This window comes from Pan paniscus, chromosome X, assembly GCF_029289425.2.
Source record: "Pan paniscus chromosome X, NHGRI_mPanPan1-v2.0_pri, whole genome shotgun sequence".
NCBI lineage: Eukaryota > Metazoa > Chordata > Mammalia > Primates > Hominidae > Pan > Pan paniscus.
The window spans coordinates 47,715,312-47,787,400 of NC_073272.2; the positions used below are offsets into that span (position 1 = coordinate 47,715,312).

Genomic DNA, 72,089 nt, shown 5'->3' on the forward strand with positions numbered 1-72,089 from the left:
AGACGGAGTCTCACTCTGTCACCAGGCTGGAGTGCAGTGGCACAATCTTGGCTCCCTGCAACCTCCGCCTCTTGGTTTAAGTGATTCTCCTGCCTCAGCCTCCCGAGTAGCTGGGAGTACAGGTGCCTGCCATCATGCCCAACTAATTTTTGTATTTTTAGTAGAGATGGGGTTTCATCATGTTGGCCAGGATGGTCTTGATTTCTTGACCTCTTGATCCACCTGCCTAGGCCTCCCGAAGTGCTGGGATTACAGGCATGAGCCACTGCGCCCAGCTTAACACATTTTTTTTTTTAAGAGACGGGGTCTCGCTCTGTCACTCAGGCTGGAGTGCAGTGGAATGACCTCAGCTCACTGCAGCCTTGAAATCTTGGGCTCAAGCAATCCTCCTACCTCAGTCTCCCGAATAGCTAGGATTACAGGTGTATACCTCCACACTGAGCCATTTTTTAAATTTTTTATCTTTTGTAGAGATGAGGTCTCACTCTGTTGCCCAGGCTGCTCTTGAACTCCTGGGATCAAGCCATCCTCCTGCCTCGGCCTCCCAATGTGCTGGGATTACAAACATGAGCCACTGTATCCATCCCATTTTACCACATTTCATGTTAGAAGATAACTCGACTGTAACGATTTGTCTATAGTTTCTGCCTTATGCTTGATTACTCCTTCAGCATATTCTTCGGGAATCCTCTTCATCTTCTTGACTCCATTTTAGAGGTGACTTAGAACATTATCATAGATTCTCTGTGCATTCACCAGATGAGAGATTTTATTGATTGACTGGAATTTGGTGACAGCGTACCACCTTTTTCTCTGAATATTTACCCCTCTTTCTTACCATCTAACTTAGACATATTTTTACCACCTCAAGTTGTATATTGGTTAAGACTAAATTCTCCTTACCCTGAATACAACTGGTAACATTTTGACTAGAAGAGGTAAGGGTGGAGTGAGAGGCAAACAGGCCTGGAAGCCAAGCTTGGGAAAGAAGTAAGAAATGTGTGTTTTCCAACCAAGTAAAGGAATAAAACATGCACCTATTTGCTCGTCTTATCTCCTTAAAGAAAGGGTCCTTGAATTAGCTACTAGCGCACTTGTGACCTTCTCCATGGTACCTGACATGCTGTGAATAGTCAGAATGGGTTGTACTCACCTTCTCTTTTATATTGTTTAGTGTTAGATTCAAGGTTTAGTGAAAATGTAACAAATATAACAAAACCCAGTGAGCCTATATTACACCATTTATTGTGGTTAAAGTGATAAAAGTTGTACTGAAAGTATACAGTTGGAGAGAAACACTCCTCAGATTTTTCAAGACAAAGAAACACAAACATATTTCAGAAATTTTCTAAATAGCTGTACATTTATAATGGAATGAATAAAATTATTTATTTAATTAAATCCCCTCATCTTTATGGATATATTCCTTTTGAGAATAATATGAACAGAAATAAGTACCATTTTTCTAAGAAAGGTGTGTTGTCATCTGGCATCAGCAAAATCAAAAAGAGCACTATTATACCACTAAAAATCTTGATCCTTGTCTTCTAGTCTTTGAAGCTGTGATTACTGCAAGTTTACTTCAGATTTACATTGAAGCAAAAAATCTCCTTTCCACTTGTCATTTTACCCAGTGGTCTCAGAATTAAATTAAGCTATTTTGGTGGGGGAGGAAAGGAATAGATTTGCATAGTGAGATTAACTCCTTTTCCAGGAGTAGGCCCTGATCACACTGTAATAAAAACAAGTTCCAAAAACAAGTGAAGAAAATAGGCTAGACTCCAAATCAAATGTTAATATTAATGCAAAAGTAGGGAGGAGACAAAGGTAGAATTGCAAAGTAATTGTCAACACAACATAGAATGAAAATGAGTGGTCACCCCTTGCATCATATACGCATGTCACACTGCTGCTACCTGCCACAAACCAGAGATAAGCTCGTGGAAGAATTGATACTCTCTCTGAACCAAACTAGGGGTGGAGGAGGGGTGGAAGTCTAGAGAAGGCTGGATGAATAGTTATTCTTTAAGTAACACATAGGAAGGGTGGAGGAGAAGGTGATAGATGAGGAGGAGTAGAACTAGGAATAAAATGTTATAATTTGACAACTCCCTCCTGCAATTCCTTTATAGTCACATCTCCTCCCCCCTACACCCCCAACTCCTGGCAACCACTGATGAATTATCCATCTTTATAGGTTTCTCTATTTCAGAATAACATACAAATAGAATCACACGGTATGCAGCCTTTGGGTCTGGCTTCTTTGACTCAGTATAGTTCCTTGGAGATTCATTAAATTTGCTGCACATATCAATAGCTTGTTCCTTTCTATTGATGAGTAGTATTCCAGGATGTATATGACTGTATCACTGTTTGTCTAACCATGAATTTATCTGAAAGACAGCTGGGTTGTTTCTGGTGTTTGTCTATTACAAATAAATCTGCTATTCATGTACAAGATTTTTTGTGAACATACGTTTTCTTTTTTTTTTTTTTTTTGAAAAATGATCAAGAGTGCAATTGCTGGGTGATATGATAACTGTATGTTTAGTTTTATAAGAAACTGTCAGAGTGCTATGCCAACAGCAATGTATGAAAGATTCAGTTGCCCCACATCCTCACCACCATTTGGTATAAATAATATTTTTATTTTAGCCATTCTAATTGGTATATAATGGTATCTTATGGTGATTTTAATTTGTCAAATACTTTGTATGATTTTCAATTCATAGCATTCTGTGACTTTTCCTTCCTAAATCTGTTAATATAATGGATAACCTCAATGGATTGGGGGGAGGAATAACTTTTTTAAAAATAGATTTTATTTTTTAGAGCAGTTTTAAGTTTACAGCAAAATTGAGCAGAAAGTGCAGAGTTCCCATATATTCCCTCACCTCCACACTTGCATGGCCTCCCCCACTATCAACATCCCCCACTAGTTACAATCGATGAACCTACATTGACACATCATTACCATCCAAAGTCCAGTTTCATTAGGGTTCACTCTTGGTTTTGTATATGCCATATATTTTGACAAATGTATAATGACATGTATCCACTAGTATAGTATAGTATAGGTGTAGTATAGTATGGTATAGCATAGCATAGCTTTGTATATACAGAATAGTTTCATTGCCCTAAATATCTTCTGTGCTTTGCCTATTTATTGCTCCCTTTCCCCAAACCCTGGCAACCACTGATCTTTTTACTGTCTCTATAGTTTTGCCTTTTCCAGAATGTCATATAGTTGAAACCATACAGTATATAGCAGACACCTCACCAAAGAAGGTATGCATTTGGCAAAGGAACCATACAAAAAGGTTCTTGACATCATATGTCACCACAAAATTTCAAATTAAGACAGCAAAGAGATACCACTATATACCTATTGAAATAGTGAAAACCCCAAACACTGACAACACTAACTGCTGGTGAGGATGTGGAGCAACAGGAACTCTCATTCATTGCTGGTGGGCATGCAAAGTGGTACAGCGACTTTGGAAGACAATGCAACAGTTTCTTACAGAACTAAACATACCCTTACCAAACAATGCAACAATCATGTTTCTAGCTAGTTACCTAAATGAGTTAAACATGTGGGCCACACAAAAACCTGTACATGGATGTTTATAGCAGCTGTATTCAGAATTGCCAGCACTTGGAAGCAACCAAGATATTTTTCAGTAGGTAAGTGGATAAACTGTGGTACAATGAAATTTTATTTAGCACTAAAAAAATATGAGCTACCAAGGCATGAAAAGACATGGAGGAATCTCAAATGCACATTACTAAGTGAAAGAAGCCAATCTGAAAAGGCTATATGCTGTATTATTCCAACTGTATAACATCTGGAAATGGCAAAACTCTGGAGACTGAAAAGATGAGTGGTTGCTACAGGTTCAGGGGATGGGAAAGGGATGAGTATGTGGAGCACAGAGGATATTTAGGGCAGTGAAACTGTTATGTATGCAAAATTGAACAGCCATTTTGGAATATAGTTTGGAAGTTTATTACAAAGCTAAATAGTCTTACCAACAATTGTGCTCCTGGCTATTTACCCAAATAAGCTGAAAACTTATGTCCACACAAATACCTGTACATTAATGTTTATAGCTTCTTTATTCATAGTCATCAAAATTAGAAGCAATGGGTGACTGGCAAGATGGCTGAATAGGAACAGCTCCGGTCTGCAGCATCCAGTGAGATCAATGCAGAAGGTGGGTGATTTCTGCATTTCCAACTGAGGTACCCTGCTCATCTCATTGAGACTGGTTAAACAGTGGGTGCACTGTAGCCCATGGAGGGCGAACTGAAGCAGGGTGGGCCGTCGCCTCACCCGGGAAGCACAAGGGGTCGGGGAACTCCCTCTCCTAGCCAAGGGAAGCCATGAAGGACTGTGCCATGAGGAACAGTGCATTCTGGCCTGGATACTATGCTTTTCCCATGGCCTTTGCAACCCTCAGACCAGAAGATTCCCTCAGGTGCCTATGCTACCAGAGCCCTGGGTTTCAAGCACAAAACTGGGCAGCTGTTTGGGCAGACACAGAGCTAGCCGCAGGAGTTTTTTTTTTTTTTTCATACCCCAGTGGTGCCTGGAATGCCAGAACCTCCCTGGAAAGGGGGCTGAAGCCAGGGAGCCCAGTGGTCTAGCTCAGCAGATCCCACCCCCATGGAGCCCAGCAAGCTGAGATCCACTGGCTTGAAATTCTCACTGCCAGCACAGCAGCCTGAAGTCTACCTGGGACACTTGAGGTTGGTGGGGGAAGGGGCGTCTGCCATTACTGAGGCTTGAGTAGGTGGTTTTCCCCTCACAGTGTAAACAAAGCTGCAGGGAAGTTCAAACTCGGCGGAGCCCACCACAGCTCAGCAAAGCTGCTGTAGCCAGACTTCCTCTCTAGATTCCTCTTCTCTGGGCAGGGCATCTCTGAAAAAAAGGCAGCAGCCACAGTCAGGGGCTTATAGATAAAACTCCCATCTCCCTGGGAGAGAGCACCTGGGGGAACGGGCGGCTGTGGGGGCAGCTTCAGCAGACTTAAACATTCCTGCCTGCTGGCTCTGAAGAGAGCAGCAGATCTCCCAGCACAGCACTCAATCTCTGCTAAGGGACAGACTGCCTCCTCAAGTGGGTCCCTGACCCCTGTGCCTCCTGACTGGGAGACACCTCCCAGCAGGGGTGGACACACACCTCATACAGGAGAGCTCTGGCTGGCAACTGGTGGGTGCCCCTCTGGGACAAAGCTTCTAGAGGAAGGAACAGGCAACAATCTTTGCTCTTCTGCAGCCTCCACTGGTGATACCCAGGCAAACAGGATCAGAAGCGGACCTCCAGAAAACTCCAGCAGACCTGCAGCAGAGGGGCCTAATGGTTAGAAGGAAAACTAACAAACAGAAAGGAATAGCATCAATATCAACAAAAAGGACATCCACGCAAAAACACCATCCAAAGGTCACCAACATTAAAGACCAAAGGTAGATAAATCCACAAAGATGAGGAAAAATCAGCACAAAAAAGACTGAAAATTACCAAAATCAGAACACCTCTTCTCCTCCAAAGGATCACAACTCCTCGCCAGCAAGGGAACAAAACAAGATGGAGAATGAGCTTGAGGAATTGACAGAAGTAGGCTTCAGAAGGTGGGTAATAACAAACTCCTCCAAGCTAAAGGAGCACGTTCTAACCCAATTCAAGGAAGCTAAGAACCTTGAAACAAAGGTTAGAGGAATTGCTAACCAGAATAACCAGTTTAGAGAAGAACATAAATGAACTAATGGAGCTGAAAAAGATAGCACAAGAACTTTGTGAAGCATACACAGGTATCAATAGCCAAATTGATCAAACATAAGAAGGATATCAGGGATTGAAGATCAACTTAATGAAATAAAGTGTGAAGACAAGATTAGAGAAAAAAGAATGAAAACGAATGAACAAAGCCTCCAAGAAATATGGGACTATGTGAAAAGACCAAACCTACATTTGATTGGTGTACCTGAAAGTGACTGGGAGAATGGAACCAAGTTGGAAAACACTCTTCAGAATATTATCCAGGAGAACTTCCCAACGTGGCAAGACAGGCCAACATTCAAATTCAAAAATACAGAGAACACCACAAAGATACTCCTCAAGAAGAGCAACCCCAAGACACATAATCCTCAGATTCACCAAGGTTGAAATGAAGGAAAAAATGTTGAGGGCAGCCAGAGAGAAAGGTCGGGTTAAAGGGAAGTCCATCAGACTAACAACGAATCTCTCGGCAGAAACCCTACAAGCCAGAAGAGAGTGGGGGCCAATATTCAACATTCTTAGACAAAAGAATTTTTAACTCAGAAATTCATATCCAGCCAAACTAAGCTTCATAAGCGAAGGAGAAATAAAATCCTTTACAGACAAGCAAATGCTGAGAAATTTTGTCACCATCAGGACTGTCTTACAAGAGCTCCTGAAGGGAGCACTAAATATGGAAAGGAACAACTGGTACCAGCCACTGCAAAAACATGCCAAATTGTAAATACCATCAACACTATGAAGAAACTGCATCAACTAATGGGCAAAATAACCAGCTAACATCATAATGACAGGATTAAATTCACACATAGCTATATTAATCTTAAATGTAAATGGGCTAAATGCCCCAGTTAAAAGACACAGACTGGCAAATTGGATAAAGAGTCAAGATCCATCAGTGTGCTGTATTCAGGAGACCCATCTCACGTGCAAAGACACACATAGGCTCAAAATAAAGGGATGGAAAAATATTTACCAAGCAAATGGAAAGGAAAAAAAGCAGGGGTTACAATCCTAGTCTCTGATAAAACAGACTTTAAACCAACAAAGATCAAAAAAGACAAGACCATTACATATTGGTAAAGGGATCAATGCAACAAGAAGACCTAACTATCCTAAATATATATGCACCCAATACAGGAGCACTCAGATTCATAAAGCAAGTTCTTAGTGACCTACAAAGAGACTTAGACTCTCACACAATAATAGTGGGAGACTTTAACACCCCACTGTCAATATTAGACAGATCAACAAGACAGAAAATTAACAAGGATATTCAGGACTTGAACTCAGCTCTGCACCAATCAGACCTAATAGACATCTACAGAACTCTCCACCCCAAATCCACAGAATATACATTCTTCTCAGCACCACATCACACTTATTCTAAAATTGATCATAAAATTGGAAGTAAAACACTCGTTAGCTAATGCAAAAGAAGAGAAATAATAACAAACAGTCTATCATACCACAATGCAATCAAATTAGAACTCAGGATTAAGAACCTCACTCAAAACCACATAACTACATGGAAACTGAACAACCTGCTCCTGAATGACTACTGGGTACATAATGAAATTAAGGCAGAAATGACTAAGTTATTTGAAACCAATGAGAACAAAGACACACATACCAGAATCTCTGGGACAAAGCTAAAGCAGTGTTTAGAGGGAAATTTATAGCACTAAATGCCCACTGGAGAAAGCAGGAAAAATCTAAAATTGACACCCTAACATCACAATTAAAAAAACTAGAGAAGCAAGAGCAAACACATTCAAAAGCTAGCAGAAGACAAGAAATAACTAAGATCAGAGGAGAACTGAAGGAGATAGAGATGCAAAAACCCCTTCAAAAAAATCAATGAATCCAGGAGCTGGTTTTTTGAAAAGATTAACAAAATAGATAGACCACTAGCCAGAATAATGAAAAAGAAAAGGGAGAAGAATCAAATAGACACAACAAAAAATGATAAAGGAGATATCACCACCAATCACACAGAAATACAAACTACCATCAGAGAATACTATAAACACCTCTACACAAATAAACTAGAAAATCTAGAAGAAATGCATAAATTCCTGGACACATACACCCTCCCAAGACTAAAGGAGGAAGAAGTCGAATCCCTGAATAGACCAATAACAAGTTCTAAAATTGGGGCAGTAATTAATAATCTACCACCCAATAAAAGCCCAGGATCAGATGGATTCACAACCAAATTCTGCCAGAGGTACAAAGAGGAGCTGGTACCATTCCTTCTGAAACTATTCCAATCAATAGAAAAAGAGGGACTCCTCCTTAACTCATTTTACAAGGCCAGCATCATCCTGATACCAAAGTCTGTCAGAGACACAACAAAAAAAGAAAATTTCAGGCTAATATCCCTGATGAATATCAATGCAAAAATCCTCAATAAAATACTGGCAAACTGAATCCAGCAGCACATCAAAAAGCTTATTCACCATGATCAAGTGGGCTTCATCCCTGGGATGCAAGGCTGGTTCAACATATGCAAATTAATGAACATAATCCATCACATAAACAGAACCAATGGCAAAAAACACATAATTATCTCAATAGATGCAGAAAAGGCCTTTGACAAAATTCAACTGCCCTTTATGCTAAAAACTATCAATAAATTAGGTATTGATGAGACATATCTCAAAATAATAAATGCTATTTATGACAAACCCACAGCCAATATCATACTGAATGGGCAAAAGCTGGAAGCATTCCCTTTGAAAACTGGCACAAGACAAAGATGCCCTGTCTCACCACTCCTATTCAACATGGTATTGGAAGTTCTGGCCAGGTCAATCAGGCAAGAGAAAGAAATAAAAGTATTCAAATAGGAAGAGAGGAAGCCAAATTGTCTCTCTTTGCAGATGACATGATTGTATATTTAGAAAACCCCATCATCTCAGACCAAAATCTCCTTAAGCTGATAAGCAACTTCTGCAAAGTCTCAGGATACAAAATCAATGTGCAAAAATCACAAGTGTTCCTATACACCAATAACAGACAAACAGAGAGCCAAATCATGAGTGAACTCCCATTCACAATTGCTACTAAGAGAATAAAATACCTAGGAATCCAGCTTACAAGGGATGTGAAGGACCTCTTCAAGGAGAACTACAAACTGCTGCTCAAGGAAATAAGAGAGGACACAAACATATAGAAAAACATTCCATGCTCATGGATAGGAAGAATCAATATCGTAAGAATGGCCATACTGCCCATGGTAATATATAGATTCAATGCTATCCCCATCAAGCTACCAATAACTTTCTTCACAGAATTGGAAAAAACTACTTTAAACTTCATATGGAACCAAAAAAGAGCCCATATTGCCAAGACAATCCAAAGCAAAAAGAACAAAGCTGGAGGCATCATGCTACCTGACTTCAAATTATACTGCAAGGCTACAGTAACAAAAACAGCATGGTACTGATACCAAAACAGATATATAGACCAATGGAACATAACAGAGGCCTCAGAAATAATGCCACACATCTACAACCATCTGATCTTTGAGAAACCTGACAAAAACAAGAAATGGGGAAAGGATTCCCTATTTAATAAATGGTGTTGAGAAAACTGGCTAGCCATATGCAGAAAACTGAAACTGGACCCCTTCCTTACACCTTATAAAAAAATTAATTCAAGATGGATTAAAGACTGAAATGTAAGACCTAAAACTGTAAAAACCTTACAAGAAAACCTAGGCAATACCATCCTGGACATAGGCATTGGCAAAGACTTCATGACTAAAACACCAAAAGCAATGTCAACAAAAGCCAAAACTGACAATTGGGATCTAATTAAACCAAAGAGCTTCTGCACAGCAAAAGAAACTATCATCAGAGTGAACAGGCAACCTACAGAATGGGAGACAATTTTTGCAATCTATCCATCTGACAAAGGGCTAATATCCAGAATCTACAAAGAACTTAAACAAATTTACAAGAAAAAAACAACCCCATCAAAAAGTGAGTGAAGGATATGAACAGACACTTCTTGAGAGAAGACATTTATGCGGCCAGCAAACATGAAAAAAAAAGCTCATCATCATTGGTCATTAGAGAAATGTAAATCAAAATCACAATGAGATACCATCTCACAGCAGTTAGAATGACGATCATTAAAAAGTCAGGAAACAACATGCTGGAGAGGATGTGGAGAAATAGGAATGCTTTTACACTGTTGGTGGGAGTGTAAATTAGTTCAACCATTGAGGAAGACAGTGTGGTGATTCCTCAAGGATCTAGAACCAGAAATACCATTTGAACCAGCAATCCCATTAGTGGGCATATACCCAAAGGATTATAAATCATTCTACTATAAAGACACATGCACACCTGTGTTTATTGCAGCACTATTCACAATAGCAAAGACTTGGAACCAATCCAAATGCCCATCAATGATAGACTGGATAAAGAAAATGTGGTACATATACACCATGGAATACTATGCAGCCATAAAAAAGTATGAATTCATGTCCTTTGCAAGGACATGGATGAAGCTGGAAACCATCATTCTTGGCCAACTAACACAGAAACAGAAAACCAAACACCACATGTTCTCACTCATAAGTGGGAGTTGAACAATGAGAACACATGGACATAGGGAGGGGAACACCACACATCAGGGCCTGTCGGGGGTTGGGGGCTAGGGAAGGGTTAGCATTAGGAGAAATAACTAATGTAGATGACAGGTTGATGGGTGCAGCAAACCACCATTGCACGTGTATACCTATGTAGCAAACCTGCACGTTCTGCACATGTATCCCAGAACTTCAAGTATAATAAAAAATAAAAAAATTAGAAGCAACCAATATGCCCTTCAATAAGTGAATGCAGAAACAAACTGTAGCATATCTGTATAGTGGAATATTATTCAATGATAGAAAGAAATGAGCCATCAAGCCACTAAAGACACAAAGGAACCTTACTTGCATATTACTAAGTGAAAGAAGTCAGTCTGGAAAGGCTACATAGTATATGAACCCAACTATATGACATTCATTTGTCAAAACCCACAGAACCGTACAACACAAGGAGTGATCCTTAAACTATGGACTTTAGTTATTAGTAATATATCAATATTGGTTCCTTGATTGTAACAAATATACCACATCTTTGCAAGATATTAATAATAGGGTAAAATTTGAGGGGGAAGGGAGGAGTTGGGATATAAGGGAACTCTGTACTTTATGCTTAATATTTCTATAAACCTAAAAAACTCTGAAACATAAAGCTATTAATTTTTAAAAATACACTTACCATATGACATGGTAATCCCACTTCTAAGTATTTAGAGAAACGAAAACATGTTCTCACAAAAAGATCATGTTCCCACAAAAAGTCTGTACATGGATGTTTATAGCAGTTATTCATCATAACCTCAAACTAGAAACAATCCAAATGTCCTTAAATAGGTGAATGGATAAGCAAACTGTGGTATGCCCATAAACTGAAATCTTGGCAATGAAAACAAGCTAACTATAGATACATGCAACAAGCTGGGTGAATCCCAAATGCATTTTTCTAAGTGAAAGAAGTCAGATTCAAAGGGTTACCTATGTTACAATTTCATTCTATGACGTTAGGGAAAAGATAAAACCAAAGGGACAGAAAGCAGATAACTGGTTACCTAGGGTAACTATAAAGAGGTAGAATGAGGTAATATTTTGGGTTGAGCAGACTGCTCTGTATCTTGATTGAGATGGTATTTACACAACTCTATGCATTTGTCAAATCTCAAAGAGCTATACACTAAAAAAGAGATTATCTTACTGAATGTAAATAACAAAAATAAACAAAGGGTAACAGATGTCCCTCCTGTAAATGCCTCATGCATCACAGAAATAGGTTTACCATTTTTAGATACTGAAGTTACAGTGGCCTTGGAAACCTAGGTCTCTGCTTGAAAAAAAAAAAAAAAGGTTAAAAGATGTTGCATTCTTTTTTTTTTTTTTTTTTTACCAGTTACTTTGATCCTGAAACAAATGAATAATTTCAGAGGTATTCTTTTTCACAGGTAGTCCTACGTGCTAAGGCAGCATGAATCATAATTGTCAGGAAAAACTTCATAGATTCCGCTATAGTATCTCTGGTATTGTATCAGGACAATCTATAAGACATTTGGAGCTACACCAGTTGAAAGGTATTGGCTCAGTCAGCCCCCTTATTCAGTTTTGTAAATTAGGGGGCCGCTTGAAGAAAATTCTATGGTTTATGCTAATACACATGTAGCTGAAAATATAATTACATTTAAAATCTGTTGAATTTAAATTTACTACAGTTTTTTTTTTAAAAGATCATGCTATCCTTCAGTCAGTCTTGCAGCAATTTTCCAACTCAATGTAGAACTACCAATGAAAAGTGATACCCTCAGGGAAACTACACACAACACAGACACAACATACACATGCACAGACACAATCTCACCAGCACACACAGGCAGACAAACATGTACACACCCACCTATATTCACATGTACATATGTTCATCCTCATGCATGCACACACATATAGTTATATATAGGCACACACATAAACACACAGTGACAGATCTATGTGTGCTCATACACAAAAAAGCACAACCCCACAATGCACATTACTTTTGTTTCTCAAAAATTTAGACTGTTCAACCTGGGCAACATAGTGAGACCCCATCTCTACAAAAAATTAAAAACTTAGCCAGGCACTGTGGCGTGCACCTGTAGTCCTATAGCTACTTGGGAGGCTGAGGCAGGAGAACGGATTCAACCCAGGAGTTTGAGGTTACAGTGAGCTATGATCTTGCCACTGCATTCAAACCTGAGCAACAGAGTGAGACCCTGTCTCAAAAACAAAAAAATTAGACCATATATTATAATCCACAGTGTAAGAACCCGAAGTGTAAGTTCCACAATGAGATAACACTTTATACCTACTAGGAGTTGCCTAAATCCCAGCAATTTCACTCCTAACTATATACCCAAGAGAATTGAAAACAGATGCTCCAAGCAAAACCTGTACATGAATGTTCACAGCAGCACTATTCACAATAGCCAAAAGGTGGAAACAAATTAAGTGCCTATCAACTGATGAATGAATAAACAAAATGTGATATATCCATGCAATGAAATATTATTCAGCCATAAAATAAGTGAGTTTTAACACAATAAAAAAGCAGTAAAGTATCAGTACATGCTACATGGACAAACCTTGAAAACATTATACTAAATGAAAGCAGCCAGACACAAAAGGCCACACACCGTATAATTCTGTTTATATGAAATGTCTAGAATACACAAATTAATAGAGACAGAAAACATATTTGTGGTTCCCAGGGGCTGGAGAGGAGGAAGAATGGGATGTGACTTCTTAATGAGTACAGAGATTCATTACAGGGTGATGAAATTATTCTGGAATTAGAGAGCGGTGATAGTGCACAACGTTGTGATTATAGTAAAAGCCACTGAATTGTTAACTTTTAAATGATTTAGAATGGTGAATTTTACCTCAATAAAAAAAATAAGTCTAGATTGATTGTTCTTTTGTTTCAGCACTTGAAAAACATTGTGTGTCACTTTCGTCTGGCCTCCACGATTTCTGAAGAAAAGTCCAGTAAAATTGTTGTTCTATTATAGGTGATGAATTGTTTCTTTCTGACTGCTTTAAAGACTCTTTCTTTGTTCTTGTTTTTCAGAAGTTTGATTACGATGTATCTTGGCATGGATTTCCTTGAATTTATATTGTTTGAGATTCACTTGCTTTATTTTTTAAATAAACTTTTTATCTTAGGATAGTTTTAGATTTACAGAAAAGTTGCAAAGATAGTACAAAGAGGACCTGTATACCCCACATCCAGCTTCCTCTATTGTTAACACCTTACATTGTACTATGATACCTTCATCACAACTAATGAATACATTATTATCAACTGAAGTCCATCTTTTTTCAGATTTTGAAAGTTTTTACCTAATGTTCCAGGATTCAATTCTGGATACCACATTATAGTTAGTCATCATATCTCCTTAAACTTTTCTAGACTATGAGAATTTCTCAGACTTTCCTTGTTTGAAATTCCTGATAGCAGTCATTGACAAGCATCACCCAGTTAACTTGTGTCCCAGGATTCACTCTGCCATGTTGTAAACCTGAAAGTATTTTATCTCCTACACTGAATTTTCCCTTGACCTGTTTTCCTTGAGGCCATTTCTATTTAACATGTTAAACTGTAACTCATCTTATTGAATCTGTATATTTATGTCTTTCTCTGATTTGGGAAATTTTCAGCTATTATTTTTTAAAATATTTTTCAGCCTTAATTTCTTTCCCTTCTCCTCATGAGTGTCCAATGGCATAGATGTTATTGTTTCATAGGTTCCTGAGTGTCTTTTTATCTTTTTTCTAATCTATTTTCTCTTTGTCGTTCATATTTGATCGTTTTTATTTAAGTTCACTGATTATTTCCTGTGTATTCTCCATATGCTGTTGAGTCCCTGTGATGGTTAATACTCAGTGTCAACTTGATTGGATGGAAGGATGCAAAGTATAGATCCTGTGTGTGTCTGTGAGGGTGTTGCCAAAGGAGATTAACATCTGAGTCAGTGGGCTGAGTCCACCTTAATCTGGGTGGACACCATCTAATTAGCTGCCAGTGTGGCCAGGATATAAAGCAGGCAGAAAAAAGTGAAAAGGCTAGACTGGCTTAGCCTCCCAGCCTACATCTTTCTCCTATGCTGGATGCTTCCTGCCCTCGAACATCAGACTCCAAGTTCTTCAGCTTTGGGACTCAGACTGGTTTCCTTGCTCCTCAGCTTGAAGACAGCCTATTGTGGGACCTTGTGATGGTGTGAGTTAATACTACTTAACAAACTCCCCTTTATATATATGTGTGTGTTTGTGTGTGTGTGTGTGTGTGTGTGTGTATAGATATATAGATATGTATATATCCTATTAGTTCTGTCCTTTTAGAGAACCCTGACTAATACAGTCCCCCTAGTGAATTTTTTTTTTATTTTGGCAAATGTATTTTTCAGTTGTAGGGTTTCCATTTTTTACAATATATTTTATTTATTTTCCGAGGTTTTCTGTTTTATTTATTTCAAATGTGTTTCTAAGTGCTTATTTAAGCATATTTATGATAGTTACTTTTAAAATTCTTGTTAGATAATTCCAATATCTGTGCCATCTTGGTTTTTGCATCTGTTCATTATCTTTGCTCATTCAAATGGAGATTTCCTGGTTCTTGGTATAAGTGATTCCCAATTATATCCTGACCATTTTGAGTATTATGAGACTTAGATTCATATTCATATTCATATCTTATTATATACTTTTGCCAGGCTGACATGGTAGTGAGGGCTCTCTTTATACAAACAGCATCTGCTGATGTCTGCTGCCTGCGAGGCAGAACCACTTCATCACTGCTATGGCTGGATGGTAGACTGGCCCTGCTCCCACAAATCACATCTGCAGACACTCATGGGTAGTGGAGAGGCAGAGCTCCTCATCGACACCTCATTGTTGTTTTGTGGTATGTTAGTCAGGCTCTACTCTCATAGACAGCATTCTAGATCCCTGCTAGCCAAGAAGCAGAGAAGTGTCATTACCAGGGCCAGTATAGTAACAGGCTTAATTCTCAGGTACAGCCGCTGTTGATGCCTGCCATCCAGGAAACAGAGCCACCTCGTTGCATAGTGGGGTGGTAGATAGTATCCATGCTCATACTAAGCCTCCCTAGATGCCCATAGGCCAGCATCAGGAGCCGTCTCATTGTCAGCACTGGTAGAAAGGGTTAGTTCTTGTATGCAGTGTCCATAGACGCCTCCAGTGGGCAGGCAGAGTAGTCTTATTACTGGGGCAGAATGGTAGACAGGCTCAGCTCTCAGGCACAGCCTCCACAGATTCCCACCAACTGAGACGCAGAGCCATCTTATTTCCATAGCATGGTGATAAAAAGGTTCACTTCTCAAGCAGAGCATCTGCCAGCCAAGATATGGAGCCACCTTGTTGGAGTAGGGTGGTCAAACAGAGTCTGTAGGTGCCTACCAATCAGTATGCAGAGCTAGCTCGTTATTATCAGGGCTGGATGGTAGTCAAATCTCCACTCACACAATCCTGGTGCTGGCAGGGGGTGTGGAGGTGGGCATAGTTTTTCCCATGGTGTTTAGCTATAAGTAGAGCTACTAGTATCAGAAAGGTGCTGTCATGCAAGTCTGACCTCTACCCAGAACGTCAGGCCTGTCCTTTTACCTTTTTTTCTTTTGGGTTCCTGTTGTTGTTTCCAGATTTAGATTTCCTATGCCCATTCTGGGACATACAGGAGGTAAAATAACAACAACAACAACAACACTAATAATAATAATTCAGAGAACTCACCAATGAATCATTCCTTGAATCCTGAGGTCCCTACATAGTTTGCCTTCTTTTATCCACCATTCAGAGCCTCCTGTGGTCCATTTCATTTATTTTATCAAGGGCATTTAGGAGTGATAAGGGTGAAGACTAGGGTGAAATGTTCTTATGCCATGTTTTTCTGATCCTCCATAAATTTCAAAATGTTTTAATTTTCATTCAGTTGAATATATTTTCTAATTTCCCTCGTGATTTCTTCTTCAATCCAAGTATTCTTTAGAAGACTGTTGTCTAATTTTCAAACATTTTTTATTTCTTAAATACTTTTTGTTGATTTCTAATTTAGTTCTTTTGTGGTCAATGAACATTCTTAGTATGATTTTAATCCTTTTAAATGTATTTGGATTGTTTTGTGGCCTAGCGTATGGTTTATCCTGGAGAATGTTCTACATGTACTTTAGAAGAATGTATTTTCTGCTTTTATTGGGTAAAGTGCTCTAGAGATGCCAGTTATGTCAAGCTGGTTCGTAGCATTGTTCAAGTCTGTATCCTTCCTGAATTGCTGACCACTTGTCCTACCCATCATCAGAAGTGAGATATTGAAATCTTTATTTTTGTTGAGTTGTTTATTTCACTCTTCAATTCTGTTAGTTTTGGTTTTGTGTATTTTTTCACACTTTTTAGGTGTATATCTTTTAACTGCTATATCTTCCTGATAAATTGACTCTTTTATCATCATAAAATACCCTTATTTTTCTCTAGTAACAATATTTTTCTTATTTTGTCCGATATTAATATGCTCACTCCAACTCTCTTCTGGTTGCTCTTTGCATGGTATATCTTTTTTTAACTTTTAAGTTCAGGGGTACATGTGCAGGTTTGTTACACAGGTAAACTTGTGTCATGGGGGTTTGATGTACAGATTGTTTTGTCACCCAGGTATTAAGCCTAGTACCCATTAGTTATTTTTCCTGATCCTCTCCCTTCTCCCACCCTCTACCCTCTAATCAGACCCCGTGTGTGTTGTTCCCCTCTATGTGTCCATGTGCTCTTATCATTTATCTCCCACTTATAAGTGGGGACATGCAGTATTTGGTTTTCTGTTCCTGCATTAGTTTGCTAAGGTTAATGACCTTCAGCTCCATCCATGTCCCTGCAAAGTACATGATCTAATTCTTTTTTTATGGCTGCATAGTATTCCATGGTGCATATATACCATATTTTCTTTGTCTGCTCTATCATTGATGGGCATTTAGGTTGATTCCATGTCTTTGCTATTGTGAATAGTGCTGGAATGAACATATGCGTGCATGTGTCTTTGTAAAAGAATGACTTATATTCCTTTTGGTATATACCCAATAATGGGATTGCTGGGTTGAATGGTATTTCTGTATTTAGGTCTTTGAGGAATCCCCACACTGTCTTCCACAATGGCTGAACTAAGTTACACTCCCCCCAAGAGTGTATAGGCATTCCTTTTTCTCTGCAACCTCACCAGCATCTGTTATTTTTTGGCTTTTTAATAATATCCATTCTGACTGGTGTTAGATGGTATCTCACTGCGGTTTTGATTTGCATTTCTCTAGTGATCAGTGATGCTGACCTTTTCTTTAAATGATTTTTGACTGCATGTATGTCTTCTTTTGGAAAAGGTCTGTTCACGTCCTTTGCCAACTTTTTAATTGTGTTGTTTGTTCTTTTCTTGTAAATTTGTTTAAGTTCTTTATAGATGAAAGATATTAGGTCTTTGTTGGATGCATAGTTTGCAAAAATTTTCTCTTGTTCTGTAGCCTGTCTGTTCACTCTGATGATAGTTTCTTTTACTGTGCAGAAGCTCTTTAGTTTAATTATATCCATTTGTCAATTTTTGCCTTTGTTGCAATAGCTTTTGGCATCTTCGTCATGAAACCTTTGCCTGTGCCTATGTCCTGCATGGTATTGCCTAGGTTGTCTTCCAGAGTTTTTATACTTTTGGATTTTACATGTAAATCGTTCATCTATTTTGAGTTAATTTTTGTTTATGGTGTAAGGAAAGGGTCCAGTTTCCAACTTCTGCATATGGCTAGCCAGTTATCCCAGCACCATTTACTGAATAGGGAATTCATTCCCCTTTGCTTGTTTTTGTCAGGTTTGTCTAAGTTCAGATAGTTGTAGGTTTGTGGACTTATTTCTGGGTTTTCTATTCTGTTCCATTGGTCTATGTGTCTATTTTGTATGAACACCATGCTGTTTTGGTTACTGTAGCCCTGTAGCATAATTTCAAGTCAGGTAGCATGAGGCCTCCAGCTTTGTTCTTTTTGCTTAGGATTGCCTTGTCTGTTCAGGCTGTTTTTTTGTGTGTGTGTGTGTGTGTTTTTTTTTTGTTCCATAGGAATTTTAAAAGTTTTTTTTTTCTAGTTCTGTGAAGAATCTCAATGGCAGTTTAATAGGAATAGCTTTGAATCTATACATTGTTTGGGACAGTATGGCCGTTTTTACTATATTGATTCTTTATGTTAAATTCTGGGGTACATGCACAGGATGTGCAGGTTTGTTACATAGGTAAACGTGTAATAAGTCATCATTCTTACTGGCATAAGATGCTATCTCATTGTGGTTTTGACTTGCATTTCTCTAATGATCAGTGATGCTGAGCTTTTCTTCATGTTTGTTGGCTGCATAAATGTTTTCTTTTGAGAAGTGTCTGTTCATGTCCTTTGCCCACTTTTTAATGGGGTTGTTTGTTTTTTCTTGTAAATTTGTTTAAGTTCCTTATAGATTCTGGATATTAGACCTTTGTCACATGGATAGACTGCAAAAATTTTCTCCCATTCTGTAGGTTGTCTGTTCACTCTGATGATAGTTTCTTTTGCTGTACAGAATCTCTTTAGTTTAGTTAGATCCCATTTGTCAATTTTTGCTTTTCTTGTGATTGCTTTTGATGTTTTTGTCATGAAATCTTTGTGCATGTCTATGTCCAGGATGGTATTGCCTAGGTTGTCTTCCAGGGTTTTTATAGTTTTGGGTTTTACATTTAAGTCTTTAATGCATCTTGAGTTAATTTTTGTATAGGGTTATTATTAAATAGGGAATCATTTTTAATATGTGGTGTTGGGAGAACAGGCTAGCCATATGCAAAAATAAGATGTGCAGCCTTATTTCTGAGTTCTCTATTCTGTTCCATTGGTCTATGTGTCTGTTTTTGTACCATGCTGTTTCAGTTACTGTAGCCTTGCAGTATAGTCTGAAGTCAGGTGGCATGATGCTTCCAGCTTTGTTCTTTTTGCTTAGCATTGTCTTGGCTATACAAGATCTTTTTTGGTTCCATATAAATGTTAAAATAGTTTTTTCTAGTTCTGTGAAAAATGTCAATGGTATTTTAATGGGAATAGCATTGACTCTACAAATTACTTTGGGCAGTATGACCATTTTCACAATATTGATTCTTCCTATCCATGAGCATGGCAATGTTTTTCCATTTGTTTATATCCTCTCTGATTTCCTTGAGTGGTGGTTTGTATTAATAGTTCTCCTTGAAGAGGTCCTTCACTTCACTTGTTAGCTGTATTCCTAGGTATTTTATTCTCTTTGTAGCTATTGTGGATGAAAGTTCATTCATGATTTGGCTCTCTACTTGTGTGTTGTTGGTGTATAGGAATGCTAGTGATTTTTGCCCAATGATTTTGTATCCTGACACTTTGTTGAAGTTGCTTATCAGCTTACGGAGCTTTTGGACTGAGGCAATGGAGTTTTCTAGATATAGGATGATGTCATCTGCAAACAGAGACAATTTGACTCCCTCTTTTCCTATTTGAATACCCTTTATTTCTTTCTCTTGCCTGATTGTCCTGGCCAGACATTTCAATACTATGTTGAATAGTATTTTTTGTGCCCATTTTCAAGGAGAATGCTTCAAGCTTCTGCCCATTCAGTGTAATGTTGGCTGTGGGTTTGTCATAGATGGCTCATTATTTTGAGGTATGTTCCTTCAATACCTGGTTAATTGAGAGTTTTTAACATGAAAAGATGTTGAATTTTATCCAAAGCCTTTCTGCATCTATTGAAATAATCATTTGATTTTTGTCTTCAGTTCTATTTATGTGAAAAATTACATTTATTGATTTGCATATGCTGAACCAGCCTTGATTCCTGGGGATGAAGCCAACTTGATCATGGTGGATAAGCTTTTTGATGTGCTGCTGGATTCAGTTTGCCGGTATTTTATTGAGGATTTTTGCATCAATGTTCATCAGGGATTCTGACCTGAAGTTTTCTTTTTTTGTTGTATCTCTGCCAGGTTTTGGTATCAGGATGATGCTGGCCTCATAAAATGAGTTAGGGAAGAGTTCCTCCTTTTCAGTTGTTGGAATAGTTTCAGAAGAAGTGGTACTAGCTTCTCTGTGTACTTTGGTAGAATTCAGCTGTAAATCCATCTGCTCCTGAGCTTTTTTTGGGTAGTAGGCTATTTATTACTGCCTCAATTTCATAACTCATTATTGGTCTATTCAGGGATTCAACTTCTCCCTGGTTCAGTCTTGGGAGGGTGTGTGTGTCCAGGAGTGTATCCATTTTTTCTAGATGTTCTAGTTTATTTGCATAGAGGTGTTTATAGTATTCTCTGAGGGTTGTTTGTATTTCTGTGGGGTCAGTGGTAATATCCCTTTTATCAATTTTTATTGTGTCTATTTGACTATTCTCTCTATTCTTCTTTATTAGTCTAGCTAGTGGTCTATATATATTATTAATTTTTTCAAAAAACCAGCTCCTGGAATCATTGATTTGTAGAAGGACTCTTCATGTCTCTATCTCCTTCAGTTGCACTCTGATCTTGGTTATTTCTTTTCTTCTGCTAGCTTTGGGCTTTGTTTACTCTTGGTTCTCTACTTCTTTTAGTTGAGATATTAGGTTGTTAACTTGAGATATTTGTAGCTTTTTGATGTGGGCATTTAGTACTACAAATTTTCCTCTTAACACTGCTTTAGCTGCATCCTGGAGATTCTGGTACATTATCACTTTGTTCTAATTAGTTTCAAAGAACTTCTTGATTTCTACCTTAATTTTATTATTTGGAGGTGGTTCCAAGATGGCCAAATAGGAACAGCTCCAGTCTACACCTCCCAGCATGAGTGATGCAGAAGATGAATGATTTTTGCATTTCCAACTGAGGTACTGAGTTCATCTCATTGGGGATTCTCAGACAGTGGGTGCAGGACAGTGGGTGCAGCACACCGTGGGTGAGCCGAAGCAGGGCGAGGCATCGCCTCCCACAGGAAGTAAAAGGGGTCAGGGAATTCCCTTTCCTAGTCAAGGAAAGGGGTGACAGACAGCACCTGGAAAATCGGGTCACTCCCACCCTAATACTGTGCTTTTCCGACAGTCTTAGCAAATGGCACACCAGGAGATTATATCCCGCGCATGGCTTGGAGGGTCCTACGCCCATGGAGCCTCACTCATTGCTAGCACAGCAGTCTGAGATCAAACTGCAAGGTGGCAGTGAGGCTAGGGGAGGGGTGCCCTCCATTGCTGAGGCTTGAGTAGGTAAACAAAGCGGCCGGGAAGCTCGAACTGGGTGGAGCCCACCACAGCTCAAGGAGGCCTGCCTACCTCTGTAGACTCCACCTCTGGGGGCAGGGCATAGCCAAACAAGAGGCAGCAGAAACCTCTGCAGACTTAAATGTCCCTGTCTGACAGCTTTGAAGACAGTAGTGGTTCTCCCAGCATGCAGCTTGAGATCTGAGAACAGACAGACTGCCTCCTCAAGTGGGTCCCTGACCCGCAAGTAGCCTAACTGGGAGGCACCCCCCAGTAGGGGCAGACTGACACCTCACATGGCTGGGTATTCCTCTGAGACAAAACTTCCAGAGGAATGATCAGGCAGCAACATTTGCTGTTCACCAATATTCACTGTTCTGCAGCCTCCGCTGCTGATACCCAGGCAAACAGGGTCTGGAGTGGACCTCCAGCAAACTCCAACGGACCTGCAGCTGAGGGTCCTGACTGCTACAAGGAAAACTAACCAACAGAAAGGACATCCACACCAAAACCCCATCTGTACATCACCATCATCAAAGACCAAAGGTAGATAAAACCACAAAGATGGGGGAAAAACAGAGCAGAAAAACTGAAAATTCTAAAAATCAGACTGCATATCCTCCTCCAAAGGGATGCAGCTCCTCACCAGCAATGGAACAAAGCTGGATGGAGAATGACTTTGATGAGTTGAGAGAAGAAGGCTTCAGACGATCAAACTTCTCCGAGCTAAAGGCAGAAATTCAAACCCATGGCAAAGAACTTAAAAACCTCGAAAAAAGATTAGATGAATGGCTAACCAGAATAACCAATGCAGAGAGGTCATTAAAGGACCTGATGGAGCTGAAAACCACAGCACAAGAACTACGTGGCGAATGCACAAGCTTCAGTAGCTGATTTGATCAACTGGAAGAAAGGTTATCAGTGATGGAAGATCAAATTAATGAAATAAAGTGAGAAGAGAAGTTTAGAGAAAAAAGAATAAAAAGAAACAAGCAAAGCCTCCAAGAAATATGGGACTATGTGAAAAGACCACATCTACATCTGATTGGTGTACCTGAAAGTGACAGGGAGAATGGAACCAAGTTGGAAAACACTCTTCAGGATATTATCCAGGAGAACTTCCCCAATCTAGTGAGGCAGGCCAACATTCAAATTCAGGAAATACAGAGAACGCCACAAAGATACTCCTCGAGAAGAGCAACTCCAAGACACATAATTGTGAGATTCACCAAAGTTGAAATGAAGAGAAAAATGTTAAGGGCAGCCAGAGAGAAAGGTCGGCTTACCCTCAAAGGGAAGCCCATCAGACTAACAGCTGATCTCTCGGCAGAAACTCTACAAGCCAGAAGAGAGTGGGGGCCAATATTCAACATTCTTAAAGAAAAGAATTTTCAACCCAGAATTTCATATCCAGCCAAACTAAGCTTCATAAGTGAAGGAGAAATAAAATACTTTACAAACAAGCAAAAGCTGAGCGATTTTGTCACCACCAGGCCTGCCCTAAAAGAGCTCCTGAAGGAAGCACTAAACATGGAAAGGAACAACCGGTACCAGCCACTGCAAAAACATGCCAAATTGTAAAGACCATCGAGGCTACGAAGAAACTGCATCAACTAACGAGTAAAACAACCAGCTAACATCATAATGACAGGATCAAATTTACACATAACAATATTAACCTTAAATGTAAATGGGCTAAATGCTCCAATTCAAAGACACAGACTGGCAAATTGGATAAAGAGTCAAGACCCACCAGTGTGCTGTATTCAGGAAACCCATCTCATGTGCAGAGACACACATAGGCTCAAAATAAAGGGATGGAGGAAGATCTACCAAGCAAATGAAAAACAAAAAAAAAGCAGGAGTTGCAATCCTAGTCTCTAATAAAACAGACTTTCAACCAACAAAGATCAAAAGAGACAAAAAAGGCCATTACATAATGGTAAAGGGATCAATTCAACAAGAAGCGCTAACTATCCTAAATAGATATGCACCCAATACAGGAGCACCCAGATTGATAAAGCAAGTCCTTAGAGACCTACAAAGAGACTTAGACTCCCACACAATAATAATGGGAGACTTTAACACCCCACTGTCAACATTAGGCAGATCAACAAGACAGAAAGTTAACAAGGATATCCAGGAATTCAACTCAGCTCTGCACCAAGTGGACCTAATAGATATCTAAAGAACTCTCCACCCCAAATCAACAGAATATACATTCTTCTCAGCACCACACCACACTTATTCCAAAATTGATCACATAGTTGGAAGTAAAGCACTCCTCAGCAGATGTAAAAGAACAGAAATTATAACAAACTCTCTCTCAGACCACAGTGCAATCAAATTAGAACTCAGGATTAAGAAACTCACTCAAAACTGCTCAACTACATGGAAACTGAACAACCTGCTTCTGAATGACTACTGGGTACATAACGAAATGAAGGCAGAAATAAAGATGTTCTTTGAAACCAATGAGAACAAAGACACAACATACCAGAATCTCTGGGACACATTTAAAGCAGTGTGTAGAGGGAAATTTATAGCACTAAATGCCCACAAGAGACAGCAGGAAAGATCTAAAACTGACACCCTAACATCACAATTAAAAGAACTAGAGAAGGAAGAGCAATCACATTCAAAAGCTAGCAGAAGGCAAGAAATAACTAAGATTAGAGCAGAACTGAAGGAGATAGGGACACAAAAGACCCTTCAAAAAATCAATGAATCCAGGAGCTGGTTTTTTGAAAAGATCAACAAAATTGATAGACCGCTAGCAAGACTAATAAAGAAGAAAAGAGAGAAGAATCAAATAGACGCAATAAAAAATGATAAAGGGGATATCACCACCGATTCCACATAAATACAAACTACCATCAGAGAATACTACAAACACCTCTATGCAAATAAACTAGAAAATCTAGAAGAAATGGATAAATTCCTCCACACATACACCCTCCCAAGACTAAACCAGGAAGAAGTTGAATCTCTGAATAGGCCAATAACAGGCTCTGAAATTGAGGCAATAATTAATAGCCTACCAACCAAAAAAAGTCTAGGACCAGATGGATTCACAGCCGAATTCTACCAGAGGTACAAGGAGGAGCTGGTACCATTCCTTCTGAAACTATTCCAATCAATAGAAAAAGAGGGAATCCTCTTTAACTCATTTTATGAGGCCAGCATCATCCTGATAACAAAGCCTGGCAGAGACACAACAAAAAAAGAGAATTTTAGACCAATATCCCTGATGAATATTGATGCAAAAATCCTCAATAACATACTGGCAAACCGAATCCAGCAGCACATCAAAAAGCTTATCCACCATGATCAAGTGGGCTTCATCCCTGGGATGCAAGGCTGGTTCAACATACATAAATTAATAAATATAAACCAGCATATAAACAGAACCAATGACCAAAACCACATGATTATCTCAATACATGCAGAAAAAGCCTTTGACAAAATTCAACAACACTTCATCCTAAAAAGTCTCAATAAATTAGGTATTGACAGGACGTATCTCAAAATAATAAGAGCTATCTATGACAAACCTACAGCCAATATCATACTGAATGGGCCAAAACTGGAAGCATTCCCTTTGAAAACTGGCACAAGACAGGGATGCCCTCTCTCACCACTCCTATTCAACGTAGTGTTAGAAGTTCTGGCCAGGGCAATCAGGCAGGAGAAGGAAATAAAGGGTATTCAATTAGGAAAAGAGGAAGTCAAATTGTCCCTGTGGGCAGATGACATTATTGTATATCTAGAAAACTCAATCGTCTCAGCCCAAAATCTCCTTAAGCTGATAGGCAACTTCAGCAAAGTCTCAGGTACAAAATCAATGTGCAAAAATCACAACAAGCATTCTTATACACCAATAACAGACAAACAGAGAGCCAAATCATGAGTGAACTCCCACTCACAATTGCTACTCAGAGAATAAAATTCCTAGGAATCCAACTTAGAAGGGATGTGAAGGACCTCTTCAAGGAGAACTACAAACCACTGTTCAATGAAATAAAAGAGGATACAAACAAATGGAAGAACATTCCATGCTCATGGATAGGAAAAGTCAATATCATGAAAATGGCCATACTGCCCAAGGTAAGTTATAGATTCAATGCCATCCCCATCAAGCTACCAATGACTTTCTTCACAGAATTGGAAAAAACTACTTTAAACTTCATATGGAAGCAAAAAAGAGCCCGCATTGCCAAGTCAATCCTAAGCCAAAAGAACAAAGCTGGAGGCATCATGCTACCTGACTTCAAACTATACTACAAGGCTACAGTAACCAAAACAGCATGGTACTGGTACCAAAACAGCATGGTACTGGTACCAAAACAGAGATATAAACCAATGGAACAGAACAGAGCCCTCAGAAGTAATGTGGCATATCTACAACTATCTGATCTTTGACAAACCTGAGAAAAACAAGCAATGGGGAAAGGATTCCCTATTTAATAAATGGTGCTGGGAAAACTGGCTAGCCGTATGTAGAAAGCTGAAACTGGATCCCTTACAAAAATTAATTCAAGATGGATTAAAGACTTAAATGTTAGACCTAAAACCATAAAAACTCTAGAAGAAAACCTAGGCAATACCATTCAGGACATAGGCATAGGCAAGGACTTCATGTCTAAAACACCAAAAGCAATGGCAACAAAAGCCAAAATTGACAAATGGGACCTAATTAAACTAAAGAGCTTCTACACAGCAAAAGAAACTACCATCAGAGTGAGCAGGCAACCTACAGAATGGGAGAAAATTTTTGCAATCTACCCATCTGACAAAGGGCTAATATCCAGAATCTACAAAGAACTCAAACCAATTTACAAGAAAAAAACAAAAACAACCCCATCAAAAAGTAGGCAAAGGATGTGAACAGACCCTTCTCAAAAGAAGACATTTATGCAGCCAAAAGACACATGAAAAAATGCTCATCATCACTGGCCATCAGAGAAATGCAAATCAAAACCACAATGAGATACCATCTCACACCAGTTAGAATGGTGATCATTAAAAAATCATGGAACAACAGGTGCTGGACAGGATGTGGAGAAATAGGAACATTTTTACACTGTTGGTGGGACTGGAAACTAGTTCAACCATTGTGGAAGTCAGTGTGGCAATTCCTCAGGGATCTAGAACTAGAAATACCATTTGACCCAGCCATCCCATTACTGGGTATATACCCAAAGGACTATAAATCATGCTGCTATAAAGACACATGCACACGTATGTTTATTGTGGCACTATTCACAATAGCAAAGACTTGGAACCAACCCAAATGTCCATCAATGATAGACTGGATTAAGAAAACGTGGCACATATATACCATGGAATACTATGCAGCCATAAAAAATGATGAGTTCATGTCCTTTGTAGGGACATGGATGAAGCTGGAAACCATCATTCTCAGCAAACTATCACAAGGACAGAAAACCAAACACCGCATGTTCTCACTCATAGGTGGGAATTGAACAATGAGAACACATGGACACAGGAAGGGGAACATCACACACCGGGGCCTGTTGTGGGGTGGGGGGAAGGAGGATGGGGGAGGGATAGCATTAGGAAATATACCTAATGCTAAATGACGAGTTAATGGGTGCAGCACACCAACATGCCACATGTACACATATGTAACAAACCTGCATGTTGTGCACATGTACCCTAAAACTTAAAGTATAATTAAAAATTTTTTTTTGTTATTCACCAGGAGCCATTCAGGAGCACATTGTTTAATTTCCATGTTGTTGTGTGGTTTTGAGTGAATTTCTTAATCTTCAGTTCTAATTTGATTTTGCTGTGGTCTGAGAGATTGTTTTTCATGATTTCAATTCTTTTACATTTGCAGAGGAATGTTTCACTTCTAATTATGTGGTCAGTTTTAGAGTAAGTGCCATGTGGTGCTGAGAAAAATGCATATTCTGTTGTTTTGGGGTGAAGAGTTCTATAGATATCTTGATCCCCACTTGATATCTGGATATCCCCACAAGATATCTGGATCCACTTGATCCAGACCTGAGTTCAAGTCCTGAATATCTTTGTTAATTTTCTATCTCAATGATCTGTCTAATATTAACAGTGGGGTGTTAAAATCTCCCACTATTATTGTGTGGGAGTCTAAGTCACTTTGTAGGTCTCTAAGAACTCGTTTTATGAATCTGGGTGCTCCTGTATAGAGTACATATATATTTAGGATAGTTAGGTCTTCTTGTTGAATTGAACCCTTTACCATTATGTAATGCCTTTCTTTGTCTTTTTTGATCTCTGTTGATTTAAAGTCTGTTTGGTCAGAAACCAGGATTGCAACTCCTGCTTTTTTCTGTTTTCCATTTGCTTGGTAAATTTCCCTCCATCTCTTTATTTTGAACCTATGTGTGTTTTTGCATGTGAGATGGATTTCTTGAATACAGCACACCGATGGGCCTTGACTCTTTATCCAGCTTGCCATTCTGTGTCTTTTAATTGAGACATTTAGCCAATTTGCATTTAAGGTTAATATTGTTATGTGTGAATTTTATCCTGTCGTTATGATGCTAGTTGCTTATTTTGCAGACTTGTTAATGTAGTTGCTTCATAGTGTCATTGGTCTGTGTACTTCAGTGTGTTTTTGTAGTGGCTGGTAACAATTTTTCCTTTCCATATTTAGTGCTTCCCTCAGGAGCTCTTTCAAGGCAGGCCTGATGGTGACAAATTCCCTCAGCATTTGCTTGTCTGAAAAGGATTTCATTTCTCCTTCACTTATGAAGCTTAGTTCATCCAGATATGAAATTCTGAGTTGGAAATTCTTTTCTTAAGAATGGTGAACATTAACCACCAACTTCTTCTGGCTTGTAGGGTTTCTGCTGTGAGATCTGCTGTTAGTCTGATGGGTTTCCCATTGTAGGTGACCTGGCCCTTCTCTCTTAACATTTTTTCCTTCATTTCAACCTTAGAGAATCTGATGATTATGTGTCTTCAGGTTGATCTTCTCATGGAGTATCTTAGTGGGGTTCTCTGGATTTCCTGAATTTCAATTTTAGCCTGTCTTGCTAGGTTGGGGAAGTTCTCATGGATGATATCCTGAAGTATGTTTTCCAATTTGGTTCTGTTCTCCCTGTCTCTTTCAGGTATCCCAATCAGTCATAGGTTTGGTCTTTTCACATAGTTCTCAGAGGTTTTGTTTGTTCCTTTTTATTTTTATTTTTTTTCTAATCTTGTCTGTCTGTTTTATTTCAGAAAGATAGTCTTCAAGCTCTGAGATTATTTCCTCCACCTGGTCTATTTGGGTATTGACACTTGTGGTTTCATTGTGAAGTTCTTGTGTTGTGTTTTTCAGCTCCATCAGGTCATTTATGTTCCTCTCTAAACTGGTTATTCTGGTTAACAGCTTGTATTAGTTCATTTTCACATTGCTGATAAAGATATACCCGAGACTGGGAAGAAAAAGAGGTTTAATTGGACTTACAGTTCCACATGGCTGGGGAAACCTAAGAATCATGGTGGATGGTGAAAGGTACTTCTTGCATGGTGGTGGTAAGGGAAAAATGAGGAAGATGGAAAAGTGGAAACCCCTAATAAAACCATCAGATCTTGTGAGACTTATTCACTACCATGAGAACAGTATGGGGGAAACCACTCCCATGATTCAAGTTATCTCCCACCAGGTCCCTCCTACAACATGTGGGAATTATGGGAATACAATTCAAGAGATTTGGTTGGGGACACAGAGACAAACCATATCACAGCTCCTGTAATGTTTTATCATGGTTCTTAGCTTCTTTGCATTGGGTTAGAACATACTCCTTTACCTCAGTGAAGTTTGTTATTGTCACCTTCTGAAGCCTACTTCTGTCAGTTCATCCATCTCAGCCTCAGCCCAGTTCTGTGCCCTTGCTTGAGAGATGTTGCTATCATTTGGAGGAAAAAAGGCACTCTGACTTTTTGAGTTTTCAGCATTTTTGTATTGATTCTTTTTCATCTTCATGAGCTTATCTACCTTCAATCTTTGAGGCTGCTGACCTTGGATGGGGTTTTTGTGGGGTCTGTTTGTTGATTTTGTTGTTGCTTTCTGTTTGTTTTTCTTTTAACAGTCAGGCCCCTCTTCTGTAGGGTTGTTGCAATTTGCAGGGGGCCTACTCCAGACCCTATTTGCCTGGGTCCATCCCACACCTGGAGGTGTCACCAGTGATCCTGCAGAACAGCAAAGATTGCTGCCTGTTCCTTTCTCTGGGAGCTCCATTCCAGAGGGGCACCAACCTGATATCAGTGGGAATGTTCCTGTATAAAGTGTCTGGCGACCCTGTTGGGGGGTCTCACCAAGTCAGGAGGCACGGGATTAGGGACCCACTTAATGAAGCACTCTGGCTGCCCCTTCGTGGAGCAGGTGCACTGCACTGTGGGGAATCTCCATCTTCTGGACTGCCCATACTCTTCAGAGCCAGCAGGCAGGAAAGACTAAGTCCTCTGAACCATGACCACCCCTCCCCCCCAGGGCCTCCGTCTCATGGAGATCAGAGTTCTGTCCATAAACCCCTAGCTGGAGTTGCTGAAATTCTCCCAGGGATGTCCTGCCCAGTAAGGAGTAATTATTCCGGGTCCCACTTAAAGAAGCAGTCTGGCCATGATCTGCCACAGTTGCTGTGCTGTGTTGTGGGGAATTCCTCCCAATCTAAACCACCCAGTCTCCCCAGCACCAGCAGGGGAAAATGGCAGACTGGAGCTGCAGTGACGGCAGCCGCCCCTCCCCCTGGGGAAATTGGTGGTCTTAGGCAGTATCCAGTCTGCTGCCACTGGCCACAACCCAAGTGGTTGCCAAGCATCTGCACAGCTCTGTGCTTGGGACCCAAGGCCCTGGTGGCATGGTCTCATGGGGAGATCTGATCCTTGGGTTGCACAGATCCATGGTAAAAACGTGGTTTCTTTGGCAAGGTAGCACAATCACTCACTGTCTCCCTTGGCTGAGGGTGGGAGCTCCCCTTGCCCTATGTGGCTCCCAGGTGGGCCGTTGCTCCATTCTGCTTTTCCTTGCTCTCTGCCGGTCATGCCAACTGTCTAGTCAGTCCCAATAAGAGAACTTGGATACCTCAGGTGAAGGTGCAGGATTCACTCACCATTTTTATTCTTCTCAGTAGGAGCCACCAATGGTAACTGCTTCTAGTCAGCCATCTTGGCCCCTCTCAATATTGATGCTTTCTATCCGTGAACATGGAATGTTTTTCCATTTGTTTGTGTCATCTCTGATTTTTTTTGAGCTGTGGTTTATAGTTCTCCTTGTAGAGATCTTTCACATCCCTAGTTAGTTGTATTCCTAGGTATTTTGTGTGTGTGTGTGACAATTGTGAATAGGCGTTTGTTCCGGATTTGGCTCTTGGCTTGACTATTGTTAGTGTATTGGAATGCTAGTGATTTTTGCACATTGATTTTCTATCCTGAGACTTTGCTGAAGTTGTTTATAAGCTTAAGAAGCCTTTGAGATGAGACTCTGAGGTTTCCTATATATAGGATCATGTTGTCAGCAAACAGGGATGGTTTGACTTCCTCTCTTCCTATTTGGATGCCCTTTCTTTCTTTCTCTTACCTGATTTTCCTCCCCAGGACTTCCAATACTATGTTGAATAGAAGTGATGAGAGAGGGCATTCTTGTCTTGTGCCAGTTTTAAAGGAGAATGCTTCTAGCTTTTACCCATTTAGTATAATGTTGGCTGTGGGTTTGTCATAGATGGCTTTTATTATTTTGAGGTATGTTCCTTCAATACCTGGTTAATTGGGAGGTTTTTTTTTTTAACATGAAGGGTTGTTTAATTTTATGAAAAGCCTTAATGCATCTATTGAGATAATTATTTGGTTTTTGTCTTTAGTTCTGTTTCTGTGATGAATCACACTTATTGATTTGTGTATGTCAAATCAACCTTGCATCCCAGGGATGAAGCTGACTTGATCATGGTGAACAAGTTTTTGATTTGCCTCTGGATTCAGTTTGCCAGTATTTTGTTGAGAATTTTTGCATCAATGATCATCAAGGATATTGGCCTGAAGTTTTCTTTTTTTTTTTTTTTTTTTTATTGTATCTCTGCCAGGCTTTGGTATCAGGATAATGCTGGCCTCATAGAATGAGTTGGGAGGAGTCCCTCCTCCTCAATTATTTGGAATTGTTTCAGTAGGAATGGTACCAGCTCTTCTTTGTACATCTGGTAGAATTCAACTGTGAATCCATCTAGCCCTGGGCTTTTTTTGGTTAGTAGGCTATTTATTACTGCCTCAACTTCAGAGCTCATTACTAAAGTGTACAGGGATTCCATTTCTTCCTGTTTCAGTCTTGGGAGGGTGTATGTGTCCAGGAATTTATCCATTTGCTTCTAGATTTTCTAGTTTATGTGCATAGAGATGTTAATAATATTCTCTGATGGTTGTTTGTATTTCTGTGGTGTCAGTGGTAAAATCCCCCTTGTCATTTCTGATTGTGTTTTTTTGAATCTTTTCGCTTTTCTTCTTTATTGGTCTTGCTAGCTGTCTATCTATTTTATTAATCTTTTCAAAAATTTAGCTCCTGGATTCCTTGATCTGTTGAATGGCTTTTTGTGTCTCAGTCTCCAATTCACCTCTGATTTTGGTTCTTTCTTGTCTTCTACTAGCTTTGGGTTTTGTTTGTTCTTGGTTCTGTAGTTCTTTTAGTTGTGATGTTAGGCTGTTGTCTTGATATCTTTATAACTTTTTGATGTGAGCATTTAGTACTATAAATTTCTCTCTTAACGCTGCCTTAGCTGTGTCCCAGAGATTCTGGTATGTTGTATCTTTGTTCTCATTACTTACAAAGAACTTCTTAATTTATGCCTTAATTTCATTATTTACCCAAAAGTCATTCAGGACCACGTTGTCCAATTTCCATGTAATTGTATGGTTTGGAGTGAATTTCTTAGTCTTGATTTCTAATTTGATTGTGCTTTGATCCAAGAGACTGTTTTTCCTGATTTCAGTTCTTTTGCAGTTGCTGAGGAGTGTTTTACTTCCACTTATGTTATCAGTTTTAGAGTATGTGCCATGTGGTGCTGAGAAGAATGTATATTCTGTTGTTTTGGGGTGGAGAGTTCTGTAGATTACCATCAGGTGCATTTGATCCAGTGCTGAGTTCAGGTCCTGAATATCTTTGTTCATTTTCCATCTTGATTTTCTTTCTAATATTGTCAACGGGGTGTTAAAGTCTCCCACTATTACTGTGTGGGAGTTTAAGTCTGTTTGAAGACCTCTCAGAACTTGCTTTATGAATCTGGGTGCTCCTGTGTTAGGTGCATATATATTAGTTTATAAGATAGTTAGCTCTTCTGGTTGAATCGAACCCTTTACTATTATGTAATGCCCTCCTTTGTCTTTTTTTTTTTTAATCTCTTTTGGTTTAAAGTCTGTTTTGTCAGAAACTAGGATTGCAACCCCTGCTTTTTTCTGTTTTCCATTTGCTTGGTAAAATTTCCTCCATCCCTTTATTTTGAGCCTATATGTGTCTTTGCACATGAGATGGGTCTCCTAATGACAGCATACCAATGAGTCTCAGCTCTTTATCCTGCTTGCCACTCTTTGTCTTTTAATTGGGGCATTCAGCCCATTTACATTTAAGGTTAGTATTGATATAGGTGGATTTGATCCTGTTATCATGATGCTAGCTGGTTATTTTGCAGACTTGTTTGTGTGGTTGCTTTATAGTGTCACTGGTCTGTACACGTCAGTGTGTTTTTTTAGTGGCCGGTAATGATCTTTCCTTTCCATATTTAGTGCTTCCTTCAGGAGCTCTTATAAAGCAGGTTTGGTGTTGACAAGTTTCCTCATTCCCTCACCATTTGCTTGTCTGAAAAATATCTTATTTCTCCTTTGCTTAGAAGCTTAGTTTGGCCAGATATGAAATTGTGTGTTGGAATTTATTTTCTTTAAGAATGTTGAATATTGGCCCCAAATCTCTTCAGGCATGTAGGGTTTCTGCTGAGAGGTCTTCTGTTAGTCTGATGGGTTTCCCATAGTAGGTGACCTGACCTTTCTCTCTGGCTGCCTTTAACATTTTTTCTTTCATTTCGACCTTGGAGAATATGATGATTATATGTATTGGAGATGATTTTTTTGTGAAGTATGTTACTGGGGTTCTCTGGATTTCCTGAATTTGATTGTTGGCCTGTCTTGCTAAGTTGGGAAAGTTCTCATGGGTGATATTCTCAACTATGTTTTTCAAGTTGGTTCCATTCTTCTCATCTCTTTCAGGGACACCAATCATTCACATTAGTTTGGTGCAAACATAAGTGTGGTTTTTGCCATTACTTTTAAGTGGCTATTTTGTCTGTCAGTTTCTGCGATGTTTTATCATGAATTTTAGTTTCTTTCCCTTGGGTTACAATGTACTTCTGTAGCTCAGTGAACTTCTTACCTATCCATATTCTAAATTCTACTTCCCTCATTTTAGCCATCTCAGCCTTAGCCCGGTTCCAAACCCTTGCTGGAGAGGTGATGCCATAATTTGGAAGAAACCACTCTGGCTTTTTGAATTTTCAGTGTTCTTGTGCTGATTCTTTCTCATCTTTGTGGGCTTATTTACCATCAATCTTTAAGGCTACTGACCTTTGGATGGATTTTTTTTCTTTCATCTTATTTGATGACTGAGGGTTTGATTGTGCTATAAGGTGGATTCAGCCAACTGGCTTTGTTTCTGGGAGATATTAGGGGGCCAATGCTCAGCTCCCAACTTCTGGACTGTGTGCTCTAACTCTGGGGGACTTGTATTGAGTCCCAACTTTGTTCTCTGGCCCCTCAAGGTTTGGAGTCCATTGTGATGCAGGGGGCCAAGGTGTGGCAGCTGCAGCAGAGTGCCAGCAGATTCAGGGGTGCTTGCCCCCTTGCCAACGTTCATCACAGTGGTGAAGGCAAGGCAACTGGGAGGGGGAATGGGGGGGCCACTGCTGGAGACTGTGTGCACAGTTGCACTGGAGGTGGTGTTGGCTTGAGGAGGGGTGCTGCCCAGTGCAGGTCTGGGTGCCTTCTCTGTGCCCCGCAAGCAGGAGTGATCACTCAGGGTGTGGGAGGATCCCCTGTTCACTTCACAGTGTTAACACAAGGGCAAGGTGCTAGTGGGGGCAGGGCTTGCTGGCTCTGTGCCCACCAAGGCTCTGTCTGCAATGGCAGTTGGCAGGGGTAGGGAGCAGGCTGCATTCCCACATGCTGGCAGGGCAAGTAGAGCAAAACCTGCTCGTGCAGACACGTTCCAGCAAAGTGATATGGGGAGTTGCCATGGGCTAAGGGGAAGCTTCAGTATCTGGAGGGAGCATGCAGGCTGGTGCGTGGCTGTAGGGGCTGCCTTGCTGGAGTTCTCCACTGTTCAGGCATGGTCCATTGGTGCTGAAGCTATGGTGTGGGTCCCCAGGGCACCCAAGGCTGCCCTGTAAGCTGGTATGGCCAGGCTGGGGCCCTGGGAGAGACCAGCAGACCAAGGGGTGCTCACTTTGGATCAACACCATCAGACGTGCAAGACTGCCCTGCAGAGATCAGGTTCAACAGTTCCCCTAGGGCAAAAGTCTCTTATGGGAACAAGTTGAGCCCAAGGGGATGGCTGTCCCTGGCTGTGCTCCTGCACCAACCCCTCTGTGCTCCACAGCCACTGTCTTGCTGCCCCACCATTTCTCTAGGCAGCTCTCCCTGCCACCTCAAGTGTCCATGGCAGTTGAGGGATCCTCTCATGATGGGGTTCCAGAAACCTGTGGTGAGAGTGGGTTGCTCCATACAGTTCAACTCACTCATTCTCCTGGAGCAGCTGTGGTTCAAAAATGAGTCCCAGTGTGCAGTAGCCCATGCATGGTTCCCAGCTTTCTCCTTCTTCAGCCCAGCTTCTGTGTTTTCCCTCCATCCACTCTTGGCACCTTTCCCTCTGAAGATCTATTAAAAGTATGCCAGTCATCTCAGTCCCTCTGTGGGAGCTGTTCCACTTGTCTGTGTCTAGCCAGCTATCTTGCCCTCACATGGTATATCTTTTTCCATCTTTTTACTTCCAACCTTTCTGTATCTTTGAATATAAAGTGTGTCTCTTGTAGACAGAATAGTTATGTTTTTAAAAAATTATGGACTGACAATCTCTGCCTTTTGATTGGAGAGCTTACACAATTCACATTTAATGTTATTATTGATATGATTTTATTTATATCTGCCATTTTGCTATTTGTTTTGTACATGTGTCATGTCTTTTTGGGTTCCTCTTTACCCCCCTTTAATGCCTTATTTTTTTTGTTGTTGTTGTTAAACCAATATTTTCTAGCACAGTATTTTAATTTCTTTTTTGGTTCTTGACTATATTTTTTGAGGTATTTTCTTAAGGGTTGCTCTAAGAGTTACTATATAGATCTTAATTTGTCACTCTTTCTTTCAATTAATGCTAATCCAAATAAAATATAAAAACTTTTTTCCAATAGAGATTCATTTACTCCTCCTACCCTCTGCTTTTGTTGGAATATATATTATACTTTTATATGCTTTGCTAAAATAATTAAATTGAAAGCCATTAGAGGGAGGTGGCTTTAATGTCCTCCATTCCTACATAAAGAAACTGAAACCTAACTAAGAATTTTAAAGAAAACCAAATGTAAGCTCAAGCAATCACAGATGCCGATTTGGTATTAGTTATATTGTCTTGAACTTTCCCATAGGGATTGTCTAAATAAGGCAATTATTCAAAATTTAATTAATCAAATAACTTCTTTGCTCTGCTTCCACATTCACCCTATAAAAGCCTTCCCTCTCTTCCCTTTAAACAGAATCTTGAACCACTTCTGGTTTGGAGCAGCCCGATTCATTAATTGCTGTCTGCTCAAATAAATTCTTTCAAATTTTAATGTTCCAACGTTTGTCAACAGTTCTAAGCCTAAAAATAGTTTTATAATATTGCTTTGAATTATGCTTTGAATTAGTTAAGAGAAGAAAGTCACACTTTTCTGGGTTTTTTTTCCATGTCTCATAATTTTTTGTTGAAAAATGTATTTTTGAAAATAGTATATTCTAGCAAATCTGAATTCTGGTTCCTTTCCTCCACACCCAGGAGTAGATGTTGATCGTTGTTAATTGTTTAGCCTCTTGCAAGGACTATTTCTGTGGAGAATGCTTTTCCCTCAGTGTGTAGCTGTTGATTTCTCTGTGAAGTTGTTTTCTTAATTTTATTTTGTTTTTAATTTTTAAGCCTAACCTCCTAGGAGTCATTCTTGGGTCAGCAGTGCAGCATAGCTTAGTGATCAGCCAAATATTACTTAGAGGTTGTGCTTAAACACATTAGGAAGTAAGATGTCTACCCTTTGCTGATGGATTTGTGTGCTGCTTGGGGAAAGGATTCAACATTCAGACATCTTACAGGTCTATTACAGCCTTTGCCTTTCTGCACTTACACAGCATCACAGTTATCCAGGAATGAGTAACTCACTAAGGCTCTCTCCAGTCCCTCCTGAGCATGAACACTGTGCTGTGCACACACACTCAGTCTCCCAGACCCCCAGGGATATTTGACAACTTATCAAGGCCCACTATGGCTATCTTATTCTCACCATCAAATTTCTTGCTGTTATGCTGTTCTATTGTTTGTCCCAACCAGTACCATGACCTCAGGCTAGCTGTGGTGTTAGCCCTTCCCGATTATTTGCCACTGAGATCACTGTTGTTTTCCAAAATACCCCTCAGCATGGTTTTTCTGTGCTCCAATACAAATCAAGCACAGCTCCCTCATGGAGCTGAGAAGAAATAGGAGCAGCACCAGACTAAAATGCCACAGAATCACACTGTTGCTGCCTAAATGCTTCTCAATTTGATGTTTGACTTTAGTCAATTTCCAGAGTCCTGATATGGTTGTTTTTGTTAATTTTATCCAGTTTTATTATTGCTTTTGACGGAGAGGACTTACTGAGCTCTTCACTCCACCATTCTGGAAGTCCTGTCCCCTGGTCGATGCAATTTTATCTCTGATTAGGATATTGATGTATTGAGCATCCTATGTAGCATAAGTTTCTGATTCTTGTATTCTTTCCCTTTTCATATATTTAGTAATATATAAATGAGTGGGTTAACATGAGCTCAGTGGGATCGTGGAGCCAGAAACTCAGCTGAGGCAGTACCACAAGACCCAACAGTATATGAACAAATAGGGAAAACATATTTATGCTCATGTCCAGCTAAGAATACGTGACATTTTTTCAGGTATTCTTCAATACAATGGATCCAATTTCTTCAGTTACAAAGTCTATACTGGTGAATTTGAAGATAACTAGGGGTGCTCTCAGTCGTTTTGAATAGAATTTAGTAATACTTAGCTGCATGTGGCCATGATTCTCACAAAGAACCAAAGATCAAAGCAGTTGTTAGTGCTATATTTTGTGCTTCTTCTAGTTTCTGAAAATTACCTCTTATTTCTGGATTGTTACCTTAGGCTTAGAGTGAATTTGGCAGAATTATATAATGTCAGTATGAACTTCATTGTTTTGCTAATTAATTGTGTCACACTCATTCTGGTTATTAACCCCTAATTATTGTGGCACCATTTTGAGGAAGGGAGTAATTTTAGGGATTGGCTCACTTTTTACCTAAACCCTAGTTGATGTAACAATAATATAGCATTTGACAATTAGCTAGGTCAGATATGGACCAGATGCACAAGAAATCTGCGAATTTTTGTTTCTGATGTCTTTCTGCTTGGAAACCTCTTCTCTTCCCACAAACCTTTAAACTCAGCTGAAGAGAAAATGCCATTTCCAAGAAGGCATCTTGGATGTTTATTGTTCGGAATTAAGCCCTCCTCACCTTATATTATCAAAAGAGTTTGCTGATCGACTATTTGAGGGGATGGCTTTCTTCTCTTCTCCCTGGATTCTCTTTCCCAATTTACTCTTCATGGAAGAGAAGTTGTTTAATATGATTGATAAGCTTGGGGAAAATAAACTGGGCAACCTCAGCTCAGCTCTGCCGTTTTTCTCCTTGAGGGCAATCCTACTTTTGGGTAGCAGAAGATCTCTGGAACTCAGTAGCATAGTTTTGACCCAATTTTGCCTGTGACAGAGTGAGTTAATCTGCCTAATTAGTTGGCTATACCCTCCTATTTAGCCTGTATTAGTAATAAAAGTTCATAATTTGGCCTCTCAATCATTCTTTTACATTTTTTTCTCAAATTACTCAAAATCTCTTGAGGGTGTGGAAAGAAAGAGGGACTATTTATTTGACTCTCTTGTAGAGCACAGCAAAGATTTTAATATCTCATAATTCAGGTGGCTTTTTACCATGAATATAGTAGTTATTATTGAAGCACACTTTCCTCTAGAACATTGCTACACAAACAGTGGGTACAGGGGCCGGGTACATTAGTATCATATGTGATCTTCTTAAAAATGGAAAATATTGGTCCTGACCCCAGATTTAAAAAGTTACAGCCTTCATTTTAACAAGATCTCCACTGCAGATTTAGGTGCACATGAACATTTGAGAAGCACTGCCCTAGGTGTCTTACCCCTAGAGAACAGGTGCATACACTGGTCATTCTCTGATTTCTCTCAGTGCTTAATACACTTCTTGTGCCATAAGATTCTAATGATTTGTTAACTAAATCTCTTAAAACAAATTCTAAAAACTGAAAATGCACTCATACTTTATTTTTAATTTTTTCTTGAGATAAAATTTACATTACATAAAATTCACAATTTTAACCATTTTAAAGTGTACAATTCAGTGGGATTTAGTATATTTACAATACTGTAAAACTAACATCACTATTTAATTCCAGAAGATTTCCTTCATCCTAAAAAGAAATTCTATACCTTCCAGTATCCCTTCCCCCCACCTATTGGTAAGAACTACCTTGCTTTCTGTCTCTGTGGATTTGCCTCTTCTGTACGTTTCATATGAATGGAATGATACATTGATACATTATGTGGCCTTCCTTTTGTGGCTTCTTTCACTTAGCAAAATGTTTTCAAGGTTCATCTATAAAACTTTATTCCTTTTTATGGCTAAATAATATTCCATTGCATAAATATACCACATTTTATTTATCCATTCATCAGTTGGCAGGCATTTGGGTTGTTTTTACTTTTCGGCTATTATGAATATTGATATTCATATGAAGATTTGTGTACAAATTTTTATGAGAACATGGTTTTTAATTTTGGAGGAGTATATTCACAGGAGTGGAACTACTAGGTCCTATAGTAACTATATATTTAACTTTGAGTAACTGCAAAACTATTTTCAATAGCAGCTGCACCATTTTACATTCCCACTAGCAGTGTACAGGAACTAAAATTGTTTATACCCTTGCCAACCCTTGTTATTTTTCATTTTAAAAAAATTGTACCCATTCTAGTGAGCATGAAGTGCTACCTCATTATTGGTTTTATTTTTAGTAGAGATGGAGTATCACTATGTTACCCAGGCTGGTCTCCAACTCCTGGGCTCAAGTAACCCTCCTGCCTTGGCCTCCCAAAGCACTGGAATTATAGGGGTGAGCCACCACACCTGGCCCATTGTAGTTTTGCTTTGCATTTCCCTAATGACTAATGATGTTGAGCATATCTCCAGGTTCTTACTGGCCATACCTTCTTTGGAGAAATGTTTATTAAAAAGCATTGCCCATTTTTAACTGTTACTCGTCTATCGTTGAGTTGTAGGAGGTCTTTATATATTCGGAATACTAGACGTTTAGCAGATATATGATTTGCAAATATTCTCTCCCGTTGTGTGGGCTGTCTTTTCACTCAATTAATAGTTTCTTTTGATGCACAACTTTTAAATTTTTGATGAAATAAAAATTATCCTTTTTTTTATTTTGATATGTATGGTTTTGGTGTCATATTTAGGTAACCATTGCTTAGTCCAAGTTCACAAAGATATACATCTATGTTTCCTTCTCAGAATTTGATAGTTTTAGTGCTACATTTAGGTCCCTGATTCATTTTGGGTTAATTTTTGTATATGGTGTAATATAGGGGTTCAGCTTCGTTATTTTGCACCTGGATATCCAGTTGTCCTAGCACCATTTGTTGAAAAAACTATTCTTTCCCTATTAAATGGTCTTGACACCATTGCAGAAATAAGTTGACTGTAGATGGACGGACTCATTTCTGGATTCTCACTTCTATTGCATTGAGATTACATAGATAGATAGGTAGATAGACAGATGATAGATAGATAGATAAATAGATAGATAGATAGATAGATAGATAGATAGATAGATAGATAGATGATAGATAGATAGATAGATAGATAGATAGACAGGTAGACATAGAGATATCTTATGCCGATACCACACTGTTTGAATACCATTGTTTTGAAATTGAAAAGTGTGAATGCTCTGACTTTGTCCTTCTTTTTAAAGAGTTTTGGCCATTTTTGGTCCCTTGCAATTCCAAATGAGTTTTAATATCAGCTTGTCATATAAGATCATGTCATCTGCAAATAGGGATAGTTTTATTTCTTCCTTTCCTGTGTGGATGCATTTTGTTTCTTTTTTCTTTTCTTTTTCCCCCTAATTCCCTGGGTAAAATTTCAAGTACAAAGTTGAAAGGAAGTGACAACAATGGACATCCTTGCCTTTTTCCTGATTTTAGAAGAAAAGCTTTCAGACTTTCAACATTAAGTATGATGTTAGGTGTGGGTTTCTTATAGAAACCCTTTATTAAATTGAAAATGTTTTCTTTACTCCTAGTTTGCTAAGTGTTTTTTATCATGAAAGCATATTGGATTTTGTCAAATGCTTTCTCTTTGTCTATTGAAGTGATCACATGTATTGTTTCTTTCATTTTATTAATATGGTGTATTACATTGATTAATTTTTAAATATTGAACTACCCTTGCATTCCTGGGATAAATCTCACTTGGTAATGGTGTATAATCCTTCTAATGTTCTGCTGTAGTCGGTTTATTAGTACTTTGTTGAAGATTTTTGCATGTATATACGTTAGGGATATTAGGCTGTAGTGTTTTTCTTAAAAAAAAAAGCTACATGTTTTTGGCATTGTATTGAAGTAGTATTAGCCTCATGATATGAGTTAAAAATCATTACTTCCTCTTCGTTTTTTTTTTTTTTTGGAAGAGTGAGAAGGATTAGTCTTAACCCTCCTTTTAATATTTGGTAAAATTCACCAGTGACGCCATTTTGCTCCTGAACTTTTCTTTTGGGAAGTTTTATGATTATTAATCCAACTTCCTTATTTGTTATATGTCTATTCAGATTTTCTATTTCTTCTGAGTCAGTTTCAGTAGTTTGTGCCTTTCTAGGAATTTGTCTGTATTATCTAAGTTATCTAACTTTTTGCCATACAGTTGTTCATAGCATCCTCTTATAATTATTTTCATTTCTGTAAGGTCAGTAGCAATGTCCTTAATTTCATTCCTGACTTCTTGCTACTTTCAAAATTATCTTTGTCTTTTTCTTTCAATAGTTTGATTATGATTTGTCTAGGGGTAAATCTCTTTGAGTTTATCCTGTTGGGTTTTGTTAAATTTCTTGGGTGTGTAGATTAATGTGTTTCATCAAATTTGGGGAGTTTTGAGCCATTATTTATTTAAATATTCTTCTGCCTTTTTTCTCTTCCCTCTCCTTCTAGGACTCCTCTTATGTGTATGTTGGTATATATGATGATGTCTCACAGATCTCTCATGCTGTATTCATTTTTTTCTTTATTCTCTTCTCTTTCTGCTCCTCAGATTGGATAATCTTAATTGATTTATCTTCAAATTAACTGATATTTTCTTCTGCCTGCCCAAATCTTCAGTTGATGAATTTTTCATTTTAGTTATTGTACATTTCAACTCTTAAATTTCTATTTGGTATCTTTTAATAATTTCTATCCCCTTATTTCTAGTCACTATTTTATGAGATGTTTTCATGCTTTTCTTTTTCTAAGCAGGATTTCCTTTAGCTCTTTGAACATATTTAAAATAGCTACTTTAAAGTCTTTGTCTTACAAGTCTAATGTCTGGGCTTTCTTAGGAGCCAGTTATATTAATTGCCATTTTTTCTATGTATGGGCCATATTTTCCTGTTTCTTTTCGTGCCCCCAAATTTTTGTTGCAAATTTGACAAGTTGGATATTACAGCATGGAAACTCTGGAAATCAGATTCTTCCCCTCTTCAGAGTTTGCTTTTTCTGCTTGTTGTAGTTGTCGTTTATATTTTAGTGATTTTTTAAAACTAGTTTTAAAAAATTAAGCTAATTTACAAAACTAGTTTTAAAAAATCACTAAAATTAATTCTGTATTATTTGTCATGTGTGCCCCCTGAAGTCTCTGTTCCATTAGCTTAGTCGTCAGCTAAAGATTTAACAAAGATTTCTATAAATATCCTGAACGAAAAAATTTCCCAATCTTTGCAGAAGTGTCTGTTTTGATGCATGACTTCAATATTCAGCCTGGCAATTTACAACTCAGCTATAGCTTTCACTTTCTGATCGCACAGAGCCTGAGGATCAGCCAGAGGTGAGAGCTTATGGCTTTCTCAAGTCTTTCCTGAGCATGCAGACAGCCCTGTGCATGTCCATGGCCTTCTAGATTTTTGGGATATGTTGGAGCTTTTCAAAACTTTTGTTCCCCGAAATATCTCATTCCCAGCCTTTCTGATCAATCATTTTGCTTAGTATATTGTTTTCCCTGTTTTCCATTGCCTCATGTGACAGGGGAAAAAATATTTGCCTGTAAATGTTTTTGAGCAACGGTTTCCAAGTAGTGGCTTTAGTACTGGGTGACTTCTGACTTAGGTAAGATAAAACAAATCTTTTGAGCCAACCTTCCAAGGAACCACCAGGCAGACCAAGGACGATCTTTGCAAAAGAGGTCTATTCTGCTTCTTCAGTGCTGGAACTGGCAATGCAGGCTTCTATTGTCAAGGCTACTGCTGAGCTGAGGAAAAAAGGATAGAACTAGTGTAAGTTAAAACACCACAAAGCTCACTATAATTATAAAGATTCAGCAGTTTTTCTTGAATAAATGCTCCGTGAGTTGTTGCAAGCTTTTGTTAGTTTTCAGCGTTCCAAAAATATTGATTCTGACAGGTTTTTTTCCCCATTTTTTAGTTGATTTTAATGAGGGATAGACTTTTAGAGTTGCTTACCCTGCCTCTTGTGCTGACGTCATTCCTCTGCACACATACTTTTAATCAGAATGAGTCAGGTACATAAAGGAGCAAATGCATTATAGGTCAACAGGTTACTTTCCAAATTGTCTCTTCAAATTCTCTTTTCTTTATGAGAAAATATTTTGCTGAGACTTGCTTCTTAAGAAATGACCTGTGATTTATATCATGATTCAAATTTTATGTTGCAAATCTTCATATGAGCAAACGCATCTCTGAAGAGATCCAGTGAGAGAGTTGCTCAATCATCAAGATGAAACGAGAGCGCCAGGCCAGGATGAAAATAAACTAGTGATGAACAAGAAGAAAGATAGATGGTGAGTGCTTATCCAAGTTACAGGTTTGAGCAATGTAATGGGTAGCGACAGCCCAGGTAAATCAAACTTGGGCAACCTTATCTAACAGTTTTTGCCACCTCAATATGGACATAGACCAATAAATTCAAATTAAGAACCTATGTTTACCTCATGGAAAAGTGAAATCATTTCTATGTTACTCCAAAATACAGAAGATCAAAACAAAAATCAGATGCTTCCTTCCTACAGAGCTAGACACCGTAGACTGTAGTAGGACCACATTGTGTTTGGGTATGCAATAAGAAATATATTTAATGATTTTACTGACTCTTATTCTCAAATTAATGCCCTGTTTATTACTGGTAATCTACTTAGGAGGCCATAGCACATTTAAACAGTGTTTCTTGAGCAAAGAAAAAAAATACATTGTGATATATTCAATACCTTTCATGTACTAACAGATCATAAGATGCAAGTTAAATAAACTAACCATTAAGAGGACACAGAAAAGTCAATCAAATAATTTGCTCATTAGATGATCTTTGAGAGAAATTGTCTACCATATTTATGTTGTTAAATCAATTTATTATTTATTTATTTATTTTTGAGACGGAATTTCGCTCTTGTTGCCCTGGCTGGAGTGCAATGGCGCGATCTTGGCTCACCACAACCTCCACCTCCTGGATTCAAGCGATTCTCCTGCCTCAGCCTCCCCAGTAGCTGGGATTACAGGCATGCATCACCAGGCCTGGCTAATTTTGTATTGTTAGTAGAGACGGGGTTTCTCCATGTTGGTCAGGCTGGTCGTGAACTCCCAGCCTCAGTTGATCCGTCGGCCTCAGCCTCCCAAAGTGCTGGGATTACAGGCGTGAGCCACCGCGCCTGGCCAATCCATTTATTTTAGTTGCAAGAAGTCTTTGCAATAACCAAGGCCAATGTTTTCACTTAAAAATTATTTATTAATATTATTATCAATTATTCTAAACATAAAATATGAAAAGAAAATAATATAATAAACTTCATACATCACCATCCAGCTTTACAAAATATGAACATTGAATACATATTTAATAACATCTAATGATTTTCATGGGTAGTACTTTCATTGTTATTTATTTCTAGATATTATATAATTCTCAAAATGATCCATAAATCATTCAGATGTACATGTGAAGTTTTCAAATGTGTATATTGTTTATATATGTATCTGTTTGTATTTACTCTCTTTTTATTGTTAATTAGTACATTGTAATAAGCAAAAATTATCTATATGATATTGGCTCTTTGAAATAATCTGAGACTACTTTGCAACCTAGTATGAGGTAAATCTTCATAAATGTTTTATGTGAACTTGAAAAGAAAGTATATTCTCTACCTATTCTGTATATACTCATTAGATATAGATTATTTTTCTATTTTGAGCAGTTTTTCTGCTCAAACTTTAAAAATTCTTACTAACATTTGTGTCTCCTTGTCTAATAGAGGTATATTAAAGTTCCCCCATGATTGTAGACTTCTCAACTTCTCTTATAATCCTGGCTTTAAAAATGTTATATATTTTAAGGATATGGTATCAGGTGGCTACAAGTTCTCAACTGTTATATTTTTGTTTCTTTTAATGTGTGTCAATGTGATGTGTAGTATGTTGGTCACGATAGACTATGTACTTCTATAGTGACAAATAATCCCAAAATCAATAATGTAAAACAGTTTTAAAAAGTATTTTGCTCACACTACACTGCATGTTCAACATGAGTTGACCCCATTGAGGTTTTATCTCGATATCTCACCTGTTTCCATGATCACCACAGCAGTGAAGAGAATATGGCAACTTATGCAATGCCTCTTAAAGCTTCCACCTGGACATAACACACGTCCCTTCTACTTACATTTCATTTATCAAGGCAAATCACATGGCCACATCTATCGTTAAGAGGGTAGGGAAATGCAATTTTACCACGTGCTTGAAAGGGGAAAGAACTAAAACGATTTGGTAAACTGTATTAATGACTGCAATATGTAATGCCCCCACTTAATTCCTACAGAAACCAAAAGCAGTAGCTGATGAATAGGCAAAAATAAAAAGGATAAAAAGGCATAATGTGGCCCCTTTTCCATTACGTGTTTCTGAGCCTGAGGGAGGCCTGAGCTGTGGGAATGGGAAAATGCTTTGAATTCATTAGAGAGTGACGTTTTCATTCAAATTGACTTTTTAATACCTAGAAATCTGACTTTCCCCATGTCAGAGAAAAAAATTTAAAAATTATTGGATCTGTGCTAGAAATGTCATCTAGTTAGGAGAGAAGAGCTAGAATAGTTCTGAACATCAATGGTAGAGAATAGATTTGCTCCCCATTAACACATCCAGTCAGATGTGTTAACACATTTCTGACTATGCGTCTCACTAATTAAGTCAGTTTTTCATTATTTCTATTCTGCCCCAGTCTAGAATTTAAGCACTGTTTATTGAACACCATCCCAATCTGATTACCGCATCAAATTTTGGCTTTCCCCTAACAAACAAACAAAAAAATTAGGATGCAAGCAGAAAACAACTTCATTTATTTCACTGTCTCTTTTAATTTGTTGAATAATTCTTTCCTTATCTCTGAATGAAATCCTAGATTGGTCTCTAGATTTTATAATTAGTATTATATAACAAAAAGCCCTCTTATCATATTCAGTCACAAGAATACATTCAATTTAGTACTTCAAAACACCTAATCAGTATGTTAATCAAAACTCCTGTCTGGTCTAGTGTTATAAACCACTCCAGCTCATACCCACTTGATTTGTGGATGTCCATAGTGTGGGAGAGGGCATGGTCGCCTGCTCCTATCTTCCTTGTTCTTCTCTTCCCATTCATTAATTTTCTGGTTCCTAAGGATGAGAGGGATTAGGCGAAAGGGCAGAATGTTAAGTTTTTGGTACAGGTGTCCTCCGACATTGATCACCCCAGATGTGGCATATGTATAATTGCTAGCCCTCTCCCTCCTAGAAATCATGTGGGTTTTTCAGAGACTGTACCACTAGGACTACTGACCGCAGCTCCTTTGGCAGAAGTTTCAACCGCAAATGGTTAGCACCCACAAAAGGTTTTCACGAGTAATTATTGTAATTGAACAAATATTGCTTGTAATTAGTACTGTTCTCTGAATGAATAAAATAAATCAAGTAAATTGGTGGTACTCTTGACATCTCATAGTTACCTACCATTTACTTGACATTTGTTTTTTTAATCATACATTTCAGTTCAGCAGCTCATATTATGAAAAACAAACCCACACACCATAGCTGGAAATAACCAAACTTCATCATTTTCAATATTTTGTATAAAGACACTTACATAGGTTAAAAATGTTTCTGCTCTGCAGCTATAAAGTAAAAGAAGGAGCTATTTGGGATTCCAACTCTATTCAGATGTTCTTGACACAATCAGCTGTATGTTCAGTGCCCTGGGTCATATTTGTAACTCTAAGAAAACCCCTGAAGTGATGAACACACAATTATAAAAAACAAGAGCCCTAGTTTTTAAACCAGATAAAACCACATAGGGCTTCGCAAACTACAGCCCACAGGCCAAATCCAGCCCACAGCCTGTTTCCACACAGCCTATAAGCTAAGGATTTTTTTTTAAATATGTGTTAGATAGTTAGAAAAAAAACAGAAGAAGAATATTTTACGACATGTGAAAATCATATGTAACTCAAATTTCAGTGTCCATAGATAAAGTGTTACTGGGACACAGTCACCCTCATTCATTTATGATTGTCTATAGCTGCTTTTGTGCTACAAAAACAGAGCTGAGTTGTGTGGCAGAGACTATATGACCCTCAAAACCTAAATCGTTTACTATCTGGCCCTTTGTAGAAAAAGCTTGTTGACCCTTGATTGTCGATTGTCGGTTTGTTCAATTCAGAGTAAATATTGTTCAATTAATGCATCAATTTTAAACTATCTGCACAGCAAACTGAGGTAACTCCATAAATATCAAATTATTTCTGCCTGATTAGTTGTCCTGACGGTGATACCACCCCCAAATGTTTCTTGTTCAGCAAACCCTATTAGTCGCCCACCCAGATCCCTCAGACCTTACTATTTCAGTGTCCTCTGTTCAACGTTCAATGGCTGGTATCTGCATCTCTGTATCCAAAGGCTTTGTGTCAGAACTGGGAAAGGCTGCTCTGCCTACTCATGTGTAGCCAGCTGAAAATGCCAGGCGATTAACACCTCCCCTGCCCCAGCAGCCCTTAACAAACGACTTACAGGATTTGCTGTATAAATACCCCAGTTCTATTGACTATGGAGTGGGCTAATTCTGAGCTGTGGTATTTTTCTTTTTCTTTTTCTTTCTTTTTTTTTTTTTTTTTTACACCATTTCTCAAGAGTTTCTGTCTGAGATTAAGCACCAGTTGCCCATTATAGCAACTAGCTTAATAATACACTTTTCTTTTCTGGCTGCCTTTTCTTCCCAGTATTAGTTCTCCATTTCCCTGCCTGCACCTCTATCCACCCCTGAATAAACTACTTGCACTGAAATCCTTGTCTCAGGATCTGCTTTGAGAATCCAAACTAAGACATCACACAATTAGACAACATTTAGCTTTTAATATTGGCTTCCTAGACAACCTCAAAATATCCTCGTTCTCAGACAGCAAGGCACCTCAGTTTTCAATATTATTCTTATAATTCTGAGCTTTTAGTACCACTTAACAATGGAGGTTGAGTGAATGTGAGAGGTAGAGACCATGACATGAATCAAAGAAAGGCTTGAAACACAACATTAGGGGAACTAATGTCTTCCACATATCTGCACTCTTTAGCTAGATGTCCTAAACACTCCTCAAATTCTACCAAACTTTCCCAATATATTTCTAAGCCTCTATGAAGTCACCATTTTTCACATTAGGATGCTGAGATTGAGGAAGGTTAACCCAAATTACCAGCATGTTGTACATTTTCATCAAAGACAGACCAGAGGAAAGGGGCTGAAAAAATAGTTATGGTTTACATTTGATACTAAAGAATTTTGAACTGTATAAATGTAAGTTGCTAAACTGGCTGCCAGAAAATGAAACAAGTTAGGGAAATCAGCATAGTGTGGAGTTACACAGACTCAAATTTAAAATTTGAGGTTCTCCACTTACAAGCTGTATGATTTTAGGTTAAGTGGCTTAACCTTTCAAAGACTCAATTATGCATCAATGAAACAAGAGGTAGTGATTGAAAAATTAAATGAAATAATGTGCATTCAATAAATAGTAGCTTTTATAATTTTTTAATTTCCATTTTTTAATTTTTAATTTTTATCGATACATAAGTCATACAAATTTATGGAGTATATGTGATATTTTGATATAAGCATATAATGCGACTTTTTATCATTTTTATTTTCCTAGGAGTCTAAGTAAGATATTGCTTCGGATGAAGATTCTGGCATTTCCCACAGTTATTCCACTCCAGTATGGAAAAGGAGCTGATCTTCTATTGGCACAAATGCTAGCTCATATTCAGGATAAAAAGTTCAACCTTTTTGTCCTGTCCCACAGTTTACAAATCTGCACTTAAACAGCAGAATGCCATTATTTGGTCACTCATTAGAGAATATAATTTAAACTCTCTGCTATTCATCATTTGTTGAAAGCACAACAAAAATAAATAACGTAAAAGGAAGGTAATCATATTTCTACCTTTGGAACTGGGAAAAACTTGAATTCCTCTAGGTGATGTCAATACTCCTTTCTGGTAAGAAGAGCCATGTACTTTCTCGCATTTTCCTCTTTGCTTTGACCTTAGACTTCTAGGGATTTAGACTCACATTTTCATAAACATATTTATGTATTTATAATGAAATGTTCTATGTATTCTTTTTTTATATATAATTATTTTTTCCCCAAATCAAGTTTTTATACTTTTTGTTTTGTCCTTGTTATTTCTGTAATTTTTTTAAAAGCTATTCATTTTTGTTGTTTATTTGTTCATTTGGGTTTTTGTGAAAATGCGGTTAAGAAATAAAGTCAATAACTTAAAAAATGGAAAATAGCCCAGTATATATGTTTTTAGGGTATATTAAATGCAGTGAAGCTTGGCATTGGAGGCAAAGATTTTTGCAGGCTCATTTGAACCATGACTCTATTGAGCTAGGGTCTTCTTTCCTCATAATTATGGTTCCTTCTGGTGTATCATTTATTCTCCTAAATATGTCATTTGATATTTTTTATCATAAACAAAATGAAAAACGTGATGCCATTCTTATTTCTTTGTTCATTCCCTCAACAGATATTTATTGAGACTATCCAGAGCTGAAGATACAGCAGTCATCAAAGCATAGAAATTCTTCACTCTCAAGGACCTTACATTCTAGTAAGAGAAGAAGAAAATAAATAAACTCTGTTCTCTCTGTTCTGTCATCTATAAAGAGCCACAGTATGCTGGTGATTTGGTTTAACCTTACTTGACCTCAGTTTCTTCATGTGACAGGTAGTGATCAAATAAAGGCATAGAGATATGTTGGGAAGTTTTGAGTTTTTAAGTGCTATGTAGGAAATGAAGGCAGGGTAAAAGTATAGTAAGTAACAAAGGAGGCTATTATTTATGACAGAGTGGTCAAAGATGTCTTTGAGAAGGTGGCATATAAGCAAAGACCTGAGTTGAAGTGAAGGAGCATGCCATTCAGTTATCTGGGGGAAGATTGTGCAGCAGAGAGGACTGCAGGAGCAAGGGCCTTGAAGTAGGAATACACCTGGCATGTTCAAGAAATAGCAAAGAGGTCAGTGTGGATGAAAGGCAACAGGCAAAGCTGTAGCATTCAGAGATGAGCTCAAAAAGATAGGCAAGGAACAAGATCACGTAAATCGAAAAAGCCTTTGGTTTTATTCTGATTAAGATGGGAAGCCATTGCCGGGAGGGGAGAATAAATTTAGGAATGACATTATAGTTTTAAGATATTCTTTTGGCAACTATAGAGTTACAAGCATAGACACAGAGAGACCAGTTAGGAAGTTGTTGCCATAATCGGGGCAAGAGATTAGATTATTGAGACTTGGACCAGGGGATATGGTAAATCATCAGTGGTCAGAGTCTAAACATATTTTGAAGGTAAAGCCAACAAGAATTGCTTAACGGGTCGAATGTGGGAGAAAGAAAATGAAGAATTTTCTCACAGACTAGCTTCTGGTAATGAAGCCGAGCACCATTTCATGAGCTGGGCACCATAAGATAGGTTCATATCCTGATATGAACTCTGGCTCTGCATCTTCATGTCAACATATCTGGTGAGTCAGCATAGTGGGCAGTAAATGTCTTTCTAGAAGCCATTTCTACAGCTAGCAGTAACTAGAACTGACTGTGAATGTAACCCAAACTAAATATATTCTCAACTCAATTTCCCTTTAGCTGGATCTCAAAATTGCCCATGGCCACTCCAGCATCACTCAACTCAAGGGAAAGTGTGATGGAGTGAAAGTTGAAGTAGAAAGAGCCAGCGGTTTTTAACTGTTTGCAGTTAAAATATCTAATTTTTGCAAATTTTACAAAGCTGAAGGGTTATAAGAACACATTGCTAGGGCTTCCCCAAGAGCCTTAGAATGAGCTTTTTTAAGTGCAGGCCCCTGCATCTTAAAGCCAGTTAGCTTCACAGTCTTTTCACTTCTGTATGTAGTTTTGGAGATAGGAGTAGGAATCAGTCTAGGAGGCTGAGTGAATGAACTGTCAATGCAGAAGGAGAACTAAGAGAGAAGAGTAACTTATAAGCCAAATAAAGATCTTAACGATGAGACCAGTCAGATGAGGACTAAGAACTGAGAAATGTATTTGGCAACATGAAGGTCATAGTGAACTTAAGAGAAGATGAATTATTGGAGAGCAAGAGTGAATTGAATGAATGTGTTCAGTCAAGAGAGACTGGGGGAAGGAGACAATGAGTAAGCACAATCCTCTTGACACCGTCTTTTCACTTACTTTACAGATCCAAATCTTTTGTGAGTTATATGAGTAGTTATTATATCAAGAATTCTTCCTGTAAAGAAATAATCCATCCTCCACTCAGTCCACCTCTTATATCACACTTCAGGTCCTACAAAATGTTCGGCATTTTCCCAACTACATCCACCTCCTTGGCACATTAAAATGAGTGTTGTACCAAATGCCCATCAATGATAGACTGGATAAAGAAAATGTGGCACATATACACCATGGAATATTATGCAGCCATAAGAAAGAATGAGTTCATGTCCTTTGCAGGGACATGGATGAAGCTGGAAGCCATCATTCTCAGCAAACTAACACAGGAATAGAAAACCAAACACCGCATGTTCTCACTCAAAAGTGGGTGTTGAGCAATGAGAACACAGGGAGGGGAACATCACACACCAGGGCTTGTAGGGGGTGGGGGGCAAGGAAAGGGAGAGCATTAGGACAAACACCTAATGCATGCAGGCATTAAGACCTAGATGATGGGTTGATGGATGCAGCAAACCACCATGGCACATCTATACCTAAGTAACAAACCTGCACATTCTGCCCATGTATCCCAGAACTTAAAATAAAAAAAAATTAAAAAGAGTGTCATATTGCTTTATCCTATGAAATGTAGTGAATTTGACATTTAGATAATTAAACAGGCATTTATTAGAAATATGGGAAATTCTCTATTGATATCCATGTTAAGACATTTCTATGAAAACTGTAGAATGATGAGGAGACCCTTGTCTGTGGCACATGCCAATGAGATTAAATATTGGCACTTAACGTATCACGGGAATCTGGGGAGAAGCCCAGTATTATTAAAAATAGAGGATGGGGACTACAGAATAACATGTAAAACACTACTTATTGAGTAGAGTTATGAACTAAAAATAGCATTGCTATGCTATTGGGATTGAGGTGAAAAGAGTGAAAAGGGAGCTTTCAATGAGAACAATATTAAATCCCCTATCTATGCTGATAATATCAGACCTAACAACTGCCACCAAAACCAGAGCAATGATATAGTGTGGGTTCAGGAAGTAGGGATGTCAGTAAGGCAGGTTAAAACCTAAGGCAGGAGAACAAAACAAGATGTGATCCACTGTGATTCTGAAGAAGGGAAAGCCAGTGAAAACATTCCTCTTTTGCCTTTATTCTAAAGGATGTGCCTTTGGGTGGTTTATAAAATGAAGTTTAGCTCCTTCTCAATTTTGTGAACATCTCTGTTGCTCTAAGGGCAGCTATTTCTAGACATTGCCAAGCTTGGATGGAGGTATATGTTTGGAAATGTTATACAGGCAGAGTAGTACAGTGGGGAAGAGACCTACATTCAAGGTCAGAATATTTGGATCACATCCTGATTTTTCAATGAGGCTTATAATATTTTATTTGTATAAATTTAAGGGGTACAAGTATACTTAATGTTACATGGATATATTGTGTAGTGGTGAAGTCTGGGCTTTTGGGGTAACCATCACCTGAATAGTGTACATTGTACCCATTAAGTAACTTCTCATCCTTCACCCCCCGATACCCTTCCACCCTTCTATATCTCCAGTGTCAATTATCTCACATTCTATGTCCATGCATACACATTATTTATCTCTCACTTATAAGTGAAAACATGCAGTATTTGACTTTTTGTTTCTGAATTGTTTCACTTAATATAATGGCTTCCAGTTCCATCCATGTTGCTGCAAAAGACATGATTTCATTCCTTTTTATGGCTGATTAGTATTTCATGGTATATGTGTATATACATATATATTTATGTGCATACATATTTATATGTACATGTGTTTATATGTACATATATTTATATGTACATAATGTATTTATATGTATATGTGTACATATATTTATATTTATATACATATATATTTATGTGTATACACACACGTGTCACGTTTTCTTTATTCAATCATCCATTGATGGGCACTTTAGAGACAAACTCTGACTTCAGCTGCAATACTTATAATTACACATCTAGTCATGTCATTCCCTTATCTAAAACCTTTCAGGTGTTAAAAATTGTGAGAAAAATGGGGCTTATGCTCTTCATCCACACAAGGCCCCCTATGGCTGTATCCTACCTCTTTCACCAGTGTGATCTCTGTTTACCCTCCACCCAACCCCTAAGAGCCTAGTGAGACTGAACTGCTTGACATTTCCTCCTGAACTGTGTTCTTCCAGAGGAGACATTGTTCCCTTCTTTTCCCACCAAACTCATTTATATTTATTCTCAACGTTCAGTTCAGCTGTCATCCCCTTCAAAAATCCTTCACTGGATCCAGTTGGACTGAGGCCCTCTCCCTGCTGTTTCCATAACATGTCATATTAGGTTGAAAAACATCTGTGACCCTGACTATGAGGGCATGGCCTGTGTTTTTGTTGTCTCTATATCCCGAGGCCCACAACGGGAAAATTAGTCACTCCAGAAAAAAACCTATTGGACCAAACAATCATAAATTGAGGGAAATAACACTTGCCTAATACCTAACAGATTACTGGCAAGCAAAAGTTGGGTATTAACATAATACATGTAAGAGTGTATGGAGGAATGAGCATTTACTTAACCCTTAATATTTTTATTTATGCATTCATTCCCAAAATATTTATTGAATATCAACCATATGTCTGCAGCACTGGAGATATAACAGAGAATATCATTGACCAAGTCCTTCTCTTCATAAAATCTACCTGGCAAGAGGAACATATATCTGCCTGTATGCCATTTCCAAACATATACCTCCATCCAAGCTTGGCAATGGCTAGAAATAGCTGCCTTTAGAGCAATAGAGATGTTCACAAAATTGAGAAGGAGCTAAACTTCATTTTATCAATCACCCAAAGGCACATCCCCCAGAATAAAGACCAATAACTATATATCCCATTAAGTGAAGAAATAGTATAAAGAGAAACAGAGCAATGTGAGCAAATGGAAATTGAAGAGCGTTACTATTTTAAATATGGTGTCCAGTAGGACCTGTTTGATGAGGTGGTGATTAATCTAAGGGAAGTAAGAAAGTAGGCCGTTTGATACTCTTTCTGACAGTGTTCTAGACAAAGAGAGTTCATCAAGTCTGAAGGCCTGGAGACAGGACCTTGTTTGCCATGTTCGAGGAACAGCAAGGAGCCTGGTGTGGATCAAGGGCACTAAGTGAGGGAGAGTCTGATAGAAGATGAAACAGAAGAGGTAGTGAGGAGACCAGATGATATAAAGGCCTTGAAAACCATGGACAGGACTTGAGTTTTGTTTTAAGTGAGGTGAAAGTCAGTGGTAGAAAAGGTGAGGGAGCAGACGTGATCTGACTTATAGTTTAGAAGGCTTCCTCAGGTAAGCTGGACTAAATGGGAAGCAAGGATAGATGCTAGTGATCAGAAGATCATAGCATGGACTGGGGAGACAGCAGTCAGATTTTGGATTTAGCGTGAAGACAGAGCAAACAGGATTTGCCAAATATTTGAATGTATGAGAGAAAGATGAGTTAAAGAGGCCTCTGGGATTTTGAATCCCCAGAAGATTGGAGTTGGATTTATGAGATGTGAGGAGCTACAGAAAGGATAGGTTGGGGCAAGGGGTGGGTAGGTAATCAGAAGTCTGGTTAATTAATGTCATAGCATGGTTATATGCTAATGGGAGTTATGCAGCACTAAGTAAAAAAAATCATGTAAGAGAGTGGCAAATTGCTAAAATGATGTCTGTGAGATGACAGGAGGGAATGGGATCTAGCACTGACCTTAGATAAGGGCATAAACAATATCAGATATTACACTGGGGGTTTAGGCCCTGTGGAACACTGCACAAACATAAGGCACTTATAGGCACAACTTCATTAACTAGATTTATGAATATTCTAGCTGTTGTATTCTTTGAGGATAAGTATATTTTCCAGTTGAACTAGTTCAATGAATTAAAATGTCTAAAAGGCCATAGCAATGACATGATGCATATTGGATTTGTGCTCCCTGGAGTCATCCTCAGGCATAGAACTGCAAATTTAAAGATCATTTGGCCTTTTCAAGATTATATCCGTTTCCATGGTCTCCCATGATACTCAAATTCTAGGTAAAGTAGGCATTATAATCATTTTATAAATGAAAAAAAAAAACAACAGAGGCCCAAAATACTAAACAGTTTACCCAAAATCACATGGTTTGTTAGTGATAGAATTAGGACTGGAACCTGGGTTTTCTGTCCTACACCCCAGGGCTTATCCTAATAATTGGAATCACAGTCATATTATGCACCTGCCTCCTTGACCTTGTCCTGACCCAGAAGAGACTTACATAGTTCCAAAGGGGCATTACCCTGGCCACTTGGTCTCTCAGTTCACTAATTTTTCCTGCTTTCTTTTCTTCATCATTCTCATCCTTGGAGTAATAGAAAAGGCTTGTAACCTTCTCATAGGAAAGCGATTAACTATGGGGATAAAGAACTGGACTCCTGTCAGGATGCACAAGAAAAACTATGTCTCTCCTCCTCAGGTAACAAAGCTAACCTGTTGCCATGGTTCTTTCTGACATCCTGGTTTAATGTTTCTCATCTGCACGCAGGGGGCTTAAAGGATATTGATTTTCCAGGCATTTTAGATAAGTAGAGAAACTTCCACATGTTTGTTTATGGGTTATATTGCAGATTCTGCCTTTTTTTCTTCCTCTCCCTCCTCTTCTTCTATTTTCCAAATGCCTTTAAAGGGGCTTACAGAATTCATACTGTCAAACATAGCAAAAACAAATAGCAGAGACAAAAAGGATGAAGGGAAGATATAAGGACTGGATGATTCTCAAGTGAGATTAAATAAAATGGCCAAAGCCCTACACATCTTCTAGAGGTAGCATGTATTCTTGGCTCTGTGCTTCTCAACAGCCAAAGCAAAGGGGAAAACATGACCAATAAAATATCCATGAGCATCCACAGAATTATGACAAATTAGTTGCTCAGAAATGTAGCCTTTTCTGTTACTAATATGAAAGAGAAATTTGCCCCATAGGCCATTAAAAGAGGACTTGGGAAATAGAATAGATGAAATCCTTATAAAATCCTCACAGTGAATACTGCAGTGTTTCCCAAGGCTAGAGACTAGAGATTAGACTCTTCTAACAGGAGAAGAGGGAAGAGGAGAGGAGAGGAGTCTGATAATATAAGGCTTTAGAAGAGCTCAGTTCAGTAATAGTAACCCAAAGAAGAGACATCACAAATTGATCCAGGTGAAAAGCTTTCTGTTAGTCTGACTTGATGCATTTCTCAAACATTTTGATCTCAGGACTACTTTGCATTTTTTAAAATTATCAAGGACTCCAAAGAACCCTTGTTTATGTGGAGTATATCTACCAATATTTACTTGATTTGAAATTTAAATGACAACTTTGAGAAATATGTATTTGAAAAATTCATTTAAAAATAATCCATTACATGTCAACATAGCAACATATTTTTCAAAGCAAAAAAAATTAGTGAAAAAGTGACATTGTTTTATATTTTGGCAAATCTCCTTAATGTCTGGCATAATAGAAGACAGCTGGGTTCTCATATTTCCTTCTGCATTCTAATTGTTAAGACATATTTTGGTTGAAGTATATGAAGAAAATCCAGCATTACATAGATATTTTATTGGAAAAGGGAAGAGTATTTTAAGAGCCTTTTCTGATAACTGTGAGTATTCCTTTGTACTACAACAAAATTTGACAAGTGGCTATTTCTTAAAGGTTAGTTGCAATGTGGAATCCAAAAGTATATTGACGAACTTTTCATGTGCTGTTACATTACACTTCATTGCTCTATCTTGCACTTTTAATAGATCTTTTACCCATGCATGATTTTGTAGTATCATTCGTCATTCGGAAAATACAGATTCACTGAGTTGAGTAGATCTTCTAAATGTTGATATATTTTATTATATCAAAAAATCACATTTGCTAATATTGCCACTGATCTCATTAGAAAGCCCTTAAGTGTTTGGAAGCTGTCAAGTTCGCAGTAACAGACATAAGTTTTCCAAATTTCCAATTTTCAGTTGAAAGCTAAAATTTTATCTTTGGTAACAAATATGATCAGTTGTTTTCCTTGAAGTGACAGGTTCTTTTTGTTCATTTTGAAGAAAATGTCTGCCGAATGCCCAAATCTGAATAAACACAGTTTGATTGTTAGTCATTCTTCAAGTAAAAATGGTGTTTGAAGGAAAAAAAAAAAAAGAGACTAGTTCAGCTTATAAGTCAGTTGCACAAGTGCTCTTCCTGGAGACAACCCTCATGCTTCAGCGTGCAGTGGAATTGTTTTATTCATGCTTTCCATTGCATCACACATTCTGTGAGTTCAAAGGTTGAGATTTAATAAAATTAGTCACTTTTACCTTAGCATCAAGGACATTCTTAACTAAAATTTACTCTTTCCCTTTATTTTGCTTGTTGTTTCTTTTTGTTTTGTTTTATCTTTTACTGTGAGGGAATGGCATTGAAGAAGATGATGACTACTAGTATAGTTGGTGCCACTGCCTTGATTCATGCCAGGGTGCCAGCCGTTTGCCATTATATTTGCACCATCACAGTGTAAAAGGCAATAAATCTTAGTATTAATTACTATAGTTATAGGTTAAAATATAAAAGCATACCTTGTTTAATTGCACTTCACTTTACCATGCTTTGCAGATAATGTATTTTTTTATAGATTGATGGTTTGTGGCAACCCTGTATCGAGCAAGTCTATCGGTGCCATTTTTCCAATAGCATGTGCTCACTTCACTTCTCTGTGTCACATTTTGGTAATTCTCACAATATTTCAAACTTTTTCATTATTATTATAACTGTTTTAGTGATCTGTGATCAGTGAGTTTTTATGTTACTATTGTAATTGTTTTGGGGTGCCACAAACCGCACCCTTGGAAGACAGCAAACTTAATCAATAAATTTCACATGTGCTCTGACTGCTCCACTGACTGGTTGTTTCTCCATCTCTCTCCCTCTCCTTGGCGTCCCTATTCCCTGAGATACAACAGTACTGAAATTAGGCCAATTAATAACCTTACAACGGCCTCTAAGTGTTCAGTTCAAAGAAAGAGTTGTGCACCTCTTACTTTAAATCAAAAGCTAGATATGATTAAACTTGATGAGGAAGGGAAGCTGAAAGCCAAAATAGGCTAAACACTAGGCCTCTTGTGCCAAACAGTCAGGTTGTGAATACAAAGGAAAGTTCTTGAGGGAAATTAAAAGTGCTACTCCAGTCAACATATGAATGATAAAAAGCAAAACATCCTTATTGCTTATAAGGAGAAAGTTTGAGTGGTCTGGATAGAAGATCAAACCAGCCACAACATTCCTTGAAGCCAAAGCCTAATACAGAGCAAGGCCCTAACTCTCTTCAATTCTGTGAAGGCTGAGAGAGGTGAGGAAGCCGCAGAAGAAAAGTTTGAAGCTAGCAAAGGTTGGTTCATGAGATTTAAGAAAAGAAGCCATCTCCATAACATAAAAGTGCAAGGTGAAGTAGCAAGTCTTGATGGAGAAGCTGCTGCAAGCTATCCAGAAGATCTAGCTAAGATCATTGATGAAGGTGGCTATGCTAAACAACAGATTTTCAATGCAGACCAAACAACCTTCTATTGGAATAAGATGCCTTCTAGGATTTTTATACCTAGAGAGAAGTCATTGCTTGGCTTCAAAGGATAGGGTGACTCTCTTGTGGCCTCATACAACTGGTGACTTTACAGTGAAGTCAATGCTTATTTACCATTCAGAAAATCCTAGGACCCTTAATAATTACGCTAAATCTACTCTGTCTGTGCTTTATAAATGGAACAAAGTCTAGATGACAGCACATCTGTTTATAGCATGGTTTACTGAATATTTTAAGCCCAGTGTTGGAACCTACTGTTCAGAAAAAAAAGATTCCTTTCAAAATATTGCTGTTCATTAATGGTACACTTGATTACCCAAGAGCTCTGATGGAGATATACAAGGAGATTCATGTTGTTTCTGTGCCTGCTAAAACAACATCCATTCTGCAGCTCATGGATCAAGGAGTAATTTCTATTTCAAGTATTATTTTCTAAGAAATACATTTTGTAAGGCTATAGCTGCCATAGATAGTGAATCCTCTAATGGATGTGGGCAAAGTAAATTGAAAATTTTATGAGAAAGGATTAACCATTTTAGACACCATTAAGAACATTCATGATTCATGGAGGAAGGTCAAAATATCCACACTAACAGGAGTTTGGAGGACATTGATTCCAACCCTCATGGATGACTTCGAGAGGTTGAAGACTTCAGGGGAGAAAGCAACTGCAGATATGCAAATAGCACAAGAACCACAATTAGAAGTGGAGCCTGAATATATGACTGAACTGCTGCCATCTCATGATAAAACTTGAATGGATTAAGAGTTGTTTCTTATGGATGAGCAAAGAAACTGGATTCTTGACACCGAATGTGCTGCTGGTGAAGATGCTGCGAGTATTCTTGAAATGTCAACAAAGAATTTAGACTATTCCATAAACTTGGTTGATAAAGCATGGGCAGGGTTGGAAAGGATTGATTCCAATTTCGAAAGAAGTTCTACTGCAGGCAAAATGCTATCAAACAGCATTGCATACTATAGAGAAATCTTTTGTGAAAGAAGGCATCAATCAGTGTGGCAAACTTCATTGCTGTTTTATTTTAAGAAATTGCCACAACTCTCAAAAAACTGGGTATAGAGGGACCATACCGCTACATATACATAATAAAAGCCATATACGATAGACCCGCAGCTAACATCGCACTGAATGAGGAAAAACCTGAAAGCCTTTTCCTGTAAGATACGGAACATGACAAAGCTGCCCACTTTTACCACTGTTATTCAATATGGTACTGGAAGTCTTAGCTAGTGCAATCAGACAAGAGAAAGATATAAAGGGCATCCAAATTGGAAAGGAAGAAGTCAAATTATCCTTGTTTGCAGATGATATGACCTTAGATTTGGAAAAGCTTAAAGACTCTACAAGAAAATTATTAGAACTGATAAACAAATTCAGTAAAGTTACAAGATACAAGATCAACAGACAAAAACCAGTAGGGTTTCTATATGCCAACAGTGAACAATCTGAAGAGGAAATCGAGAAAGTAATCCCATTTACAATACCCGCACATAAAATTAAATACCTGGGAATTAACATAACCAAAGAAGTGAAAGGTCTCTGTAATGAAAACTACAGAACATCAATAGAGGAAATTGAAGAGGACACCAAAAAATGGAAAAATATTCCATATTCATGGATTACAAGAATGAATATTGTTAAAATGCCCGTACTGCCCAAAGCAATCTACAAACTTAATGCAATCCCTGTCAAAAATACCAATGACACTCTTCACATAAATAGAAAAAACAATCCTAAAATTTATATGGAGCCACAAAAGGCTCAGAATAGCCAAAGCTATCCTAAGTAGAAAGAACAAAACTGGAGAAATCACATTACCTGACTTCAAATTATTTTACAGAGCTGTTGTAACCAAAGTAGCATGGTACTGGCACAAAAATGGATACATAGACTAATAGAGCAGAATACAGAATCCAGAAACAAACGCACACACTTAGAATGAACTCATTTTTTACAAAGGTGCCAAGAACATACACTAGGGAAAAGACAATCTCTTCAATAAATGATGCTGGGAAAACTGGATACCCATATGCAGAAGAATGAAACTAGACCTCTATCTCTTGCCATATACAAAAATCAAATCAAGATGGATTAAAGACTTAAATTTAAGACCTGAAACTATGAAACTAATACTATAAAACATTGGGAAAATATCCAGGACATTGGTCTGGCAAAAATTTCTTGAGCAATACCCCACAAGCCCAGGCAACCAAAGCAAATGGGACCACATCAAGTTTAAAAGCTTCTGCATGGCAAAGGAAACAATCAACAAAGTGAAGAGACAACCCACAGAATTAGGAGAAAATATTTGCAAACTACACCTCTGACAAGGGATCAATAACCAGAATGTATAAGGAGCTCAAACAACTCTACAGAAAAAAAAAATCTAATAATTCAATGAAGAAACGGGCAAAAGATTTCAACAGACATTTCTCAAAAGAAGACATACGAATGGGAAACAGGCATATGGAAAGGTGCTCAGCATCACTGCTCGTCAGAGAAATGCAAATCAAAACTGCAATAAGATATCATCTCAACTCCAGTTAAAATGGCTTATATCCAAAAGACAGGCAATAACAAATGATGCTGAAGATGTGGAAAAAAGGAACCCTTGTACACTGTTGGTGGAAATGTAAATTAGTACAACCACTATGGAGAAGAGTTTGGAGGTTCCTCAAAAAACTAAAAATTGAGCTACCATATGATCCAGCAATCCCACTGCTGGGTATATACCCAAAAGAAAGGAAATCAGTATATGGAAGAGATATCTGCACTTCTATGTTTGTTGCAGCACTGTTTACAATAGCTAAACTTTAAAAAAAAAACTAAATGTCCATCAATAGATGAATGGATAAAGAAAATATGGTACATGTACACAATGGAGTACTATACAGCCATGAAAAGAATGAGATCCAGTCACTTGGAACAACATGGAAGGAACTGCAGATCATTATGTTAAGTGAACTAAGCTAGGCACAGAAAGACAAACACACATGTTCTCACTTATTTATGTGATCTAAAATTCAAAAGAATTGAATTCATGGACATAGAGAGTAGAAGGATGGTTACTAGAGGCTGGAAATGGTAGTGAGGGATGGGGTGTAGAGAGTATGTTTAAGGGGTACAAAAAAATAGAAAAAGTGAATAAGACTTACTATTTGATAGCACAACAGGGTGACTATAGTCAATAATAATTTAATTGTACATTTTAAGATATCGTAAGAGTGTTATTGGATTTTTTGTAACTCAAAGGATAAATACTTGAAGGGATGAATACCCCATTCTCCATGATGTAATTATTTCATGTTGCATGTCTGTGTCAGTACATCCCATGTATCCCATAAATATATACACTTACCAAATACCCACAAAAATTGGAAAAAAAAATTTTAAGAAATTACCACAGCCACCCCAACCTTTAGCAACCACCACTCTGATCATTCAGCAGCCATCAACACGGAGGCAAGACCTTCCACTGGTAAAAAGATTACAACTCACTGAGAGCTTAGATGATCATTAGCATTTTTAGTAACAAAGTATTTTTAAATTAAGATGTATACTTTTTAAAGACATAATGCTATTGCACACTTACTACACACTACAGTATGTATAAACATAACTTTTATATGTACTAGGAAACCAAAAAAATTATGTGACTTGCCTCATTGCAATATTTGCTTTAATTGCAGTGGTCTGGAATTGAACCCACAATATCTCCAAGGCCTGCCTACATTAGTATGTACTCAGTATAATTGGCCTTTGTATTAATATGCAAACAGTATTGACACTTAAATGCTTTGAAAAGGTGTCTGTAGAGAACTCTTTGAGAACTGCTCATCTTGGGGAAAGGATGGGCTGCATATCCACCAGGTAATTTTATATACATATTTTTATATATTTTATATGTATATAAAAATTTTAAGGGTCGTATAGTACCCTTAAAATGGATTTTTAAAATTAAATTTTATATTTTGAGACCATTATAAATTCACAGGCAGTTTTAAGAAATAATAGGAAGAGATCCTGTGCATCCTTTGCCCAGTTTCCCTCAATAGTGACATCTTCCAAAACTACAGTACAATAGCACAAACAGATCATTGACATTGATACAATCAAGATACAGAATAGCTTCTTCACCACAAGAATTCCTTGTATTGCCTTTGCATAGTCACACCCACTTTTCCCCTTTTCATTGCCACCTATCTCCTTCTCCCCGCAATCTTTCATCTGTTTTTATTTCTAAATTTTGTCATTTCAGTAAGATTATCTGAATGATATGGTATGTACCCATTTGGGATTTTCAATCTACATAATTCCTTGAGGATTCATCCATGTCGTATAAATATTTTATTCCTATGTATTGCTGAGTAGTATTCCATGCCATGAATATGACACAGTTTGTTTATTAATTCACCCTTTGAAAGGCATTTCAGTCAGGTTCTGGTTATTACAAATAAGCTGCTGTGAAGATTGATGTATACGTTTTTGTGTATACACAAAACGTGTGTATGAATGAAAATTGTGAATGAATGTTGTGAATGAAAGTTGTGAATGAAAGTTGTCTGTTCTCTGGGATATTTGCCGGTTTTTGTTTTGTTTTGTTTAAAGACATGGTCTCACTTTGTCACCTAGGCTAGAGTGCAGTGGCGTGATCATAGTTTACTGTAACTTCAAATTCCCGGACTCAAGCCATCCTCCCCGCTCTGCCTCTGGAGTAGCTGGGAATGCAGGCACACGCCACCATGGCTGGCTAATTTTTTTTTTAATTGTTTTTTGTAGAAATGAGGTCTTGCTATGTTGCCCAAGCTGGTCTCAGACTCACGGCCTCAAGTGATCCTTCCACCTCTGCCTCTCAAAGTGTTGAGATTACAGGCATGAGCCACTGTGCCCTGCCAGGTTCGTATTTTAATAAACTGTCAAATTGTTTTCCAGAATAGCTGTGTTATTCTCCATCCCCACCAGCAAAGTATGAGTGATCCATTTTCTCTACCTCCTTGCCAGCATTTGGTATAGTCATAATGTTTTTATTTTAGCCATTCTGATATGTGTATAGTGATATCTCCTTATGGTTTTCATTTGCATTTCTCTATGTAACTAACCTGCACAATGTGTACATGTACCCTAAAACTTAAAGTATAATAATAAAAAATAATAATAATCATAAAAAAAGGAAAAAAAAACAAAATAATAATAATAATGTTGAATGTCTTTTTATGTGCCTATTACCATCTATATATCCTTGTCATAAAAATGTGTGTTCACGTTGCACCCATTTTCTAATTGGATTGTTTGGTTTTTTTACAGTTGAGTTTTGAAAGTTCTTTATAAATTCTGGAAACTAGTCCTTGCTTTTTTATAAAACTTTTATGGTTTTACATTTTACATTTAAGTCTGAGATCCATTTTGAATTACCTTTTTGTACAAGGCATGAGACTTAGGTTGAGGTTATTTTATTTTATTTTATTTATTTTTGCCTATGAATGTCCAATTTCTCCTGTGCTGCTTTTGCACTTTTGCCAGAAATTAGTTTGGCATATTAGCACGGGTCTATTTCTGGGTTATTTTCCATTGAGCTATGTGTCTATCACTGCTTCAATACCACACTGTCTTGATTATTGCAATTATATAATAGGTTTTAATGTCAGGTAGAGTGATCACTCCTACTTCATTCTTTTTTTTTTAAAGATTAGTTTAGCTATACCAAGGCCTGTGCCTTTCCATTTAAATTTTAGAATAAGCTTCTCTATGTGCACAAAAAATTTGCTGGGATTTTGATTGCATTGAACTTCTTTAGTATGCTTTGTCTTTCCAATTCACGAACACAATATATTCCTCCATGTATATATTTCTTCTTTGATTTCTTTTATCAGCATTTTGTAATTTCCAGAATAGGGATTCTGTGTATGTTTTCTTAGGTTCGTATCTAAGCATTTAATTTTATTTGGAACAATTGTAAATGGTATTGTGATTTCATCTCGCTTTCTACATGTTCATTGTTAGTATGTTGAAAGGAGATTTCTGTGCTTTCATTTTACATTCTATGACCTTGCTAAACTCATGTGTTAGTTCTAGGAGTTTTTCTTGAATAGATTTCTTTAGATTTTCTATGTAGATAATCATGTAACCTGCAAATAGGGAAAGTTTTTTTCTTCCTATTCAATTGCTATTCCTTTTCTTTCTTTTTCTTGCCTACTATAGTGGCTAGAACTCTCACTACTATGTTGAATAAGAGTGGTGAGAACAAACATGCTTTCTTTGTTCCCAATCTGAGAGGGAAAGCATTCAATCCTTCACCATTAAGTATGATGTTAGCCGTAATTTTTTTGTAGATGTTCATTAAGTTTAAGAAATTCTTATTTCTTTCTGCCTGGCTGAGAGATTTTATCATGAATTGGTATTGGGTTTTGTCAAATAGTTTTTCTGCATTGATTGATATGAAAATATGGTTTTTCTTCTTTCGTCTGTTGATATGATGGAGTACACTGACTGATTTTTGAGTGATGAACCAATTTTAATAACCTTACTAAATCTCACTTGGTCATGGTGTATAATTCCTTTTGTAAATTGATGAATTCAATTTGCTAATATTTTGTTGAAGATTTTTACATCTAATTTCATGAGAAATATTGATTTGTCTTTTTTTCTATCATCTTTCTATTAATTTGGTGTAAGGGTAGTACTAGTTTATAAAATGAGTTGAGAAGTGTTCCCTCCTCTGAGATTTTCTGAATGAGATTGTGTAGATTGGTGTTAATTTCTCTCCTCCTCTTCCTCCTTCTTTTTGTAATTCTTCTTTAAATGTATCTCCATTAAAAATCATCTGGACCTGGAGATATCTTCTTTGAGAGCTTTTGAGAGCTTTAAAACTACAAATTCAGTGATTGTAGGGCTATTTAGATTGTCTATTTCATTTTACTTTAGTTTTGATAGTTTGCCGTTTTCAAGAAATTGGCTCATTTCTTCTATTAAATTGTCAAACTTATGAATGTAAAGTTGGTTGTAGTATTCCCTTATTTTCTTTTTCATGACACAGGATATGTAGAGATAGTCATGTTTCATTTATAATATTGTGTTGTCTTTTCCCTTTTAAGTTTTCTAAAGGTTAATGAATTTTGTTGATTTTTTGAAGAACCTGATTTTTGTTTTATTGATTGTCTTTATTATTTTCTTGTTTTCAGTTTTATTGATGTATCCTCTTATCCTTATCATTTCCTTCCTCCTGCCTGCTTTGGATTTATTTTCTGCTTCTTTCACTGATTTCTTGAGGGAGAAGCTTAGATTATTGATTCAAGACTTCTTCTTTTCTAGCATTTAGCGCTATAAATTTCCCTTTCTGTTTTAGCTGCATTCCAACTATATTAATATGTTGTGGCTTTATTTTCTTCATTTCTATGTATTTTTATATCTTTAGTCCAAGGAATATTTCGAAGTGTATTGTTTAATTTCCAGTATTTGGATATTTTCCTGCTGTTTTTCTGTTATTGATTTCTAATTTGATTCCATTATGATCAAATAGCACACTTCGCATTATTTAAATTGTTTTAAATTTGTTGAGATTTATTTTATGGCCCAGGGTATGGTCTATCTTGTTGATTGTTTCATGAGTCCTTAAAAATGTATATTCTGCTATTGTTGGATGGAGAGTTATAAGTACATCAATTATATTTTGTTGGTTGGTGATATTGTTCAGTTCTCCTATAGTCTTGATGATTTGATATCCAGTAGTTCTATCAATTGCAGAGAGAGGGATACTGAAGTTCCAAGAATAGTTGTAGATTTGTTTATTTCTCTTTTCACCTCTATTAATTTTTGCTTCATATATTATGAGGCTCTGTTGGTTGGCACATACACATAGGATTGTTGTGTCTTACTGGTGGGTTAATTTTTCTATCATTATGCAATGTAACTTTTTGTATCTAGTAATTTTCTTTGCTCTGCAGTCACTTTACCAGATGTTAACTTGGCCACTTCTGCTTTTTAAAAAATTAATGCTTGCATAGTATATATTTTTCCATCCTTTTACTTGTAATCTACTGTTATCAGTTTTCTAGGGCTTTTGTAAAAAATGTATCACAAACTGAGTAGCTTAAAATGACTAAAATTCATTCTCTCAAATTATGGAGGCCAGAAGTCTGAAATCAAGATGGACCAGGCCATGGTCTATCCAAATCCCGTAGGAGAGTATCCTTCTTCGCTTCTTATAACTTGTGGTAGCCCCAGGCATTCCTTGGCTGTGGCAGCATAACTCCAATTTCTGCCTCTTTCTTCACATGATGTTATTTATCCCTATGTCTCTGTGTTTTATGGCCATCTTCTTATAGGAGCATGAAATGTATTGGATTAGGAACCCACCATACTCCGGTATGACCTTATCTTAACATATATCTGCAATGACCCATACAATTTACATCTATCAATGTATTTGAAGTGAGGTTTTTATAGACAGCGTATGGTTGGATCATTTCTTTTATCAATTTTTGTCTTTTAATTGATGTATTTAGATCAGTTACATCTAAGGTAATTATTGATATGTTAGGGAATAAGTCTCCATTTTATTATTTGTTTTGTCAGTTTCTCTCTCTCTCTCTCTTTTTGCTCTCTTGTAGGTTATTTGAATATTTTTCAGTATTTATATTATTCTTGAGTATATCACCTTGTATAATTTTCTTTGTGGTTGCTCTAAGGATTATTTTATATAAATATATGAAAAACACTTATTACATTCTAGTGGTATCTACCTTTAACACTGACTTAAGTGTAGAAAACTTACTTCCACTTAGGTGCCTTTACTCTCTCCTTTACAGCTTTACATTATTGGACATATTACTTTATGTAAGTAAAGGAAATGCCTTAAGCATTTGAGTACATAGATTGAGTAATATGTCCATTTCCTTTACATACATTGAGCACTATGTCCAATAATGTTGTAATGTTTGTATCAACCATCAAATATGATTTAAGAATCTCAGGAGAATAGTCTATTGTATTTACCATCCCCTCCATTTTTTTACCCATTCCAATGTTCTTCTTTCATTACTGAAGTTCTAATCTTTCTGTTACCATTTCCTTTCTGCTTAGAAAAATGTCTTTTAGTCATTCTTTAAGAGTATATGTGACAAATTTTCTTAGTTTTCCTTTGCCTGAGGGTGTCTTCACCTCCTCTTCATTCCTGAAAGATATTCTTTCCAGATATAGAATTCATGGTTGAGAGTTCTTTTCTTTCAGCACTTGAAAAATGTTATTCTACATCATTTTAGATTCTGGGGTTTCAGATGACAAATTTGCTGCCATCCTAATTGGTGTTTGCCTATAAAAGTAACACATTGTTTTTCTCTGGCTGCTTTCAAGATTTTTTTCTTTGCTTTAATTTTCAGAAGTTTAATTTTGATGGAGTTTGGCATGGATTTTCCTACATTTATCTTATTTGGGGTTCACTCAGCCTTTTTGAATATGTAGGTTTATATCTTTCACCAAATGTGGGGAGTTTTCAGTGTTATTTCTTTAAATAATTTTTCAGTCTCTGTTTCTCTTACCCTTCTGAAACTCTAATATTACAAACATTATCTTTTTGGTTATTCTCCCTGAGATCCTGTTCATTTTGTTACAGCCTATATTCTCTCTGTTGTTTACACTGGGTAAATTCTATTGATTTGCCCTTAAGTTCATGGATTCTGTCCTTCGTCATCTCCACTCTACTGTTGATCCCATCTAGTGAGGTTTTTTTTCTTTCTTTTTTTTTTTTTTTTTTTTTTTTTGAGACAGAGTTTCACTCTTGTCGCCCAGGCTGGAGTGCAATGGCGTGATCTCAGCTCACTGCTACCTCCACCCCCCAGGTTCAAGCGATTCTCTTGCCTCAGCCTCCCGAGTAGCTGGGATTACAGGTGCCCACCACCACGCCAGCTAATTTTTGTATTTTTAGTAGAGACTGGGTTTCACCACGTTGGCCAGGCTGTTCTCAAACTCCTGACCTCAGGTGATCCACCCGCCTCGGCCTCCCAAAGTGCTAGGACTACAGGCGTGAGCCACTGCACCTGGCTCCAGTGAGTTTTTATTTGGGTTATTGTATTTTTCAGTTTTATAATCTCATTTGGTTCTTTTCTATAACTTTTATTTCTTTGCCCATATTTTTAAAATTTTTTCATTTGTTTCAAGAGAATTCATAATTGATTGCTGAAGCCTTTTTATGATGGCTGTTTTAGAATCCTTGTCAAATAATTCCAACGTCTGATTCACCTTGGTAATGGGGTTTGTTGATTGTCTCTTTTCATTCTTGTTATGATTTTCTGATTCTTGGTATAACAAGTGATATTTTATTGTATAAAATATCCTTTGGCCAGGCACAGTGGCTCACATCTGTAATCCCAACAATTTGAGAGGCCAAGGCAAGAGAATCTCTTGAGTCCGGGAGTTTGAGACCAGCCTGGGCAACATAACCAGACCCCATCTCTATGAAAAATTATTTAAAAAATAGCCAGGAGTGGTGGTGCATACCTGTGGTCCAAGCTACTCAGGAGGCTGAGGTGCAAGGATCACCTGAGCCCAGGAGGTTAAGGCTGCAGTGAGCCATGATCATGTCATGCACTGTAGCCTGGGCAACAGAGCAAAACCCTGTCTCAAAAATAAAATAAAATATCCTCTATATTTTGGATGTTATAAAACTGTGGACCCTATTTAATATTCCTTTTTTAAAAGCAGGCATTTCTTCTGTTGACTTGGAGCAGGAGAGCTAGACGGGTTTGTATGTTCAGCTTGCCACTGGGTCCCACTGACACCAGCCCAGCAACTGTTAAGTGCTGACTTATTGCAGATGGGCGGAGTGGAAATTCAGATCCCCTCTTGGCCCTGCAGACATATTCCCAGCGAAAGTATGGAATTGACTCATACCACCTTGTTGTCTCCAAGTGGTAGTGTAAGCTCAGCTCCTTGCTGAGCCCCACTGACACCAGGAGAGGGGAGGATAGGAAGTGAAGTGCCAACTAAAACCTCCCACAACCTCCTTCTGCCTTGTTGAAGCTGAGTGGAGGTGGAGGCTCAGCTCACCACTGGGCTCTAATGACACTATCCCAGCTGGGAAATAGAAACACTCGCTGGTTCTTCTAGGCAGGGGTGGAAGATCAGCTGCGTGCTTGGCCCCACTTACACTCCTCTGGCAGGGGAATTGGATTGCTGCCATCTGCTTCTCCTGGTTAAGACAAAGAAGATAATCTCCTTGCTCAGATAGTCAATACCATCCAACAGGGGAATTGGAATGTGCTGTCTGCTTTTGCTGGGTTAGGAGTGGGATGAGGTGGAATATCAACTTCCTGAGTAGGGGGGCATTGACTGAAAGGTCTTCTGTTGCTAGGCCACCCTTTTTCCAATACTTTCACTAGAGAGAACAGGCTTTTCTTAGAGTTGTTTTTTTTTTTTTTTTTCCTGAGTCTGTAGGCAGTTCTGAGTTGGAGGTTTCTGCAGCATCTGTCTGGGATATATAGGAGGCAAAAAGGAAACCAGGAAATTCATCATAGTGTTGTTTCTCAAATCTCAAGGTCCCTAGGTAGCTTGTTGTCTTTTTACCATATTACAGAGCCTTCTTATGTTTTTTTGTTGTGTTATGTTTAGGGTTTTGTTGTTGTTGTTGTTGTCAATATAGAGACTGGTTTGAGTCTCAAATTCTTCTTTGTCTCTACCCAATCATGGCCTGGAAAGGTCATGTTAACTGATTGCCTTCCAGTTCCTTTTCTTTCTTAAGCTTTTTAAGAGGCTGTTCCCCAACAAAGAACTTTAAATGTTTTTTATTGAAGTACAATATACATGCATATAAGTGCACAAATCATAAGTGTACAGCTCAGTGAATTTTCACAAAGTGAACACATCCATGTAATTAGCACCCAGGTTAAAATAAAATAGGACCAGCAATCCCAAAGGTTCCCATTCCTACCTGCATCCAGTGACTGCCACTCCTAGAGGTTACTATCCTGTCTTCTAATAGTATAAATTAATTTTGACTATTATCTTCTGTGTGTAGATATTTGTATTGGTGATTGTGGCCTGTTCATTCTCATTGCTGCCATGTATTTCATTGTGTGAAAATACTACAATTAATTTATTCTTCCCTTTATGAGTATTTGTATGTTGTATTAGGGTTCTCTAGAGAAACAGAACCAATAAGAGAGATATATATATCTCCTATTGGTTTAACAATATACATATATATTTAAAGAGAGAGATAGAGATGTATTTTAAGGAAAGGGTGATTATGGAGGCTGGCAAGTCCCAAAATCTTCAGAGTGAGCCAAGCTGGATGTTCGGGAGTGCTGATGATTTAGTTCCAGTCTGAGTCTGAAGGCCTGAGAATCAAGAAAGCTGATAGTGTCATTCCAGTCTGAAGGCCAGCAGGCTTGAGACCCAAGAAGAACTTATATGATTATGTTTCAAGTTGAGTCTAAATGAAGGAGGAAAAAAACCT

General features: G+C 37.9%; 1 long non-coding RNA gene across 1 annotated transcript; it reads right to left on the reverse strand.

The window, feature by feature from the left end:
• Positions 1 to 39,282: 39,282 nt before the first annotated feature.
• Positions 39,283 to 48,753, reverse strand: LOC117977668 (uncharacterized). The gene is made up of 4 exons (XR_004668842.3): positions 48,137 to 48,753; positions 46,833 to 46,925; positions 43,729 to 44,037; positions 39,283 to 43,517 (listed from the first exon to the last, which is right to left on the reverse strand). It is a non-coding gene; the product is annotated as an uncharacterized LOC117977668 (long non-coding RNA).
• Between the last annotated feature and the right edge of the window lie 23,336 nt (positions 48,754 to 72,089).